The 71,740-nt window shown below is 40.6% G+C and overlaps 4 protein-coding genes and 1 long non-coding RNA gene across 7 annotated transcripts in view; 3 read left to right on the forward strand and 2 right to left on the reverse strand.

Moving 5' to 3' along the window:
• On the forward strand, positions 7,347–18,209 carry RIOK2 (RIO kinase 2). The gene is made up of 10 exons (XM_021381202.1): positions 7,347–7,723; positions 8,097–8,235; positions 9,113–9,229; positions 10,148–10,323; positions 10,750–10,838; positions 12,730–12,921; positions 13,306–13,398; positions 13,759–14,286; positions 14,764–14,857; positions 17,892–18,209. Exons 1-10 carry the CDS (start codon positions 7,658–7,660, stop codon positions 18,051–18,053), a joined length of 1,656 nt encoding a protein of 551 aa, XP_021236877.1. The 5' UTR covers positions 7,347–7,657; the 3' UTR covers positions 18,054–18,209.
• LIX1 (limb and CNS expressed 1) lies at positions 20,939–49,026 on the forward strand. The gene is made up of 6 exons (XM_021381147.1): positions 20,939–21,199; positions 30,640–30,803; positions 40,158–40,298; positions 43,033–43,128; positions 47,884–47,961; positions 48,597–49,026. The coding sequence occupies exons 1-6, from the start codon at positions 21,118–21,120 to the stop codon at positions 48,879–48,881; spliced, it is 846 nt and encodes a 281-aa protein (XP_021236822.1). The 5' UTR covers positions 20,939–21,117; the 3' UTR covers positions 48,882–49,026.
• Positions 55,902–57,767, reverse strand: LOC110390169. The gene is made up of 3 exons (XR_002433611.1): positions 57,691–57,767; positions 56,282–56,461; positions 55,902–56,196 (listed from the first exon to the last, which is right to left on the reverse strand). It is a non-coding gene; the product is annotated as an uncharacterized LOC110390169 (long non-coding RNA).
• Positions 57,834–59,316, forward strand: LOC110390269. Its single transcript, XM_021381522.1, has 2 exons — positions 57,834–58,049; positions 58,165–59,316. The coding sequence occupies exon 2, from the start codon at positions 58,249–58,251 to the stop codon at positions 59,314–59,316; it is 1,068 nt and encodes a 355-aa protein (XP_021237197.1). The 5' UTR covers positions 57,834–58,049; positions 58,165–58,248.
• LNPEP (leucyl and cystinyl aminopeptidase) overlaps positions 67,059–71,740 on the reverse strand; it is a 61,506-nt gene continuing 56,824 nt past the window's right edge. For all 3 annotated transcript variants that reach the window (XM_021380299.1, XM_021380300.1, XM_021380301.1), the window contains one exon: positions 67,059–71,740. This exon is cut by the window's right edge and continues 232 nt beyond it. The gene's annotated coding sequence lies outside the window, so the exon portion shown is untranslated.

Raw genomic sequence — 71,740 nt, forward strand, 5'->3', positions numbered from 1 at the left:
AGTCATATTTAGATGATTTATTGGCATCATAGAATGACTTGGGTGGGAAGTCATCTTAAAGACCATCTTGTTCCAACGCACCTGCCATGGGCAGTGTTGCCACCCACTGGATCAGGCTGATCAGAATTTCCTTCTAATATCTAATCTAAATCTCCCCTCTTTTAGTTTAAAACCATTTCCCCCTTGCCTTAACACTATGCCCATGTAAAAGTTTGGTCTCCCTCCTGTTGATAAGCTCCCTTTAAGTACTGAAGGGCCCTAATGAGGTCTCCCTAGAACCTCCTCCAGGTTGAAGAAGCCCAACTCCCTCAACCTTTCTTCACAGGAGAAGTGCTCCAGCCCTTTGATGCCTCCTGCATTATCATGTTGGTCCTTGACATCAGAGGTGATGTTGGTGGTATGGCAGTAGAGATTGAACCTTCCCACCAATATCCCATTACATTTTGTTGCCATGTGACAGATGAAGAGCATCTCAATTAGCTAATCTGTGCCAACTGGAGGATTATGACCAGGGAACTGTATGCAGAGCTGCGTATCAGCTTCAATGCATAGGAAAAGATAGGACTAGAGGGAATGGCCTCACGTTGCACCAGGGGAGATTCAGGTTGGAAACTTCTTCTCCGTAAGAGAAGTCAGGCACTGGAAGGGGCTGCCCAGGGAGGTGGTGAAGTCACCATCCCTGGAAGTGTTCAGGAAACATTCAGATGTGGTACTAAGGGGACATGGTTTAGTGGGGAGGTATTGGTGGTAAGTGGATGGCTGGACTAGATAACTTTCTAAGTCTTTTCCAACCTTAGTGATTCTGTACCTGTCTACTGAACAATGGTGGCAACACTGGAATATTGCAAAATTTGCACTAAGTTTTTCCTTGATATCTGAATATGTCATGAACCCACCAAGCTAGAAATAATTCACCCATATCTAATAATTCACCCAAATCTACCTAAACTACTTCAATACTAGTGTCCCAATCCACCTGCTGATTGCTTTGATGTTCTTTTGTGGCTTGACTCTTGTGTATATGGGCATCTTCAAGACATTCTTGTACAACAAAATTTTTCCTCCCAGGCAGCAATATCTTTCCATAATGCAGCTGCCAAGATGAGTTTGCCTCTGTGCTGCCAGTTGCTCTGCTTCCTTGTGAAAGCAACAGAGCCTCAAGATCATTGAAATCTTCCATGCCAAGAATTTTCTCAAATTAATTTTTGTTTTTCAGCTGATATAACTCAGATGTTTTCATGAATGCAATTAGCAGAAAATACACTCTTGCTAGTCTTTAAACACTATTAACAGAAATTCAACAACCCACAGCCACCTCCATGTTTTGAAGGTAGCTTATAAATTGGGAGGATGGGAAGGAGAAGTGGAATCCCTAAAATGTGTAATTTTAATGTCTGGATACATTCAAATCAATCAGGGCAGAGTGGTAACAATTAGTTTTTAAAAATGCCTGTTTCTACGGTTTTAGCAGTAGCTAAGACTCTAAAGTACTCTATCTACAGCGAGTACCCTCCATATAAGACTTCTGTATGGCTGAATTGCTCATCAGTCAGAATCAGAGACAGAGAAGCTAATAGCATTTGTGATGAAGATAACAAAAGAAAGAACCAAGGATTAGGTCTGGGTGAGAGGATACAAGCAGAATAAGATGAAATACATGGAGGACTGGGGAAGACACAAATGGGAGGAGGAAGATATATACATAGATGGATTGTCCACAGAATCTAAATGTCAGTCCCTACCAGGCCTGGACCTATATTGCCCATTTCTGACACACCTTTGTTGTTCACCAAATGGAACTGAGACCTGCCTGCAACCTGTTTGTCCCTATTCCACATTACTTTGTAATTCTATAAGAATCTCTGGACCTCATTATGGATAGCATCCCTCAAATTATTTTTATTTAAATTACGATACAGTAAATAATGCAAAGCTAAAAACTGACATAAAACTGGGCTGCTGTACCAACTTGAATTCAGCCTGCATGTGTATTTTTATCACAACAGCTTTTTTACCTGACCTCACTTTACTTCTCACAGTGGGCAAGACGAGGTGTGGAGACAGAACCCTCTGGATCAGTATCCTAAACCAAGCTGCAAAATATCTCCTTGCTAGAGAAGCCAGACGGTCTGCAGGAAAACCAAAACTACAAGAGCAAATAGAATGATTTTGATATCATTAGCCTAGTTCTGACACAGTTCACAGCTTTGCACCAGAGTACCTCAAGGGTTGAAGCAGTAGTATAAACTCAGTGTCTCCAGGAGACTCTGGAGTCTTCTTTATATTTGAGGTCCATGAGACTTCTTGTTTCCAACTAACTGCGATGGTATGTATTCACTACTACATCTAACTTCAGTGGCAGTTCTATTCTATGTCTAAGGTTTTCACAATCTCACACAAACTGTAATACTGTATTTCAAAAAAGATTAATACCAAATAGCAGAAACAAAAAACAACAGAAGGCCCACATTATTCATTTATTACAAGTCAAAGAAAGATGAGTATTCAATAGAAGTGATATGAAATAAAACATTTAATTAAAACGAATAAAAAACATCCAAATACCTTAATACAAGCCAGAAACTCCTAAAATTTTGTTAAGACAAAGGTAAAGGAGTACAAACTATTCTAGCCACTTGTGACTTTAGGGCTGCAAGCAAGCAATGCCCTTTCTCTTGTACTAAAGCCCTCAGTGCAAGTGATCTCAAAAGGTTTTTGATGCATTAGAACAGAATTGTACTCCAAACCAGAGTTTAAATTCTTAACCTTTGCTATCCCAAGCATCAGCTCATTTGAATATCACAATTAGAAGTTATAGCTTGTGTGGAAATCACCACATCTGATATTCCGTTTGTAACTTGTCACCTTGCCCGCAAGGACTACTTTCCGTCCCCGGCCACCTCGTCGCATTTACACATCAATATGATGAGCGGCAAAATGGCGTTTATTGTTAAAAGCTACAGAACTATATAGTATATCTTATCTTTTACTAGACTGTTCCAGAAGCTCACACAGGCCCCTGGCCAATCATATTGAATATCCCGCTCTGGCCACTCACTTCCGAAAAGCCATACACGGAGTTGTTGTGCCCTTTGTTATGAAAACAAAGAAGGACAGCCTCTCCTTCTTACGTCATGGGTTCAAATAGAGTAGGTGAACCAATAGCAAGCATATGCGGAAGGGCCTTCCCCGTCACATACCCGAGTGCCCCGTAACACGCCTGATACAACAAGCTTGGGTCTTGTACCTCGATGCAATGTAATGTTCAGCTTTACAAACACTTTTCACTTTGAAACAGTATGCATAGTAACTCCGGTAGATGCACACAGTTTGGGAACATCTTACTAAGGAATCACTGAAGATGCTGACAGAACAAAAACTTCCATGGACAGTATTTTGAGGGAAAATAGTAAAAAAAAAAAAAAAAAAAAATTCAGCTGATGACAACAATTATTAGGAAAATTAATTATGTCTGAGCCGTTAAATCAATCTTGAAATATTTGCCTTTCACTTCATCTTTTAATATAAGGCCTTCTAGCATTCAGAACATTCTGTACATTGTGGAAAGTGGTGAAAATGAGAATGGCAGGTGCTTTTTAAAAAACAAAAGCAAAAAAAATTACTGTTAGCAAAACATTAAGGTAAACAAGAAGATGTAGAATGCCAACAAGGTTAAAGCTGGTATCACAGCTCCACAAAATAAATTATTCTGTAGCCACAATCAGAATCCTTTTTGCCTCAAAGCTGGAGAAACAGTAACACTAACAAAACTTTGGTTTCTGAATACAACACACTATTACTGCAGGACCATGCCAAGACTGTCCCTGCACTCAGTAGAAACAAGTAAAATTTTTCTCTTGCACAATACATTCTACAATACTGAATTAGAGTTGAAAAGTTCCCATATTATCAACTCTGAAAGTATCCACTACCCTGATATAACAGCCTTTCAGGAGGCTGTGTTCAGCCAAATGAGGGAACAGACCCCAGGCAGACCTCACACATATTGGACAGGCTTAATAGAAAGCGAGCTGTTTGACCACCAACTAAGGTTCATGAAGTGACCAAACATTTCCTTGAGAAGTGCCAAATGCTGGTCTGAAATTCCAGGTATAAACATGTAGGTAGCATACAGCCACCACTGTGGGCTCCTGCACACAGCAATCACTTTTTCTACTAATTCAGACACCTTAGCAGTATCCTAAACTAGAAACTGTAACATGGCCACAACCTACTCCCTAAGGAGCTCTTAACAATTTTTATTTGAAATAAGATATTTGCAGCAACAAAATCACTAAGCATTCATATTTATCTTGAGTTTCCTAAAACTGCAATGAAAGAGCCCACTATACGAACTGCACTGTTCAAACCTTACATTTAACTAAAGCTTTGGGGGATTTATAAGGCTATCCTTAGAAGGGAAGGTGCAGCATTTGTACACTGGGCATATACTCTACTATTCATTAGAAAAGTTACAAACACCAAGCTCTTTCTGTTCCCACATTGATCATTCACGTACACACAGACACACACACACATATAAAATGGGTGAAAGCTGTAGTGCTTAAAAATATAAAAAACATAATGGTCCTGTATACATTCTTTGTAATGTCAACCAGGACCTTAGAAGTATACTTTCCAGTCAAATGTAATCCTATTTTTTTAATTTATTTTAATTTTTACAGTGCTTTTTAACAGTTACTTAAGTGTAGAAGTTTATTTTGAAACTCCTTCCGGAGAAGTTTCATGGTTAATCTTCTGACTTTATGATCAGAAGGAATTTTATGAAAGTTATGAAAGATTCCTTTTTCAGCTGTTCATGCTGAAAATTAACATCTTAGTTTCCAAGCTCAATTTTCAAGATGCATGCATGCAAGTTCCTAATACAGTTGTATGGTACACAAAATTATACTTTATTAAGAGTATAACAGAAGACTTGCTGCAGTCAGAATCCTATACAAGGCTGCAGTAGCTCATACCAGAGACAGACTCATACTCTAATCAAGTGTCAAGTATTTTATATTCAGTCCTACTATAAGAGTAAATTCAAACAGCCACTCTCCTAATTAGTTAATTGTACAGTAGGTTAATGTCCTCTTTTTTCCACTGTGAGATACTTCACTTGGATACTCACATGGTCACGAGTTCCTGGCGTTTCAAGCAGTTTCAAGCATTTTATTGAACTACCTCATTTTTCAAGGCTGCTTGCTGATGATACACAAGAGAGCTACTAAGAATGCACCATTCTTCATCACAAGATGTGAGAACGTGGACAAACTAAAAATAAAATCTAGCCAAAATAAACAAATCAAATTTGTGCATTTAAGTCAAGTGTATTACTCACATACACTAACTGGCTAACAAATATTTCACCTCTTTTGCATCTCTTTTAATGTTTTCTTGAAAATGTAGTGCAAATACTGAGGAAACAAATGCAGTTAAATGACTCCTAATTACATTTTGTTTTTCACAGCCTAATAGCTCAGAACATTGAGATTGATTAGAACGATTAGATGTTCCACATGCATATTATACTACTCATGTTTATTCCTCCAAAGCATCTTTACAGCATGAAAACCTATATGAACAACCAGAAGATAATCTCTTTGCCAAGCCATCTTGCAGGAATGGAGAAGGGATGGGAGGGAGGGGAAGTCAAGTGAAAAAAAACAAACAAAAAACAACTTTAATTTTGTCTACACTTTTCTAAAACACAACTGCCTCCACAAAGTCAGCTGTTCACACTTTACAGCCACCACTCCATGTAGCATATGGATTACCAATTACCAACTGGTTTTGACTATCCAATCACTGAGAGACCAAAGAACCTTTTAGTTGGCAGATCTGTCCATCTTCATGCTAGTCTTGACTAGCATGTGCAGCAAGGCAGCACAATGACAGACAGTAACAAACAACATAGATCTAGAAAGGTGCAAAAGTCTTTGAGAAAAGATATAGAATGAATCAAGCAGAACTACCCTAAATAAATTGTTCAGTGCCAGTCAACACAGGTACAGAACAAAAGGTGACCATCAACAATTATTTCATAGAATCACAGAATGGATTGAGTTGGAAGGGACCCTTAAAGGTCATCTGGTCCACCCCCAATGCTGTGGGAAAGGATATCTTTCACTACATCTGTTTCCTCAAAACACTGCCCAACTTGACTTCCAACGACGGGGCAGCCACAACTTCCCTGGGCAACCTATTCCAGTATCTCACCACCCTCATCATGAAAAAGTTCTTACTTATATCCAGTCCAAATGTAGTCTATTTCCATTTAAAGCCATTGCTTCTTACTCAGTCACATTCCAATTATAAGACATTTTTGTATATTGGAAGGCAGAAATAATTTCATCACACACTTACTGATGTCCTATTAGAAAAACAATGAAAGGATAACTAATTTTTCATTAACTTTGCAGAATAAAAGAATAAACTAAGCTCTCATCACTGCAAGCTAATATACAATACAGATCAGTGCTATGAGAGCAGTAAAAACATTTCCCATTTGGTAAACATGAGTTTAGACCACCAGCTCTCCTTCAAAGTGTTTGGAGCGGGAAAAAAAAATTCCAGCATTCCCAGCAAAAAGTTTTTCTGTCATTTTGCTTTTAAAAAAACTTGATAAAATAATCTAAAGTGGCTATTGCCAACAGACTGATTGATAGATCTTCAGGACACTTAAGCATTCACAAAGACTTTAATTTACCAATATGCATTACAACAAGACTTTAAGAGATCACACATCACTGCATTTTCAACATCTAGGTTGGTTTGGGTCACGCCTAAATAATGGCAGAGTATTTCTTGTGGTGTTCCCCAGTAGCTCCTTAGTATTACTTGAAAATAGATGTAACACTTTGAACTATAAGCCTTCAGGAGCAATGGGAGATCAAATCGCCCTCTGCTGAGCATGGAGACCACAAACACTTTGATGAAAGGGCAGAAGGCCCTCCACCTATCCCCAGGAGGCTGGTGAGCAGCCCAGAGCCAGCAGCTGCGGATGCACCCTGAAGGGAAAACAGAGGCTGAGACTGACTGTAGAAGAAGAGCCGGTGCTTTAGTTCCAAGTATTGCCCCCTAACAACACGCAGCAGGAATCATTTCCTTATGTACTTCTCTCTCTTTTAGCCCGAGTCCTCCTTAGGGCAATGAAAGGAACCCACAGGAAGAGCTGGCCGTCACCGCCACAGCAGCCGCGCCCGGGTTCGAAGCCGCGACATACAGTGAGCCCGCCTGTCAGACGCAGGCACACTGGATGAGCCTCCTTTCACTTCCGGTTCATGGGCAGTCCCCTGACTCATGGCCTTATGCGGCCTGTGCGCACGTGCAGTTGTAGCCGGGATTGTGAGCAGTGCTTCCGCTGGGGAGTCGGTCTAGGCAGATACACGTGCGACCCAGTTAGCTCATTTACAGTACGGGAAGTGGTCGAGCCAGTCTCGGAGCGCAGGTCTGATCTGTTTTGATTTTGAGCCGTTTACGAATCAGTGGCCAGCTAAGCACACAAAGATTCGGCTGAAGACACGAGCGTCTATGCAGCTGCCAGGACCCAGACAAGCCGGATCCGTGAGCAGGCGGTGCCCTGGGTTCTGCGCACGCGCAGGAGAGGCTGAGGCGTGCTGCTGTGCGGGCTGGGGGTTGCGCCGCTGACGCCATGGGGAAGCTGAACGTGGTGATGCTGCGGTACCTCTCCAAGGAGCATTTCCGAGTCCTAACAGCGGTGAGCGGGGTAGGCGGGCGGGCGGGGAGGTCTTGTCGTCCTGGCACGGACGCGCAGGCTGCTCGCCTGGCGCCCTGCCTACCCGAGGAGTGCGGGAGGGAGCGTTCTGAGCAGGCAGAACTGCTCCTCCACCCGTCCCTGGGACCGAAACCAGCTGACTGCCCGTTTTGTGATTGGCACTGAACGAGTTTCAAGGAAAAAGTTGTTAAGACGATAGTACGGTACGTATGATACGGGCGATATCGTATTTAGCATATGTAAAGCATTAGTGAAGTCATTCGTCTGAGAGAAGTGGTTTAGTCTCGAGGAGAATCTGATGCTGTTCAGCTGCTGAGCACTGGCTAATTGACCTGTTTTCCATTTTCCCTTTCAGGTGGAAATGGGAATGAAAAACCATGAAATAGTTCCTGTCAGCTTAATTGCTTCTATTGCAAGCCTGAAGCACGGTGGCTGTAATAAAATCTTGAGAGAGCTGGGGAAACACAGGCTCCTGGCTTATGAACGAACTAAAAGTGAGTTTGGTTTACTTGTTGGGCTATTCATGCTCCTTCTAATGCTGCAGCACCATTGCTTGGCGCGCACACACACACATCTGGAGCACTTGATAGCCTCAAGCCTCTCTGGAGTCTAGCCTGGGAATGTGGTTTCATTCAGCAACAGATGATATTGCTATCTGCTGAATTGCCGATTCCAATAGAGTTGATAGGCAGAAAAGAGTGGAAAAGAGAGCAGTTAAATCTCCTTTACTCCATTACAAAATTCATGGAAGTATGAAATAACTGTCAGGTAATATTCAAATGCATACAGAAATCAACCCAAATGTGTTACAGTTTTATCATAGTGCACAAACTGGAGAAGACTGCAAAAATCATCTGATCTTCACCTCAGCAGAAACAGTTGCTAAAGTAGTTTTTATTCCTTTCCATGACAGGTAGTTGTTTAGCAGGCCCTTGCCCATTTCCTTCAACCTTGTAGTTGCATCTCAGTTTGAGTCTGCATGAAATTCCTTTCCTTTTTGTCTCTGTTCTTCAGGGTTTTAAGGATTGGTTTAGATCCTCTCAACAATCCTTAATCCCTGCTGTGTTTCCTAGATAATTATCTTCCAAAGTAATGCCATTTCCATTCCATTTAGAGTATTGTACTTGCTTGTGGTATTGAGGAACTGATAACATGTCTGTCTTTTATCGAGTTAATTTCAGTAAGACTTGAAGGAATTTAAACATTCCATCAGATTTGGCTGATACTAGCCAAGAGGGAAAGTAGTACTTGAGTATTGCGTACCATGAGCTCAAACAAGAAACTAGACTAAAACTAGTTTGTTTGTTTTTTTTTTTAAGGTAATGTATCCATAATAAGGAATGAAATATTTTGTACTTTATTTTTATTTAGTGGTCCAGGGCTATCGGTTAACTAACGCAGGATATGATTACCTTGCCTTGAAAACTCTGTCTTCCCGGCAAGTCATCAGTTCTGTTGGAAACCAGATGGGTGTTGGCAAAGAATCAGGTAATTCAAAAAATGTTCAAATTTTTTTTTAAGGAAATACATCAGTATTTTTGCTTGTATTTTGCTAGGAACTTGATAAATTTATCTCAGGATAGTCATCTCAGTTAAACTGTTAGACACCAAGATCTGTGGCTCACTTCATGAGGCTTTTGTCTGCACTTGATTTTTTTTTTTTTAATAAGAGTGTTGTTCTAGTTCAACCATTTTGTCCAATTTTTGTTTCATCACTTAAAAGATATTTTGCTGACAGATGCCAAATGTCTCATGCTTTATGAAGAATTTTGAACTATTGTATCAAAAAGACAATTTCAGCTTTTTCATCCCACCTAAAAAATAAAATAATGTGAAATACAATCAAAACTATTGGACGGCTGTCTTGGTTTCTGTTACATATAGATTGTGATCCGGCACAGCATGTCTCTCTCATCATTTAGGCTTGAGGATTGTTGTAGACAAATAGTAAAAACGAAATATGAGCTCATTGCTAGATTAAGAGGTTGGTTCCTTGGGATTTCTTTCCAGTCAGTAGAAAGAAGGCGGCTTTTCCAGCGCATTATAAAAAACGCCAGAGTTTGGCATCTGAGCTGGATTCCCCTGCTTGGGAAGCTTATAGTTCCACGCTGTACAGGTGGCCTGGAGAAATACCAGTCTATCCTGATTGTAGGAACCTGAAGTCAGAGAGCTTGAATTGTCTTAGTTACTCATTCCAGTTACTTTTACCTCCTGGTCTGAAAGATGTTTCAGATAACACCAGTATTTCTACTAATGGAGCACCATAATCTCTTCAACAATAATTTCTTCCAGCTCAGATCACTAACAGACAGTATATAAATTTAGCTCTCTCTAATGTTGGGATAGTGTGGTAGACTTTGCTGATACCATTTATTTCATAGATCTGTGCTGCTCTTTCTCTTCTAGATATTTATATTGTTGCAAATGAAGACGAGCAGCAGTTTGCAATGAAATTGCATAGGCTTGGAAGAACTTCTTTTCGCAGTCTGAAAAATAAGCGTGACTACCATAAGCACAGGCATAGAATGTCGTGGCTGTATTTATCCCGGCTAGCAGCAATGAAGGAGTTTGCCTACATGAAGGTAGGTGGCCATTTGCACAGTTTCAGCAATGGAGTAATAGACTGAAAGATACTTCTCAGATTATCTTTTCATCGCTTTGTATTTGCAGTATGGTAGAATTTATGCTTATTTTCCTAGTGGACTTAAATTATGCGTTTCAGAGAACATCGATGCTATGCTTCTTGTAGAGTGTCCAGTGATAAGGTGAAGCCTTGCAGTGAAAGTCATACGAAACTGAAGCAAGTTTTCTTAGAGGATTTCAGTTGAATGTTGTTATTTTTGAACAGATAACATAAAGCTGTCAAGTGATCTGAATCTTAATGAAGGCATTTGAGTAATCTGTAGTATGCTTCCACCCTAACATTTTGTGGTTATTGGAGGTTGTCATATATGTAATGTTTTCTTAACCATTTTCTTCTAATTTTTCAACATGTTGACTCTTTCCAGGCTTTGTATGACAGAAAATTTCCCGTTCCAAAACCTGTAGACTACAACAGACATGCAGTTATTATGGAGCTCCTTGATGGCTATCCTTTGTAAGTATTGAAGCTTGAATTCTCTGTTTCACAGAAACACTAACAATAATAGGTTTGCTAAGGCCGCAGGCATTGCATTTTTCCTTATCATGTAAGTGAATTCTGACCATAGCAAAGCTGCTTGGCCTACAATGGCTAGGGTCCTGTTTAGTTATAGACCAATTTATCTGAATAAAAATATATTATTTGTTCAAAGAAACTAGTGAAATAGACTTAATTTCTTTGAAGTATGCAATACACTGAAAGAGCAGTGTGATGCAGATGTTAGCGGTACAACTGATTTCTATGCAGAAATTGTTTAATCTGTTGTATTCGGTATTGAGTTGTATATTCTCTGCTTTCTGAGATCAAGTTCATGATGTGTGCTGTAGCAATTCAGGTGAGATTACAGCTCTCCTATCCAGAGCTTGCCCTTAAAAAATAAAAGGGGGGGAGTGAGGCGGATTGTTCTGTTTACACGTATACTCTTTACTGTATCATGTATACTCTTTTTTTTAAGAAGGATTACTTTTCTTGAATTGTTCAAAATGTATCAGTGATTTTAAAAAAGAAATTATGTGTGAATGAGTGGTTTGGTTTGTTTGCATGAATGTATTTGACGCTCTGTAAAATGTAGAATAGCATAAATACTTATCCAGAGATTTAAAGTACCACAAGCTAGAACAAAACAGCCTATGTTTTGATATGATAATGAATATCTAAAATAGGTAGTTTAATCAAAAAGTGATTATCCCAAAGTATAACAGTTGAAGAGAAACACGGAATAAGTGCTTTTTAAGACTTCAGTGTATTCTGAATCCCATTTGTTTATTAAATAATTCCACATCCATCCTTTAGACAGAATGGCCTGAAGTTCCATGTGGGCATCTGCAGTGGAGTTTTACCATGCTCTCCCTGCTCGGCAGTTTTAATCTGAAGGAGATGCTAGAAGAAAATTATTTCAAATGAACAACAATCTCAGCAGATACTAGTTAATGTGACTTACAAATTCAAAGAATAAGGGATATATTTTATGATATAAGTAAGGCCTGTGCCGATGAGAAATATCACCAATTAATTTTTCTGCCAGTACAAAAATGTTCAGCAGCAGCATAATGGAAAGCTGCTGGACTTTGCTTGTGCTTTCTTTTAGTATTGTGCAGCTGATCCTCTCTCATAACACTGTAGTGTTGCATTCAGGTCAAAATGTATCACATGAAAATTTTAAGTTCTGGCTTCTCCTTAACAATTTTTGGTATAATAAAACAACTGGCTCTTTATGCTTTTTATAAAGAGAAGATGATGTGTATTTTGCCCATTTCCAGTACTTTGTTTTCATTGATGTGTATTCTAGAGTGTCCTAAGCTTTTTACATTTTGGATTCTCACCCCACCTTCCAACTTAGTCTTGAAACTATGTTTTTCTGAATGAAAATGTGAGCCATTTGAATACAGGAATACCTCCTGTTTGAATACAGGAATTCCTGTTGTGAACTTAGACTTATCTAAAACAATCCAGACAAAAATTTGCTAATCCGTTATTTAAGTACTGCAGTACGACAAAAGAACTGATGAGAGGACAAGAGACTATTGGTATAAGTTGAAAAGCCTGAGTATAAGGAGAAACTTTCTCCCCAGGAGGACAGTGAGGCAGTGTGGCTCAGAGTAGTTAGGGAGGTTGCACAGTCTTTCTCCATCCCTGGAAGCTTTTGACCCCTGTCTGGGGAATTCCTGATGAATCTTGTCTGTTCTCAGAGCTGAGCTAGCTTTGAGGAGGTATCGGAGTAGAGACCTCAGGAGCTCCCTTCTGACTGGAATTACTCTTTCCTTCTGTGAGATTTAATTGGTATACCTTATCTATATCTATTAATTAAGTCCTTCAGAGTTCAGGATATTTTATTTGGACTTTCCAGGTGCCAGGTGCGCCAAATGGAAGATCCTGCCTCTGTCTACAGTGAATTAATGGATCTAATTGTAAAACTTGCCAATCACGGTTTGATTCATGGGGATTTCAATGAATTCAATCTTATACTGGATAATGATGACCATGTCACTATGATTGATTTTCCACAGATGATATCAACATCACATCCAAATGCTGAATGGTAGGTAAAAAGTTAATGGTATTTTCAAAATAGGTAAGTTAAGCTCTGATAAAAGCAGTCAACCATGCTTTATTTTCATAGCCTTCTTCTACCGTTTTTATCATGTATCCTGAATAACATTACAAGTACAGTTTGATTTATGAATGAGTGGAAATATCGAGGATAAATTTATAATTGATTGCTTCTCAACGAAAATGATTTATTTTAGTTAAGGAATACTTAAACTGTATGCTATTTAGCTTCTTAGCTTTTTCTCCAGGTCCCTAATAAGTCATTAATTTTCAAATAAAATGAGTTAAAAACAAGTACACAATAAAATTTTGTCATTGCAATAGATTTAATTACTTTGATTCTTGTTTTTGTACATTTCCGTCTTTTGTACAGGTATTTTGACAGAGATGTTAACTGTATTAAGGAGTTCTTTAAGAAACGCTTCAACTATGAGAGTGAGCTCTTCCCAGAATTCAAAGACATCAGGTATATGTCAGTCTGAGTTCTTGCTCAAAGGGGAATTGCATTTAAATCAGTGTATGTCAGTGCACCCTTTATTTTTCTGCTTGCACAAGTATAATTTAAAGCCAGATTATATTTCTGTTGAAATGAGATTATTTAAGTAAATAAATGCTGGTCTTGGAGATGGAGTCATCTTCTGTGGCAGTTTGCTTCTGTTAGGCCATGTTCTGCTAAGTACTCAAAGCTCTGCATTATCTTGTATGTTTCAGCAGAGTACACTCTTTTTTAATAGAATGGTAATTATAATTTATAGTATTTTATGGCATGTCCATAGAATGATGATTTAACATATTAAAAGAAAACCTACTTTTACTGCACTTTCAGAAGAGAGACTTCTCTTGACATAGAGATTGCTGCCAGTGGATATACAAAAGAAATGCAGGAAGATGATGAACTACTTCACCCATCGGGCTCTCATGAGGATGATTATACAGCAGAGGTATCAGAATTTGAAGAATTCACTGAGAGTAACCTCAAATTCTTCAGAAGTAATCAGGAAGATAATGCAGAATTCATACATGAAGAGGATTCTGAAAGCAGAACCTCTGAAGATGCAGTGTATCACAGTGAAGTGGCTGATGCCACTGAAAGTAGTGAAAATCTACAAAGACTGAGTATGGCAGAGTTGAGTTCTGCCTTAGATGAGGTTGAAAGGCAACCCATCCATTGTAAATGCAGTGAAGATCCAGAGAGTTGTGCAGCTGTTATTTCGCAGTGTGGAAGGATGCTTGAAGATACGTCAGAAAATCAGACAACTCAAGGAGAGCACTGCATTGATAAGGACAATGAAGATGATGAATGCCCTGATCTGATTGACTTGTCAGCTTTAAACAGGAAGTTGAAGCCTTACAGGTAAATATTGATCTTTACTGTCTAAGAGTGTGTTTCCTGCACTGCCTCCCAGTAAATGAAAATCTTTCAAGTTGTTCAAAAATGACTGCTCTTCAGCCACCAGAGTTCAAAGTGCAAACTAAAAATTCAGTTTATTCTTAAAATGGTGCATTAATATATTTCCTGATGATTGGTATTGTACGTGTAATGCTTCATATGTATGATGCAGCAATTCTCCTGTCCGGTAGTAGTAACAGGCTACTTTTCATGCGTGCAATATACAAGTGCCTATTGTGCAGTAGTTCTTCCTGTCATAAAATGTCTGTGTTGAACAATTAGTGTTAATGTTTCAAATGGAAATGTTCTGTAGTACTTAGATGTTCTGCTAGCAGTTTTCAAACTGCATCTCAAAAATATTATAACTAAAATGTGATGATCATAAACACAAAGGGTGTTAATTTTGCTAGGTGGAATAAAACATTACTTTACATATTTTAGAAATGAAGATAATATAGCTCATACTGCTGAGAACAAGGCAAGAACAAGGACCACATCAGTCAGCAGTCTTGGGAGCTGTTCAACCATTCCACCGGTAATTATTACTGTTATTATTGCATTATAATCGTCTAGGTAGCTTTGAGACCGCCTTAAATTTCGTGTAGCCATTAGTAGGTATTTGTAGAAGTATCTAGAATTATTTGGCTTTCAGTGATTACTACCACGTACCTCTCTGGTTTGCAGTCCTATGGTCATAGACAAATGGGACTGATAATTTTCTAATTGCTGACATGTGAATTATATCCAGCACTTTACTCCATTTGTTGCTCTTTGCTCTATTACAAAATCTCTACACTTGTGTAAGCAATTTTAATTTGGCCAGTAGCAGGCATATACATACATTCTGTTCATTCATTCTTACTAGAAATGAACTCTTTTCCACAATTAATTTTTTTGTATTTTAGAAGTGAATATTTAATAATTTGAATTTAACTTTCAGCATTATATAAATCAGAAGGTTTTGCAGCAGAATTTAATGTATTTTCTTCAGCCACAGCCTATACATTAGTACGGCTACGTCTGTTACATTTTAAAAGTACATTTCAGTTTTGAAGGGAAGAAAATACAGTTATATGTGTAAATGAATGTATCAAGAAATGGCATTCTTGGAAGTTGTCTCAAGGCATTGGTACAGGACTTCACATTTGTTAGTCATCCGAGTTCTTACTGTAGAGAGTGGCCTTGTATCTTCTTAAGGAGACAAAGAATTGGATTTGATTTATGGAATTGGGTAAAGAAGAGCCAGGATGACCTGCCAGGAGTTCTTTAATCTCTGGTGCATGCAGTCTGATGTGTTTTTTCAGTTGTTAGATTTTTGTGTTGTTTTTTTTTTTTCCTCAGTTTGCTAACTAAAGTATGCAGAATTTCTTTCAATTTCTACAGAGATTACCTGAAATTATACTTTTGTGCACCGTTAGGTGGTAGCAGTGGTCATGATGTAATTCTAGAAACCTTTCTGAGTGTTTAGAGGGTGTATATTTATTCTGTACGCAGACACATAAAACTTGTTAGAAAGTACTCAAATGGCATGTACCTAGAAGCATAAAAACACTTTGGCAGAAGAGGCTTTCAAGAGATTCAGCCACATAAACATCCTGTTTATCCAGCTTACCTTACATAATTATTCTGTTTGCATGCTCACATGCTCAGTGAAATGATGTTTCTGCCCATTGGTAAATCTTATTTGAAAGTTTGAATGCTTGAAGTAAATGCTAGAACTAACGTGAGGATATGTATACAAGCTATTTGTAACATAAGGATATGGTTACAAAACTAAAACGAACAGAGGCACTGCAGTAAGACTGTTACTACTGCTAGTACTTCTCTGTTCCTTATACAGCTTTCTCTGTGGAGAAACATATTAAAACAGATTTTCAGATTAAACACGGAGAAGGAATTCATATGGACATACATAAACAATAGTGGTAATAGCAGTATGTACAGTCATAACTTGGAGTATGCCAAAACAAAACCAGTATGAGTTAAAGAAAGTAAGATATTCCAGACAAAATAAAGTGTCTAGCTGTGCTTGTATAAATCTTTTAGGGACTCTTCTCATTTAATTTAAGGAAATTATGTGAACTATCAAAAAACTTAAATGTAAATTTGTTTACTCTGAAATTTTTCTCAGTTCTTGCTTCTAGTTAAGTTTAAGGTGATGAAAAAGACAAATGAGACCCGCACGCTGTGGTTGAGCAGTAGAATTTTGTGTATTTACATTATGGTTACATATCAGAAATACCTGGTATGTGTGTTGTAAAATTTCTTCTTGCTTGAACTATGAAGAAAGTCATCTGTTCACTACAGTGGGAGAAGTAGAGAAGCCTTCTTTCAGGGCTCTCCCTATAAAAAGCAGAGAATAACAGCTCTTTTGCTGACAGAAGGAAAACATCAGTGGACCAATTTTAACTAATTCTGATAAGTTCTCTTCGGGAATTTTTAATGAATATTTTTAAAGAGAATACATAGTTAATTTCCAAAGAGCTCACTGTTAAATTCTGAGGCAAAACAGACACAACATAAACAAGATTAATGTAATTTACTGCCTATTGATAACATTAAAGAGCAGTGAATTACTGAAAGCAAACTAAAGCTACCTTTCCCCCACTCACCCTCCTCTACGTTCTCCCCTCGGACAGGACATGTGAAGATGCAGTGGGTGCTGTGGTCAGCCCATGGCACTTCACCACCGCTGCTCCTCCCTTGTGGGTCCTCCCCACGGCTGCTGTCCTTCCCCAGGCAGTCCCACAGGCCACAGGTCTCCCAGCACCGCTCTGACACAGCTCCATGCTTTCAGGTTCCAAAGGACAAATTTACAGCTGTAACTTAAATTATGGATTGATTTTTTTTTTTTATTATGGATACCTTTTGCCCTCATGATGTGTAGTAGAACTCAGAATGAAAACAAAAGGGTAAATAGCATGAAATTTCATAAAACTACTGTAGTCGTTTTTAATTGGTCCATTATGATCCAGGCCCTTAGACTGTTCAAGATATTACTTAAAATGCTACTTACCAGAGCCAACACTAAAAGAAAATAATAGCCAGATAATCTTATACTCCTTCAGATGCTGTAGCCCTGAACAGTGTAGCATCAAACTGGACTCCAAGCCACAAACCCACCACGTGGACCTTTTCTGTCGCAGAAGTTCTGCCCATTCAGTCAGTCAAACCATTGTATGACTGTCTTACAGGGAAACACCTCTGTTCATCATTTCTGCTGTCAAAGGGAATCATGTTTTCATGAGAACTTCTTGCCGCTCTATTAGATAAAGGCAAAATTACACAGCAGTCATAATCTCTGGTACCAACCAGGGGCTGCCTGCAGGCTCTTGTCGTACAAGGAACTGGCTGAGATTGCCCCAGGGCCACGGGATCTGTGCAGCACAGCACAAGGCTGAGGGCCGCACGGGGCAGGCCTCGGTACACAGGGGTTAGCCCTGGCATGGATCACCAGCTCATTGTCACACAGTGGTCTCTGGTCAGGATCCCTACTGCATGTCCTTATTACTAGTGAAAATACAGGATCACTGTGCTGTGTCTTAACTGAATTGTGTCCTTATTTGTAGGAACTGGTGAAAAAGAAGATAAAACGTCAGCTGACAAAACAACAGAAGTCTGCTCTGAGGCAACGACTGCAGAAAGGAGAAGCAAATATTTATACCAAACAGCGTAGAGAAAATATGCACAACATTAAGTCAAGCTTGGATGCAGCTAGTTTCTGGGGATAATTTATTAAAACTACCATAAAGCATCAGAAAACAAATAGTATATACAGTTGAAAGAGTTTTATTAATAACCAATTATCCTTTTTTACAATGGAACAACAGATCTTCTGTACAACACTGTGTTTTTCTGGAAGCTAATAAATATCTTTCTTGTTCCTATGGTTTTGTTTGGAGAGTTTTCTTTTGTGTTTCTAGTTGAAACCACTGACTGTAATTTAAACTAAATGTAGGTGCAATCTTTTACTGTCAGAAATTTCTATAATTATCTTGTTCTAAATTGATTTTACTGTGTGTATATATAGATCAAAAATTTTCCACTGGGCAGAGGATTCCTTTTTAAAATTTTTCTTCCTTTAATCTTAAAGCTAATTTTTGCAATGACATGAGGTTTAAATGCAAAAATGTGTTGTAAGCATGTTTGGCTTAATTAAAAACACAAGGAGATATGAACCAATTGCCTTTCTCTTCTACTCCATAATCTTACGGAGTTGAAAGAATCTTTCTTGTGAACCTGTACGAAGACCATCAAACAATACAACAACATGCATGCTTTGATCTTATCAATACTTACTTTTTTTTAAACCTTCACTCTAAGTAATATCACATAAAAATCTTGCCCGGAAAGAAACGTAATAATAAGTACTGTACAGATATGGCAGTCACTTGGGTTTTGGATGTACCTGTGCACTTAGCGGTAAATTTAATTCCTTCAGTAACTTACATATAGCAGTGAGAATTGTGAACTTCTCTTTTCGGAAGTATTACCGTGTCTTTTATTATGTTATATCCTGGGGCTCTGAAGACCTAGAAAATCAAATGCTTTGATCTATCTACACTTGAGAGGTGAGGTAGAGCCCTCCCACAGAAGGATAACTTGGTGAAATTTAAGTTATCAGTCTGTTGTTTCCAACATCTTATGTCTTCTATTTGCCTGGGGAAATCAGGAACTTGAATGATACTTCTGATGTTATGTGCGCACATCTGATGCTATCTGTTCTACTTTGCCCCTTCTACTTGATACTCAGCTTGTAGTTTGTTGAAGAACTGCAAGCTCTGTCCTGTCTTGAAGCATGCTCTTGATTTGAAAGTTTCTAGCTTTTGTCTTGCTGTTAGAATACAAAAGCTAGTATTGCCAGCATCTGGACATGTCTTTAAAACCATGGCAGGCCAGTGGAGATGCAATAGATTCGTGTTACTTGTAGCATCACAACGGCGGGAAAGCCTGGTGACAGAAGGAAGTCCAATTAAATCTTAGATGTAAGTGATTGCAATCAAGATATGCAAGCCTATTTCCTGATGCAGATAGAGCTCATTTTATCTGGAGCAGAAAAGTGACCTAAGTTAGTTTAATTACATTTCTATTTTAAACATCAAGGGGGGAAAACATCCTTTTATGTTTCTAGGCTGTTGTCTATTAAGAGATGGTTTCAGTGACAACAGTATTTCAGTTGCAGTTCTTGCCTTAAGGTGGGCGCATGCTTTTGGCTTCTAAGTTTGAATGTTTCACAGTGAATGAGCTATTTCTGGTGCATGACCTTAAGTCTGTGCTGGTAATGGGTTCCAAAAATATACAAAGGCTGTCCGGTTTGATTCAGCCATGTGGAATAGAAGGGGTGATGGAAATCTTTGTTGTTTATTTTCAAAATGTTCCTTTAAAACACCCATTAACTCTTTCAAAGGTACTCTAATGGATGGTTGTAAGTTATCATTGTCATTCACTTTGCCAGACATGACTCTTCTGAGACTGGCGTTAGGGAGGGAGGAACAGCCTTGTGCTTACTGCTTAATATATCTTTATTAAGCCTTTTTTTCTTCTTTTTTTTTTCTTAAAGCAGCAGAATTCCTGAAATACCTGAAGTCATCAAAGGTCACAGTGACGTTTACATATACAGGGAACTTCAGAGTGCTACATAGAGTGAACTTACGGAAATACAGTGGTTTGGACAGTAGCGTTATTGACTGTCTGCAAATTGACATATTCAGCGGCAAGGAATGTGTGTGGGGGGGTTGTAACAAAATCTGCTTAATGCATTTAATAAACATGATGCTGGTTCATTATCTTCTAAGCAAAATTTGAAAATAAGGAGTGGATATACGTGGTACTATGCACTTGTTGTATGCAATGGTACGTCTTAAAACTTGCATGTGATAAAGGTACAAGTGTGTGTTGTAGTTTCTTACAGCTTTACGCTTACTTACACTTTCTTACTTAGAGCTTTTTTTCCAAAACAGTAAGACTTTACAGGAACTGAAATAAACATGTTCTGTACCAGCAGCGCAGCTCCCATGGGTGCAGCTCGTGGCTGTTACACAAATATGCGTGGCAGCAGCGTGTGTACATTCATACTTCAGGCTTTTGCCATCGCATCTGTGTCTGTCCTGACTGGAGTGCTTGTTCATGCCACAGCACTTTTCTCTTACATGGAAATAGTTTAACTCACTGGCGTTTTAAAACACACTGTAGATGGAGTGAGGAAAACAGATTAAAATTCAGTTAACCTAATACATCACAAGTTTAATTTTGCTATTTTAATTCATTTTCCACTTCCATTAATATCGAAGTCCCGTTCCTGCTACAGAACTAAAGGAAGAAGATCATGGTTCCTGCGCGCTGCTTTTATTTTTGAGCAAGAGTCTGCACGCTACTCCCACAATACTGAGTTTGGAGCAGCTTTACAGCTTCATGGAGCATTGTGTTTTCAGTCTTTTCCTACAGTTTGAGAGGCTGGGGGAGTAAAGGAGTTTCCTCATTCATTCGACATAAACCAGAGCGGTCTTTGCTCCAGTCTCCCCGCCGAACCTGCAGGTGGGTGCGTTTCGCAGCAGGGAGCCGCGCACTAAGCCTGCCAGCCTGCTGTGCAGCTCGTCAGCTCAGCGCACGGCAAAGAGAAGCGCGCCGGGGAGGTGGACCCTTGGAGTGCCTTGCAGTTCGAGGCAGTGCCCGATTGGGAGACGAGGGGAGATTCCTCAGGAGCCCGGTGCATCAATGAGCTGCTGCAGGAAGGCAGTGCGGCTCACTCGGGCATGAGGACAGCTGGCGGCCGCTGTCTGGCAAAGCAGGACGGAGATGGACAGAACCCTGGAGTCTTTGCAGCTGGTGATGGCCCGAGTTCTGCCTCACAGAGACCCTGCCCTGGTGTTTAAGGACTGTAAGTACCACGAAACGGCCCGGCTTCCCTAACAGCCAGGTCCTTATTTAACTGTGTTATAGCCAAGAGAGTAAGAGATGGAAGTAACTAACCTGCTCCTATCTGTGTGTGAATCGCAAGCTGTAGTTATTTAAACTGCCCACCGCAAGCAGTGTTGCTGGTTGCTTTCAGAGTTTGCATTTCACAGAATTGATTCAGAACCTTTTCATAGGATACTTAATTGCATTCCAGCAGCAACTCCTGGTTAAAATTTTTGCTAATTACAATCCTGGGAAGCTTTTTGTCAGCTCCCTTCCTCCAGTAATTAGTTTGTCCTGTTAAACTGCATTTCTTTTTAACTAGTGATTCTGTAAAACTCAAACAAACAAACAAAAAAAACCAACTAAATACCACAATCTTTATACGCAGATGCAGTGCAAAAAGATGTTTTCCTGCAAGCATGTGGAATTTGAACTTTTTTCTAGTTTCTGACTCGCCAGTGGCTGCCCCTTTCCGAAGCATGCCACAACTGCTTGCCTCGCTGTGCTCTCTCCCCTTCTTGTTTTACAGACTGTGTAAATGGGTTCTGAAGTGCTTTGCAGCGAGCGCTGCACAGCCAACTGCTCTCTTGTATGCCTTGAAACAAATGGAGTTGAATGTGGTTCACATAGTGGAAATACAACTATTTAAGTTGGGCTTTATGATGAGCACAGGGCTGTACATGGAATGGAGCACTGTTTAATTGGCAAATTTTCATAGAACACATCCACACTGCCAGATTTCACATGGTGGAGTAGAACTCTGCAACAGACTGAGCATGCAATAGCAAAATCTAGGTGGCAGTGGGGTTGGAACCTGACAGTCCTTGGGGTTCCTTGCAACCCAAGCCATCTATGATTCTATGACCTACCTCAGTCAATCATGTAATGCGCAGCCAATGCTGGGATAATGTTTGATTTTTAAGAGTTTTTTTTCTTAACATTCAAGTCTAATTGTCTTTTGCTCTGACCTAAGGTGCGCTGCAGAGGCATTTATTTAATCTCCATTCGTCAACAGCTATGTTAGAGTTATTAAAATGAGTCTCATACAATCGGCTGTTATCTTCTCCCTTGCTGTGGAAGGGTTAAAGACTTCAAGCACATGACTAGCAATGGTCCTGGGCAAAAAGCTGGTGTACTTCTGCACTAAATGTTTCTACTTGCCAGATTCTGTGCTCAAGTGCACAGAAAAGTGAAGCTGCTCCGTAGTTGCCTGGGAAGAGTAGGAGTGGAAAGACACTGCTCCCCTACAACTGTGGTGTAAGGATCTATCCCCAAACCTAAGCATTCACCATTAGTGTCTCAGGCCCCCTCACAGGAGATTTATGTGCTGGGTAGGACTGCATTACTGCTGCAGCTTCAGGACCACACTGTACAGTCTGTGAGCGTACACACATCACAGGAATAAAGAATTCGGGGGGGGGGAGGGGGGAGGCTGCAGGAAAGAAGGCATTCCCTTTCACAAGTTACTGCGGGTAACCAGTTCCAGCAGATCTACTTACAAGGCTTTTATTGACAGTGCATGTAGAAGCTGCTTGGACAGCACATTGTCACCACCCACAGATCTAAGGCAGGGAGAGATGGTTAAAGCAAAACAAAAGTGCAAGTGGTTCAGACTACTATTTTTCTTTAGATTTTCCGAGGTATGAAAAGAATTCTGAGGGCATTCTAATATATCTTGAGGGCTGCTCCAAAAGCAATGCTTCCTATTTTTATTGTGCTGGCCACCAACATCAGAGGTGGTGTTGGTGGTACGGCATTAGAGGTTAAACCTTCCTACCAACATTCTGTTACGTGTTGCTGTGTGACAGATGGCAGCCAAGGGGCAGTCTGACAAAATGGCGTCTGACATGGAAGCATGCATGGAGCAAAGGTGTATCGTTGAGTTCCTCCATGTGGAAAAAATGGCACCCACTGCCATTCATCAACACATGCTGAATGTTTATGGAGACCAAACAGTGGGTGTAAGCACAGTGAGGAGATGGGTGGTGAATTTCAGCAGTGGCAACACTGACAGTGAGTCACCTCTGCTAGTGCAGATCATTACAAGCAAGCTCAGCATGTAGGCTCTTGTTCACTGCTGATGGAAATGCAGAGCTAATGGTGGTGCCTATGTTGAAAAACAGTGTTTTGTAGCAGAGAATTTGCTCTATCAAACAGTGTTATTGTGCTCTTTGTAGCTGTTGTATTTTCCATGGAAATAAACAGGAGGCATTACTTAGAGAACAACCTTCTTACATAGGCTTGAAGTTGCTGTGACTGCATGCTGCCAGTTCTAACTGGTGACGGGCACCGTGCTTTGCCTGTAAGCTGAATGAGAATTTACATGTGTTCTCCTTATCTTGGCAAGTCTAAAAAAAAACTAAGTAGCATCCATTTCTGATTTTTAATGGGATTTAAACGAAGCAAGATAATGTATCATGTTTACCCGTGAGAGCAAATCCACAGCTCTTAGAAACATGCTGCTTTCAACTTTTACTGGACCAGAATGATCCAGCACCTGCTTTGCTACAGCAGCACCTGCCTTTTTCACAATGTGGGCTGACTCAGTGTATAGAGAGGACTGAGTTTTACTGGGAGGGGAAGAATGTGCATCCCAGAGCAAGTCTGCTGCTGCCTGCTCTTGCAGCCCAGGAGCTTCGGTTATGCTGGCCAAAGAGTAGGGTAGATGGGGGTAGATGGGGGATGCCCCACAGAAGCTTGCCTCAGCAGCAGCAGGCGGAGGTGCAGAGTACGTGCTGCTGGGTCCTGTTGGCAGGAGTGAGCACAGTGCAGCAGGGCTCCTTCTGGGGCAGCCTCTTCCACCAGCAGCAGGGATGAGATTTAAGAGAGATGCAAGAACCAGGGCTGGGTGCACTGGCAGCAGGACAGCCTTCAGTCCTTCACCTGTATATCGCTACAAGCAGTCCTGCAAAAAAACATGAGAAGCAAGAAAGATGAGTGGTCCTTCCTATTTTGTCCTGTAGGTAGCTAAACCAGAGAGGTGTGTATGTCTTTGAAAAGGTGCTGGCCCTGGCTGCTGGGGAGGAATGAGGAAGCATTAGTATGTAATAAATTATTGTGTAATTGCATTCACTCTCATGTTCATACTCCTCCATACATACTATGGATATATTAGAATACACTGGTGTAACCTAACTTCAGTTTTTACTTTCCTTTTGTTGCAAGCTGAAGTGGCTTGTGGTTTGTTATGTTGATCCCAGGCACTCTGAATTAGGACTCAGAATGGAGTCAAGGTGTTGATCAAGCAAGGATGTACTTTTATTTATTAAAAGATGGGCAAGCAAGAGAGGAAAAACAAGAAGGAAGAAAAGGAAGGAGAGAAGGAAAGGGAAGGGAAAGGGAAAGGAAGCCACCACAGCAGTCCGTCTATCTCCTTCTCCTTCTGAGGGGGTTGAGGATGTGTGGGGCGAGCACTGCTGGCTGTGGGGTTGGCAATGCCTTTTAAGCCATATGATGGTCCTCTCCAAATGGGCCAGGAGCCATTGCTGGGAAAAGAGTGTTCAGCATCAGGCATCATGCATATGCCATACCAGCCATGCATGGTGGTCATGGAGGGTCATGGCTGTGGGGGTTGGGACCTGAGACCACCTTAAGCAAGACTTCCAACTCCTGGCTTCTCCACTGCGCTTTTGAACTGCATGTGTTTGTTCTTCAGCTTTCACAGGAGTGGTACAGTACAGTGTTTGTTCTGAGGCCTTCATTGTTACAGTTTTGCTTAGTCACCAGGTAGCTGCAAGTCCACCTCTTAGCCAAGCAGAGCAAGAATTCACAGTGCTCCAGTGCTGTATTGTGTTTTCAGAGTCTGAGCCAGAAAGAAACGTGTCACTTTATTGCCACGCCTTTAAGAATAAATAGGTATGTATTCTTTGACAAAAATGTGGATACCCGAGCAAGAAAGGAAGCTGGTGGACTCACAAATTCCTGCAAGTAGAGTCCAATCAAAAGCTGCAGTAGAAAAGGGTTGCAGTAGAAAAGAGAATGAAGTGCAGTTTTATCATAGTCATAGAATGGCTTAGGTTGGAGAGGATCTTAAAGATCATCCAGTTCCAAACCCCTGCCCAGAGAAGCTGTGGATGCCCCATCCCTGGAGGCATTCGAGGCCAGGTAGGATGGAGCCCTCAGCAGCCTGAGCTGGTGACAGGTAACCCTGCCCATGGAAAGCTCTTCTATCTCCTGATAGTTTCCTTCAGCTAAAATGTATATTTTCATTTGCATCACCAGCATATAAGTAAGTTATATAGTTCAAAGAAATTGGAAATTAGTACAGCCACTGAGGAACATATTAGAGAAAAAGTTTCCAGAATTAGGGACAATTTGATATTGAAATAATTTGTGGAAGGCCCAAATCTATGTCAGAATCCAGTTCTGTAAAATACTGCGCAAAGCAGATTCTCTGCCTGAGAACATTCAGTATAAGTAAAGTACCATGCTATTCTTCACTCCAAAATTTGTGGAGATAACTGGATGGGAAGCATCTAGATCGTTTCACATGGCAAATGCTCTGCTGAAGAGCTCAGCTTCTGATGGCTGGGGACATGGCAGCAGCTGCAGGCTTTCCCTGCAGCTCTGAGCTGACACCTCGCAGCTACATGTAGCTTACTGCAAAACTCACAGTGCTACAGCTGGGCCCTGGTCTGCTCCATTGACTTGTGGAATCAAACTCTATAACCACAAAGTACTTATAAAGCAGGTATGTTTTATTCAGCGCTGCGTGCACACCGGGTGCAGAGGGGCTAGCCCCTTCCTAATCTGCACACCGAAAGCAGGTAAACGTCTTCATTTATAGAAAGACTACATGCATATTCATAGTATTTCTAAAACAAGGAGTGGTTGTTACAATTATTTCTAGAAACTTATTACAGTATTCTATGCCCATTCAGGTTGAGGCACCCCAAACCCTTCCCATTACTCATGCTCAACTGCTCCATGGATTCCAGCAATGTACAACAAATTATCCCCCCATTCACTGTCTCTCTCCTGCCTTCAGCTCTAGCTTGTGTCCTCTCCAAACACAGGAGAGCAAAAGCAACTGAAAACATTTCATGTGTTACACAGCTGGAGGAACTTCTTTTTGATCCTTCCAGGAAGCAAGCTAAAAGACACCAGCTTGTTGTTTGCCTGGTGTTAGACTTGAGATGCTACTTGAGATGCTTTTTCTTGGCTGTGTGGGGTGGGGGAAAGGAGTTGCTCTTCTGACTTGTGCCTTTCACTCACTGGCATGGTCTGTGTCAGAGCCAGCAGCCTTACCACACTTTCAAGATGAGTCATCAGCAAGTGAAGGATGCCAGAGAAGTCAGAGCAACGCCTCTGCATCACAAACGAAGACTCAAATTTAAAAGTAATACACCTGTAAACACTTCAAGGAGCTATGAATCAGTTTCTGCATTTCATAAAGCATTCCCAAGTCTATCACCTTTTTTCAAGCCTAAATTTGTTGAATGTCAGTTACCACCACTTTGGTTTTTTTATGTCTTTGTTTCAACATCAAAACAATGTTCTGGTATCAGCTAGAAGTTGTAATATAGATTGGAAAAAGCTAGATACTTCCACTGAGATAATTTTTAATTGCAATTTTTAGTTGCCTGACTTGAATTCATGGCTCGTGGCTGAATTGCTGGATAATTTGGTTTGTGAAACTCAGCCAAGTGATTTCAAATTGGTTTGGAAATCAGTGTGTCTCCATGTTTTTACTGGCAGTAGCAAATTATGTTTCATTTGCAAATTTTACCAGCAAAGTTTTCAGGTCAGCAATAGACTGTAGATGTTTTAACAGAAAAAAATGTTAAGGATTATGGTCAGATCCCTGTGGGATCTCAGTAATCAGCCCAGTTCACTTACATCTTCATTAAACATTGAACTAGATTTGTCAGTAAGTACAGTGAGAGCTAGTATAAGCTCTCTGTGATGTAAGCTTTTGAATTCGAGTGCAGTGTAGCCAGAGTAAGTCAGCTGCCTCAGGGAAATATTACGAGATTAAGTTTTATCAAACAAACAATCTTTTCCTCTCTAGATTGTTATTATATTATACCTCTGGAAACCAGTTATACTTCTGATTATCATAACAGATTAACAGTTTTACAGTTTTTTATAGCTATTTTCAGGTACCAAAATTGTACCAGAATTCTTTTCATTTTTCCCATGTAATGCTAAGTAAGAACATAGACCTTGTGTGAAGCTTCTTGGCAATGATTAACAGTTGCCTTCACACTACCATGTTGAAAACGTCTAATATTAGCAAGTCCCCTTACTCTGTTCCACATAATAACCTTTTACTCAGCTCATAACAGTTCAGGGACTGACACCTTGCCTCATTGCAAAAGTGGCATCAGTAAAACCCTCCCAGTCGATACCCTTTCTTTCCTCTAGTTGCATCTAAGTCTGCTGTCTAGGGGCTAAGCTAGCCACCTCTGAAGCAGCTAGTAAGCCTACACCATTCTCTGAGCTGCTTGCCTCCAACACTCTCTTCACCTATTTGACAGCACCTTCAAAATGACTTGTGAGGAGACAGTCCATATGATTTATTTAATTTTGTTCTTTTCCCAAACCCTTGAAGTCTTCTAGGAACTGCCAGAGAGTGGTGGATTTGAAGTATTCACTGTCAGAAGATGATGCTGCTTTCTCATCCAGTGTTAAGATCTTCTTTTCCGGAAGCAGTTTCTTGCTGTTTTTTCTTCTAGCAGTCCACAGATAGGTCAATCCACTCATCTAGCACCCAAGTCCCTCACGGAGAAGAAAAAAGTTCCCTGAAAGCTCCTCAGCATGTTGCTAGTGCCCCAGTATTTGCTACATGATTTTTTTTTTAACAATATGCCTGGTTTCATTCTGTTTTAGTAGGGATTTGGGGCTTATTCTCTTCATATATATATATATATATATATATGTATATGTATATATGTATATTCTCTATACACCAACATAGGGTGGAATAGAAATGGAGAATAGAAATTACAGCATGGGAATCGGTATATCCTAATGAAATCACTGCTAACTTGGTAATGTGTAACAGCTGATAAATGCACAGCAACATAATGGAAAATCTAATTGATGTTGCCTAGTCACATTTTTTTTCCCAAAGCTATCTAATCATTAATATGAAAATGTGCAAAATGAATCAAAAGAGAAGCAAGAAAACATTCCACCAAAAACCAGCTGGCTCCTGCTTCAGTTGCTGACCTTTTTTCTGTAGATTTAAACAGTACTGTTTGCTAGCTTGAGCTCAGTTTAACAGCTTCCCTAAGATGTGTGTATTAAGTTACAAGCCATAATAGGCTGCAGCTGCAGAAGGGTGCACTTGTAACTTATGAACTTTGTTTAAATGATATGGTTTCACTGATTATGTACCATAGCTTGATTTAAGACATGTAAGACAGCTTTACTGGCCTCTCACTGAAGAACCTTCTTTAATAGATTTCATATTACGTATTTCTCTTATTCAGAAAGCTTGTATTTTTCCTTTGCTTTCACATATTAAATTAAATCCACAAAGGCAGTTAAAAGGACTTTTAGAAACAGCTGTTTTAAGTTTTAAAATGAAGAAGTAGGTGGTTATCTTGTGTGCATGCTTTATATTCCACTCTCTCAGCAGCAAAATGCTGTCAAGTCTATGACTCCATTCTGTGTTAGTGGCAGAGGCACTTGGCTCCTGTCATCCCAGTCATGTCAGTATGCTGTTTATGGTGTGTTTGTTTGCTTTGGCTGAGGAAGGTGCCTAGCAAGTATTTTCAGCAGCAATTAATAGAAGATTGGAATCAATTTTTCTTTTTTTTCTTTTTCTTCTGGCATCAGTTTGATGCAAACTTACTGATGTAATTCAAGACCAAGAGTTCTGTTTCCCTCTTAATTGGGAATTTGACCCATGAACTTCCATGAGCAGAAGCAAGACATTTCTTACTCAATGAGAAATCGACTGCAAAATAGAGCCATGTTGTAAGCAGGATACGTGTTATCATTTAGTCCTCTTCCAAATCTGGTTCACATAAAACAGTATTTCTGAAAAGTGAAAAAGGCTCAGAGTTCATTTAGGGTAAATGCAACAGAACAACCCATGTATTTCTGCACTGCAGAACCAGAGCTTCCAACTAGCCTGTTCCAAAAAAAAAAAACCTACCCTAGGAAAGTCAAGGAAAACTTCAAGCAAGCTACCAACGTTTGCACTATAGGACAGTTTCACCTGCCACAATGCTTAGCCCCTGGACAAGAAGTTTTCCAGCTGTTTAGGAAGAACAGAAGAGGAGAAAAATGATCTTCTCACTTCATAACTAGACATTACAGTCAGCATCACAAAAAGTGCTGTGAAACTCTTAATATTCACAGATAGGAGAGAACTAAAGGAGGATATATGAAATTATCGTCCTTGAACCCAGTGATACACATACTACTGTAAACCTCTAACTGAGAGAGATCAGGTGGGTAGGGATAAAACAGATAAAATGTGTTCTGTTTGTATGGGTGACTTGGGTTTGCCTTAATTCAGTCCATACTCTTAACTAATTCAGCAATTGACAGTGTACAAAGTAAGAGCTTTTAAAGCACCAAGGACTTAATCCTGAAAAAAGTTGGTTGTCAGTGTATATAGATACTATAATTATTATCTTAGAAACTCTATCATTTCATAATGGTCTTTCAAAATTCAAGAGCCAATTACAGGAATGAGAATGATCTTTCAAAATGAATTATAAATTACTGTGTTGTGTTTCATTAAGCCTCCCAAGTAAAAGCAAATCTTGATGTTTCATTTATATACTGCTACAGCTTCCAAAAATTCTCAGTTTTCTACAATGCTGTAGTGGGCTGCTCAGTGTGCAGGAAAGAGAGTAATGCCCCATCTGTAGACTGCATAGGAACTGCCACCAGGGTGATACTGTCACAAAATGGTTGCTTCTTCCATTATTCCACCACCAGCAAGTTCAGGCTGGATGAAGAAAGGCAAAAGCTAATGAGGAAAATTCTCTCTGCTCTCACTTATCTTCTGAATGCCACTGACTCCTGTACGAACTGTTTACACCTGATGTTATGGTAACATTTATGGTACTAAGCCAGTTGCTTGCTCTGAGTAACCATGTGGGATCTTTTTGAGAATGGGTAAGAAGAAATTAGAGTATAACCTTTTCTTTTGTTTGAAGGTGAACAGCTCCATTCCTGCTGTGGGATCAGAGTCCCAATACACTGTCTCAAAAAACCAATGCTGCTGATCTGGAATGAATGTCCTACTGTGGCCTGTAATCCCTGAATCCCTGAAGGCCCTCAGCTGATGACTCTGAAACACAATCACATTGTCACGCCAGCAGAAACAACTGTAAAAGTTTTCATATTGATAACGATTTATAAAGTTTCCGGTTCATGTCTTATGTAACATAGAAAGGATCTAAGGATCAAGGACTTGTGCTGCATCTTACATTCAGATTTTTCTGTCTTTGGCAGTGAATGTTGTAGCAATATTGCAAGAGTTCTGGGAAAGTAAACAGAAGAAGAAGGCCATATTTCCAAGTGAAGGCATCATTGTGTATGAGTCACTGAGCAACCTGGGCCCACCATTTGTGAGTTATGTTACCTTGCCTGGAGGAAGTTGTTTTGGTAACTTTCAGGTAAGTGTCAACTTCCAGTCTTTGTCAGGGGACCTTTTTTTTCTGAAAAGAGTTTTGCTATAGAATATACAGGGCAACTACTTCTGTAACACTGCAGTTCCACACTTGACTTCACCAGCCTAGTACTGTTCCAACTCTCAGTGATTTCAGAGAGACAAACTACCTGAAAGAAAGTAACACAATTCTGGGAATTTATCGAGCATGGAATAATTTTACCAGTCTCATTTCCGTTTTCCAGCATTATTATAAAAAAACAGGGAACATTACAAGTAATTCAAGCATTTGTCAGTTAAATCTAAGACCAAAATTTGCATTGTTTCTTTTCTTCAGAAAACAATAAAATCTGTTATGAAGGAGAAATAGCTTTGTATTTCATTTTTTTATTCAATGTGAAGATATTTCTCACTGTAGCAGCATGTCCTCATAATATGCACCATCCAACTCGTGCTAATGCTGTGCTAACATATAAAGAAAGAATAGGGATCAAAACTAACCAGAGTCTGATCAGGTTTCCCTTTCAATGAAAAAAACCTTGGAACTAAATTTGATGATCTCCAGTCTCCAGAAGGAGGAACGTTGCCTTGTGAAGCACTCTGTCCTCTATCTTCCTTTCAATACATAACAGATTAAGCTTGAACTCCATAAGCAATGACACTGTGAATCATCTATTTAGGAGGTGGGAGTTGAGCCTACACAGAAGGTTTCAGAACCTTGAGATCCTCAACAACCAAACAATTGAGACAGAATCAGAATTCTTTCCAGAATATCAGTTGCAATTTTAATTGGCTCCTTTGAAACTCCCTTTTTTTTTCACTAGATGCTTCCGGAATATATTTCTAAATATAGCCATCTTTTTTTTTTAGAAAAGGCAAGGAAGAAGTCACTAAAAACTAATTGCAAAGACAATGCTGTTACTCTATGGCCAGCCTGTGCACAGATCCCTAATAACCTTCTGATGCCTACCACCAATCTGTCCTCTCTGTAAGGGGCAATACAAAAGCTTTTTTGTATTTTGTTCGTATCCAGAACCAGACATAATTGCTGTTAATTGAAGTATTTTAACCAGTTTGAATCACATGCATATGTCTTTCAGATTACAGTACTTCAGCCTGAACAGAACCAATGGAAACTGAATGTTGCATTGTGTGCTTTCGGGAATGTATTCTCAACTCATAACGAAAACAAGCCGTGTGCCATTAAATATCCTTTCATTTCACAATAGGAGGGTTAGGACCTCAGCTAGGAAAGGAATTCAGCAAGATGATTGACAGCAGCTTTGAAATTAGGTCCATAGGATAGCAAAAGCACTCTACTCAATAGAATGCTTTATTTTTTTAGTGTTTGTTTTTTTTTTTTTAATTTTCCAGGCAATTTAATTCAGCATTGCTCTCATGCCCCACCCCTATCCACCAAGAAATTGAAACAACCTAATTTTGCAGTCTCTGAATTTGTAGTGAATTCAGGTTAGGAAACTTTCTTTCCTAACAAAAGAATGAGATTCACATTTTTCATTTTTCTGTATTTCTGCAGGTGTCTCCTCTTCATCACGAGTTTGAGAGTATAATGATAATTTTTCTGGATAACTTTCTAAAGCTTCTGAAAGCTCCTGAGATGGACTAAAGATACTTAAGAAAGTACATTGTTCTTCAGTGACTTCAGTGCTTTGTCTTTCTCATGTGATGCATCTCAAGATCAAAAACAACTTTTTCAGCAACACATATAGAACCTAATTTTGATGTGCAATGGCAGGAAACTACTTTGAAGGAAGCTCAATTAATAGTGCTTATTCATTTAAAAACTGTACAGAGTTAGTTTATTTTTCAGAGGGTTTTTTTTGAAGAGGGGTAGGATGGAGCTCTTCATGGTCTCTTTTGAACATTCTAGGCCTACTTTTCCTAATGTTTCAATCCTCACTATGAAACTGTTGGGAGCACTGTTTATAGAGTTGCTTAAAAACATCCTAGAATTTCCGGAATATAAAATGTTTAAAAAGCTTGCGATTATGCCAAAGCAAGATAATTTTGATGCTGTGCTCTTTGAAACTATGGTAAGAGAAAAAAAAATATTTTACACATTTTTGTTTCCTAAATACTTACGCTGCTTGCATGTCATTGCTTTCATATGACATTTTATATTTTAATAACACTTCATCCACACAATCCCTCCTTATTTTTTCTTTTTTTTTAAACAACGCCTTACAAATAATTGTACATATTTCCTTTGCATTATAAAGTGGTGAGTCAGATGTTTCTCTTACATAGCTGCACTGTTGCATTCAGCTGCTAATATAGTTCAGGATTCTCTCATGGATACAGAAGCAGAGCCAAGCCAGCTTGGCAGCACACTTCCTATGCAAGCTGCAGGAAGACATTAAAAGATTGGTTCTGTTCATGCTTTCAGGAAAAAAGTGTTAAAATCATGTAGAAGGGTCTCACTGAAAATGGCTCATCAGAGACGTGCCTAAATAGCATTAGAACAATATATTAATGAATTGCCAATGTCTTAATTTATAGTTATAAAGGCTCTCAATGTCCACATTGCTTAAAACTTACGGTAGTTGTATTTACAACATCACTAAATAGTGGTAAGTAACACAGCACAGTACAAACTATAAATGTCCCTGCTTAAGTCTTCACATAAATAACCCTTAAAATAGTAATAATTGGAATCCTTATTCTGAATTTTTATCCTGCCTAAAGACAGGCAGGTATGTGTTATATGATATACTACATGGCACTTCACAGTCCAAAAAATCTATTAATTTGATTAAGCATTTAAATACTTTCTTTTCCATTTTTGTTCTGGGCACATAATACCAGGAATCAAATGCCATGACTAACCCAATAAACTGCAATAGTTTTCAGGTAAGGGATGAACATAAGGCCCATCTGATCAGCTTCTGGCTCCCCTCTTGCTGAACTCAGGCATCAAACTGCTCATGGCTTTAGCAGATGTTTTTGCTTTTAATACCAAAAGGAAATATGTTGAATACTTTGATTTTATAAATGCAGTGAAAAGTGTTTGCAAGTCAAGTCTAGCTTTCATCTTTCCAAGTGAGATCATCTACAGCAATGAATTCTTTTGAACAGTGGGTTTGTAGCTAACCAAGGATAGAAGCACTGAAAATTCCCTGAACTGACAGTTCAAATATAATAATTATTATTTGCTTATGTACTTGCTGGCATTTCCCTGCTATTATTAATCAAAGTATGCTTTATAAGAAAAGGTAATATCTCCTATTAGACAATGTAATATTGCTAGGAGCAAAAAAAAATTAACAGATTTTGAGTGCATTAGAATTTTTTTAATGTGTGGGACTACAACATACACATATGTATGAAACTAAAAACTTTTTTTTTCCCCACTCCAATGAAAGTTTAATTGATTAAATAGATAGTCACAACCTAGTGAATGTCCTCTTAATTCCACCATAGATTACTGTGGTCACAACAATATTAATATTGTGAAAACTGCTACATGTTTAAAGTTGTACTAGAGGTACTAATTTTACTAGAAGTAAAAAGTGCACAAGCATCAAAGCATGTGTAATGGAAATAGTCATCCCAGACAGATACCTAGGACAACATAACCTTCTTCAACTTCATTGTTTTGGGCTTTCCACAGAGTATAACAAAAGTCTCAGTGATAAGGTCACAGTAGGGGTCACAATTTTCAGCTTCACAACCAGGAGATAGAGAAAATCAGCTTTTATTTATTTCTCTTATAAAGAAAATCTGAGGCTCTATCATCTTCTGAAATGCCATGTCTTAGACAATATCTGATATGCACACCTCTGCAGAATTTTAACTTTCTTGTCCATCTCTGCCACAGTACAAGGAGTTTGTACAGAAAGTTGAATGAGAGTTTGGAACATGGCTTTCTATGCCTTCAGCAATACAAAAAACCTGCCTTTCCTGCAATCCCCATATTCTTAAAAAAAGACCTATTCTTTTGCCTAGACTCCATAACATATAAAGAGTGTCTTCTATCTTTCCTGGGTCCCCTGTACTTGGTGCAATGCTTACATGCTGCAATTGAGATCTGACTACCCACTATCAAAGTACTCTTACTCCACAAATGACCACACACAAGAGACGATTCTCTCTATGTATTTCAGTCCCACAGAGGCAAAGACTACATGTTAGGTGTCCCACTACCTTTCTGTTAATGCAGGAATGATCTAAATCACTGTCAGCAAGGTGGTGAGCTCTTCTAAGGGGGAAAGGGAGTCAAGAAGGATAGAAACATGAAATTGAAAATGAAAGAATTGCTAAATCAAGATATTTGGAAGATTGTTGGGATAGAAAAACAGTGAAAGTTTACGTCTTATGGATCTGTTTTTATCTTTGGTTTGAAAATATGATGTTTTGCAAAATAAAGGGTGTCTTTCCACAGTCTCATTAAAATACTAGTAGTATACCCACTAGTAGGTGAAAATGGCTGGTAAGAAGTATTTGAACTAGAAAACTTTGCATGTGTTGGTTATGAAGACAGACTTGAGATGCAACAAGGACTGAAAGAAGTGGTGGGAGTCCAACTTCTATTAAAGTACTAACATTAATGGTCTTACATTAAGTCTCCTTCTCTACTAAATTGCAGAATCTATGGAATAAAACAAAAAGAGACACAGTATTTTAGAAAAGGCAGTCTTCTGCAGAAAACTGTGTTACTAACATTCAGAATGTGTCTTTGTGAAGGAAGGCTACAGCAAAGCTGAGATTAAAATGATATGCTTATATACATGAGGTGGTGATTCTCAATAGCCAATGAATTAATAAACTTCTAAAGTTTCAATAAACTGGATTTATAAAATTAAATTATTCCCAAGTGAGTTATAAGGAAGTAAGTAAAGACCTTATGTAAGAATAGTATGTTGTTCATGATCTGGCCTGAATATTATCAAATAAATTTCTTTTAAATAAATTACAAATTAATACATATTTTAAACATTCTTAACACCTTTCTTGCAAAACCTGAGCAGGTTTTATCTTTAATAAGGGGTGTACTTAAATTACTGTCTGCTTCTAGCAAAATTACTTTAATGCTTGTTTTTTCCATTTGGAGATATGAAAAAGGAAGGTACACAGATCTTTTTTCTTTCTTTTTTCTTTTTTACCTTGCTTGGTGTATTCTATGGACTCCTTGCACTAAAATAATCTTATACTAAAATAATCTTACACTCTACTAGAATTCCTAATGGCATATACCCTAATTAACAATTTAAAAGTGCACACACACACACACACACACAAAATAACCCCCAAAAACTAAACTAGAAAACAAACAAACAACACCCCCCCAAATAAATACATCTTTCAACAAAGGACAGGTTATTTACTTCAATATCCAGCTGTCAATATCCAGCACAAATTCAGGCTGACTCTTTATCATGAGGCAGGGTGAAGAATGAGAACATTGCTTCTTGGTGTAATGACAGAAGACCAAAAAGTGCTGGGTAACAAAGAGACTTGGTAATTTCATAAAGCACTAGCTTCCCGCCCTAGCTCCAGGTTACAGGCTTCTCTAAAATTAACATTTATAAAACTGTGAATAATTAATTATAAATATTTCCTTTTTTTTCATCAGGCCGCATGATGTCACTGGCTTTAAAGCTCAGTTCAATCCTTGTTAAGCATTTTCACAAGGGCCAGAAATTGTTTAAAATCAGCAAGTACTGTCTCCCTGATCTTATAGGTTTGAATAATTCAGTAGCTATTTCTTGATTTTACACAGGTGTGTATAGGACAGTAAATATGGAGCAGGAGGAAGCAGTTAGGTGGTATAAAAAATGTAGCACTTGTTACTGGTCATAGAATCACAGAATGGATTGGTTTGGGAGGGATCTTCAAGATCATCTAGTTCCAACTCCCCTGCTGTAGGCAAGGTCACCTCCCACTAGACCAGGTTGTTCACAGCCCCACCCAGCCTGGCCTTTAATGCTTCCAGGAAGGGGCCATCCACAACCTCACTGGGCAAACTGTTCCAGTGTCTCACCACCCTCACAGTAAAAAATTTCTTCCTGATATCTAGTCAAAATCTGTCCTCTTCCAGTTTAAAACCATTTCCCCTCATCCTGTTTCTACATACCCTTATAAGTCCCTCCCCAGCTTTCCTGTAGGCCCCCTTCAGGTACTGGAAGGCCGCTATAAGGTGCCCCTGGAGCTTTCTCTTCTCCAGGCTGAAGAGCCCCAGCTCTCTCAGCCTGTTGTCACAGGGGAGGTGCCCCAGCCCTCTGATCATCTTTGTGGCCCTCCTCTGCACCCACTCTAACGGTGCCATGTCCTTCTGCTGGGGGCCCCAGAACTGAATGCAACTCTCCAGATGGGGTCTCAGAGAGCAGAGCTGAGGGGCAGAATCACCCACACTCCTCTTCATGCAAGCCAGGGTACAGTTGGCTTTCTGGGCTGGAAGCGCACATTTCTGGCTCATGTTGAATCTTTCATCAACCAGCACCCTCAAATCCTTCTCCTGAGGGCTGCTTTCAAGCCATTCTCTGCAAGAAAAACAGGTTATAATGAAACATCCATGCTTTTCTGATATTTTCACCTACTGAGAACAAAGAACTATCATCTTTAAGCTGAAGAGCTAAAGGCTACTTTCCCTGTTTCCTACATGTCGGAAAAACCAGGAGGAACCTGCTTCATTGTGTCTTGGGTCAACACCTCATCTTTCCTCTGGGGACCAAGACTACAGCTTTGCTATCCTTTTTCAGCTACAAACATCAAAACTGCTAAAACCCAGCATGTTGAAGAGTGGACGTGGCTACCAGCATTCCAGTGTATATTATACCACTACAATGCAGCAGACATTGCCCTCTGTCCCAGTCTCATCCAATGACTGTCAGAGACCTCTTTTGCACTTCCCACCACAAATTCATCTTCAGACAATATCAGACTTCTCTGTAAACTTGAGGCAAAGATCCTATGCTAATACCTTTGCCTTCTGAGAAACTACATTAAGATTGGTCCATTTTACTCATTCTTTCAGGACTGAGAGGAAAAAAGTAGAGGGAAAAAATCACAGAGGAAAGTCATATGTCATCACTTTAAAATATAATCTCCATTTTTGTTTAAGTTTTTATATCTTCCATTGTATTTACTTAAATGTTAATGATCTTTCCCTTCTTCCAGATTTGTAAATCTCTTGATCTTTCAAAGCTAACCATTTGCTTATAAATATATGAAGACTCTTTGATCTGCTGCTTTGCTGGTATTACTTAAAAATGAATAGTTTTCTTTTATCTCTCATTTTAACTAGATTTCATCTGCACAAAGATGGTTTAAATCCAAATTGTTTGGTTTGGTTTAGATTATAACATTTATTATTGAAAGCACATAGAAGTATAAGTTCTTAGAATTTTACAAAAAAGAATCACATGCAACTTGCAAAAGAATCTTTAAACATAATGAAAGAAAAATACAGTGTGAAACATTTGACCTGAGCAGCTTGAAAAGGATATAAAAGGTTTAGATATTTTACACATTCAGGAAGACCCAGCTTCTGAGAGAGCATGGCAGGAAAAATTAAAATAAAATACAAACTCAGTTTCATCCTAAAAATCACATTCTTGTGGAAAAAAAATACTAAAAATGGCATTTTAAAAGGTAGAGTAAAATGGTCTTTAAAATGAAAAAAATATTCTACCTGATAAAAAGATAATCATTTATTTATTTACTTATTTAATGAAACTATTACTTGTTTCAGATTACTATGCTTCCATTTTCATTGCATGTAAAAGATCAGCAGTTCTCTTGATCACAACCAGTTATTGCATTATTTGGAAGTCTCCCATCAGAACCTAATGCAGTGTATTCACACTTCTTATGAAAATGCATGGAAACAATCTGGTAGAGTTAAAGCAGTTGTCCCAGACAACTACCTTTAGGCCTGGAGAAGGAAATTAAAAAAAAACCATAAGAAGAATTTGTGGATGCTGCTGTAAATGAACACAAAATAGTATGCATTTCACAGAATCACAGAATGGAATGGGTTGGAAGGGACCTCAAGAGATCATTTTATCATATCAGACATTGCAATTTAAAATGGATAACTAGCTAATGTACCAGCTAAAGTAAGATAAAGTCCTCAAGTACGGCACAGCTTACTGGCCATGAAGAAAATTAAACATTGAAATTCTAAAGGTGTTTATGATTCTTGCTATCTGAAATGTATTCAGGCAGTTTTAAAAGTTTGTCTTCCTTCATGTCTAGTAAAACTTTATTCAGCAAATCCCTATTAAGATGGCTTTGTTCTTGATAAACCACGGCAGGTTCTGACTTCCCATTATTTCACTTTGTTCAAAACATAGGAGAGGAATGCAGTGATGCATTGTATACATAACACTTCATTTCTGTATTAAGACAATGGAAATCAAATGTTAATTAGTTGTTTAGAAAGACTAGGATCTTTTGTTATTATTACAGTAAAATCTAATACCATTTGCATCCCATTCCCAATATTACTGTATATGTGTGCAGCTGTGGGGTGCAGAGGTAGCAGCTGGAAGAATGGACAAATCAAAGTTTGAGGATGATTGCTTTTCATTGCAGCATCAGAGAAGGACCATAGCTGATACAGCAGCTAGCGCACAGACCGTCTGCACTCTGCTCTCTATCTTGATTGCCATGCTGTTAGCCGGATTTGAGATATGAAAAGAGTTTCACCCTTCAGTCAGATTGGCATAAATCTTTCAAGGCCTTTTTAAACCTGCCTGAAAGCCTGCGGTGCAATTCATCTGCTAAGTTCATGTGGATTCAATTCAAAAAATCCATTCCCTGTAGTTGCTGAGGCTTAGGCATGGCTGGTGCTTTAGTCTCTACTTTACACTGGCTGTGGCACACAACTTTGTCTTGTAAAAGCTGTGATAAAATTAAAATCTTGAGTTTTATGTGAGGAATGGGGGTAAGCCCAGGTGACATATGTAATACAGGAGGCAAGATGAGGTGGGGAAGTTTCCTGAGCTTAGACAAAACTGGGAGCATAGCATTTTGTCCAGGTCACCCCCCAGAGCTCATGTTTAAGAATCTCCATTACCTCGTAAGTGAATAAAATCCCAATTTTATTAAAATTGTGAGTGCACTGTTTGTTGAGAGCAAAGAAATTTTCACACTCTATTACAAAACCAGAAAATGAAGTCTTGAACTGAAAGTTCTAAAGCCCAAACTAAACACTGAGTAGTCCCTCTGTAAGCTGCGTGAGGACAGCAGGTGTTTTATGAGAAAAGCAATTATTAATAATATAAATCATATATTTTAACTCTAATTTACTTTGAGAGGCAAAAAGCACACGTAAGAAATGCAATGGGAAATACAGGTATCATCTGAGACCTGTAACATTACTTTTGTGCTTTTACAGAGCTGCTTAAGCAGAGCAGAGGCGAGGCGAGATGCTGCAAAAGTGGCTCTGATCAACTCTCTCTTCAATGAATTGCCATGTCGCAGAATCACAAAGGAATTCATCATGGAAAGTGTTCGTGAGGCTGTTTCTTCAACAAGTGTAAGTGCAAAAAAATCAGGGAAAATCATAAGATTTTGTAGGTAAAACCAAAGCTCCAGATTGCCTACTATCTCTTCTCTATCAGAGGGCAAAAAGATGCACATGTGAATGGTATTAATGAGTAGAACTTATATGATTATTATTGTCCACTAGTAGATTTTCCACCAGCAGACAAAAGTCAAGATCTTACTGGTTTTTCACCTTTGCAGTAATAAAGATTGTCAATTTTACGTTTAATAGAATGGCATTAAAGCATCCATTTTTTAAAGCTGTGTTAGTCCTTAAAGGTTGCTCAGATTTTTCTTTTCTTTTTTTTTTTTATTTTGGAGTTTATACCTAGATAAAATATTTATCATTCACTACTATGTAGCAAATGTCATCTCAGGGTGTTCTAAATCCTTAGGAATAAAAGTATTGATTTGCTAAAATACATGTATTGTGGATTAAGGAAAGAATTGAATTACTTTTCTGCTTGGAGAAGACATTTCTGATAGTCAGTGTGGGAGAGATTTTTACAATTTTAGAAACATCACTATTTTCTTGTATTTTTTGAGATAATCCGTAGTGCTCACCTTCTGAGTGTACTCCCTCATAGGATACATTTGGGAAAGGCTGTAGAAACAGATGAGTATGAGGAGGTCTGGTCTGTATCTGTTTTACAGATGAAAGAATGGTTTTCTTTTAAATTACTGAGAATTTTATACATTATAGAGGGACAAAAATCCATAAAAACTAGGAAAAATAGAACATGATTTATTTGTGTATGAAATTTAAAGGGAGTTTTTGATTCAAGTAATTTATCATTTTTTATGGAAATTTTTGAGGTAAAAGGTTATATGCTTCACAGAGTTCTTCCTGGATTTCCTTAGGGATATTTAAAAGCCAGCATAAATTTTTCAACAGCAGCGTGTTAACTCTACAGCATTCAAAAGCCATAAATTTTCTTTCAGTTCATTGGAACCATATTGGGTAGAACTCTGTTTAACTTCCTAAAGTTGCCATTGAACACCTGGGGTTATGCAAAGGAATCTGTCCAAAATTATCTCACATTCCTTTTCCTAAGCTTTCCCCTTCAAAGGGACAAAACTCAGCCCCTTGCTGTAGCTGGATAAATAATGCAGCTTTTGAATTCTACTGAAAAAGTGAATGTAAAACTATGGATTGTGTTATCAGTTTGCTCATAGATGCATTTTATTGAATATACCCATTACTATAGGTATACTTTATGAGAGGCAAAACCTGCACATTCAGCATTTGATGCACTAGGAATAAATATTTCTTAAATACCTGGCACTAGACAGAACTGATTTAACTGAAGGGGCATTTTGTTGATTCATTTCAAACAATTATGACTTTAGATGGATGAACACTGCACAGAGATCAGTAAATCTTGGAGCCAGGAGGTAGACTCTCCCATTAATAGAGCAGTGAGACACCAACGATCAGCTAAAGAGAAGCAGGGCTTGACATAAAATTATTTGATACTGCTGAGCCACCAACCACTGTCAGTTCATTTTAGAAGTGCTCAAGGGAATGCTGCTCTGGTTCATGAGAAAAGCCAAGACATGTTTCAAAACCCTAGTCAGTCATTATAGTCCCATTACTGTCAATTTATGTTGAAGCTGTCAAAGCAAGAGTGTATTATATCTTTTTGACTAAAAAGAGATAAACAAGTCTGGGCAGAACGATAACAAACTGTTTCCCCTTCTTGTCTGCATCTCCTCCTTCCTCAGGTCATATTTCCTTCCATCCTTATACCTGAGAGAAGATTTTATTAGAGCTCCAGAATGATGAGATAGCTTTGCCTACATAATTTTCCTTTTTATAAAGAAACTGATAATTCCAGATTGCATTTTTCTCCATCTTCTTTACAAGAATGACATTCTTTGCATTTAATGAACCCTGTAATATCATTTTCCTGGAGCCTTCTCCTGCTCTGTCATCTTTTATAAATCATTGGGATCTCACTCCTTCTACTTGTCCTTTTCTGCTGGGCACAGGCAAGGGTTTTATTTCCTCTGCATAACTGTGTTGAGATATTTTGCATAGTATCTGAGCTGTAGCAAGCAGCAAGATAGAAAAACCACACACAGTTCATTGGCTTCTCCAGTGAATACAAATAATCACTCTAGTGGCAGCATGGATAGATAGAAAAGAAGGAACTCTTAAGAAGGCAATATGAAAATCACACCTACAAGGAAGGGTACATCAGATAAACTGGCTAAAATATATCAGCAGGAGTGTGATTTGAGAAGCGTCAGTAGGAGATGCATGGGGGGTTAGCTAAGCAAGCCTTTTGAGTGCTAACTGCTTACTGCAGAACAAATGCTAAAGCACTTCGAGTTAATCCCACCTGTTTCCTCTTTTCAGCAATCAACATGTCACTAAGCGCTTCAGCACTCTCATTTGTTGTCACTCTAGGAAGACAGGAAAAAAATAAAGGCATTGAAGTCTCTAAACCTACACTGGTCAGTGTTCAAGGAGAGAGAAACCATGTTTACCAGTTGTCAGTCATTTCACAGTCAGCTGGTACACTAAATGTTGATAAAATGATTAGTTTCCAGGGTAACTGTGATTGGCAGAAATGGGCTCCCAAACTGTTTGCTGGGGAAAGAAATGGAGGGACATTAAAAATGTCTCAGGTTAGCAGTATTAAGACATGTTAGTAACTATAAAATATACAACCATAATCAGCCACTTCCATTCTAATCACATTCTCTTGTTTCTTCCCAAGGGTAACCTAAAGGATGCTGATGACCCCAACACTAGTATTGGAGCTTATCATTACATGCTAGAGTCAAACATTGGAAAGACAATGCTGGAATTTCAGGTATAAGGATAACAGTGGACCTTCTACTTCATTCACATCTGAGTGAAGCAACTTAATGACTGATTTCAGATAGAATTCATGGCATCTGAAACATGCTGAGACCATAAAGAATGAGAGAAAATTGGATTTAGATCAAGTCTGAATGTCTAAACGCTAACTTCAAAACTGCACTACAGTAAGTGCCAACAACATATGTCTTCGATATTAGCAAAGACTAGTGTCCCTTCCAGCTGATTACATGCAAATATCATCTACGCAGTGCTGTGCCTAAAATTAACATATGATAAAATGGCATTTTTGATGCCATATCCTAATACAAAATATCAAGCTAAACCTACATTACTGGAGAAAATACTATGAACACTGACCTTATACTGGGTTGGTACATCCTCACAAGTGAGCTCTTGGCTTCCTGCACTGGTATTTGAAAGAAAATCTGAAAGTACTCTACTGAACATGAGTGAATGAATTGCCACGCACTGTCTAATGTAATACATTGAAGGGCAAATATGCTTGTAATGCTGGTTATTTCAAACACGTGGTGACCACTTCTGGCCTTCTATCAGAGCCTTTCTAAAATTTAATTCCAGTTGAAAGAAGTTTGATTCAACACTTAAGAGCACACATTCTGAACCACCAGCAAAATCTCCAAGTAGCTCCTTTATTACAGCTTTCTAAATTACCAAATGATGTGTAAAACCTTCATGCACAGTTATTTAATCTAGGCACTAAAGCAGACCCACAGATTTCTGAGTTTACTTTTCTTACATTTGATTAAGTGTGAACTGATTGATGTGGTGTCATATAGGTTTCAGCAGCCTACAGTATACTGTAGAGTTTTGATTTTTATTGATGAATAGCCCACCTTAACTGGGCATAGTTGCTGTGTGCTATGGGGACCATTCTGCTTCATCTTCTGAGTGCAATCAAGACACAGATGTGTAATAGTTTCAAATATGTGAAGGAGGGAACAAATTCAGGAAAACAGTCTGAATATTCCTAGAGCGTGCCTGTTTTGAACTGCATGTTTCCAGAAGCTTACATATTTTGGCTGAGTTGTAAGTAGCACCTCACAGCGGCGCATCTAATGAAGTGTGGGAAGTGTCATCAGGGAAAAGTTGCCCTATTTACTTAATATCATAGATAATGATACTGCACTCAAGATTATAAACTTTCAGGAGACTTGCTGGGGCCAAAGTTCTATCATTCTGAGGTCTGATCTTATGCTTTCTCCTTTCCTCAAGATGCACTTCATCCAGGGATGGAAACCAACAGGAATTTCAGAAATAACTCTAAAAAAGTCAGGCCTTGAGAAGGAACACTCAAACTGCAAAAACATTTGATAGAGTAAGATGCTATGGCCTATGAGCAGAGATTTGTAAAATAAAACACGTTTTTGAATCCAAATCCCAAAATATCCCAATTAAAATTTAAAGCCCTTCTCTACACACTTTGATGAGTAAGCCAAGAGTACTTAGCAAATAACCCGCATGCTACTAATATTAATAGATGACAAGCCATCCTAAGCCAAAATTGATATCTTATATGGACGTGTTAAAATCCAGTGGTAAATGAGAACTAATACAGCAGGTTTACAGATTCAAGCAAATCAGAATGGAGAGTGAAGGAACTCACACTAATTCCCATATATCACTGTGTTTCCAAGATAATGTTCAATTATTTCAGACTGTAGCTCATGTGCTGTTGCAGAATGAAAGGAAATACTGAAAATCAAAAGAAGTAAGGCAACTTCCAGTCTAAATGACAAAAAGCAGTGTTGCATTGCAGGGTTCATCTCCAATAAGTGAAGAGGTATCGAAGGGAGAGTTTCTGAACTATTTTATACAAAAGACATTTAAAATTGCCCTATGATAAGTTATAGACTGCTATCTTCTGACTTCTGAAATTTAAGACAGTTAATTTTAAAATAAGCAAATGCTTAATGGTTTCTTTTATAAGTATTTTAAAATCAAGAGCCAATTGCACAGGAAATCAAAATAAGACCACAGCTCCTAAGTCTGAACAAAACCACCACAATCTTTTAGTCTGAACGAACTCCGGACATGTAGCATAAACTTCAGGCTTTCTTCTACCTTTAAAGATCAGTCTTCACATGCTTTGGGGATTTGCATCTTGGGCTTGTATCTTGTTTTGTTTATTTTGTTTTTGTTTCCTGAGGAAAAGAAAAGGGAATAAGTAAAGAGATATACATAAAGGGCTGAATATTTAGGTCAGATCTTGGGTTAAACAGTATGTGGGACATAATGAATTTTCTCGCACAAAGTCTTTACGTGTAGTAAAAAAGAAGTTTTTCTCAACCACTGTGAGAAATACCTCAAATGATTTTTTGGACACCGGATCTCTTGTGAAAAGTTTTAATTCATGATTGCAATGTCAGGCATCCTGCAAGCAGGAGTGCCTGCTGTAAGAAAAACAAGCTCTTCCTTCTCCTAGATCTCGGCGCTGAGTCCCTCCCCTTCACATGCACATCCTCTAGGTAGTTGACAAAGTCCATCTCTCTTTATTTCTCCAAGTAAGCAGAATCCACGAAATAGTCGCCAGGCCAGTATCTTCCCCCATACGTCTTGCCAGATAAGTTTGTTTCTTCTTGCACAGTTCTGGGTGCAGATGTATGTCTTACAGTCCTTACCTTTGGTCACCCCTCAACCCCCCCACCCCGCGATCTCCCCAAGGGAGGAGACTACACGAATTAACAGGCCAGCCAGACTCTCCTTTTATCTCTCCTGAATGTGCATACCCGATTCTTTAACCACAGGCAGAAACTTACTTTGTATCACAGGTTCTGAGGTATGTCCCTTTTGGCACAACGTTCTATTACTTATGCAAAAACAGTATGTCATCTCCCACATCACCAAATTATGATCCTTACTATGAATGGAGTACAGCTATATTCTAGACATATTAGGTCAACACCACCAGGTATACTACTCCTGGTGTCTTGATCTGAAATGTGAGATTGTGCAGAGTTAATTTGTGCACTCTTACTTTCTTTACCAGGCCATTTCCTCCATCTACTAAATATGTCCATCTAAAATGTATACAAAATTAATTGTCATACAAGCAGTCTCCTGCATAAGCAAAGAAAATAACATAGCCAAGTTTATGAAAAGGTTCAGGGAAAGGACTGAAATGTAGGAATAATTGGGCAAGATACCAGACAAGAAAAGTAATTTGCACAGACCAAGTAAAGCTCTACATTTTCAATCTAATGTAAGGTAGATAATTTTATCAGTTTTATTACTGAACACTGCTGTCCTGTCCTCTGTTTTGTCATAAGACTATGAATTGTCAAGCTAGATGTAAAAATCCAGTTGCAAGCCAATGCTTTTGGTCACATCAAAAGCAGTTAAATGGGCATGAGAAAAACCAGACTAAGATTCGCTCTTTAGTCTGACCAGTTTGTGGTTAGCGTTTGAAAGAAAATCACTGGTGATGAAAATAATCCTTGTATGCTACTGAGTTAGTCCTTATCATTCTCCCTCCCCATCTCTGATTTAAATTGTAATGTGTTCAGGCACTCTCAGTAACACTGAGGCGGTGATTCAATATCTGGGTAGATATTGATTTACTAGGCCATGAACAGTGGTCTAGATAGACACATGTATATGTTCTTCCTTAAGGTTTACTTTTCTCTCTCATTCCTCTGCTTTCCTTTAGCACCCACTGTAAACCTCCACAGGATCTTGATTTTATCAAAATAGGGCAATATGAGCAATATGTTTGGGAACAAATAATTTTAAAAGTATTAAATCTTTACAATGAGAAATCCAGTTCCATCTATACCAGCTCTATTCAATATAATATAGATATAATTACAACCCTCTCTAGTTCAGTTCTTCTGTGCAGAGACTTGTTTAATAGCACCAGCTGACCCATTAAGGTGCATCAACTGTGTTTCAGGTGAAATGATTGTTTTGCGTATTTACTGTGAAATAGCCATTTTGTTTTGCAAAAAGATCAAAATGCCTAGAAGTGACAGTTTAACAGCCTCATCTGCATTGAAAGGAAAACAAATACACTGATAATAATTTTGTTTAAGGACACTGGATCTATGCAATGAAATAAAACCCCATTAGAAAAATGATCTGTTAGATAGCAAATCATATTCTCATCCTTTCTTTTTTTTTTAATCTGCAAAAATTTATTTGATAGCATTCTTTCTGTGATAGTCATCCATCTCAGTTCAAAGTTTCGAAATTATTAAAAATAACAGAACAATGATTTGAGGCAAGGATCTAAGGTTAATTTTATGCATCACTGTTAATCAACCAAATTAAATGTTATTTTGCAGTAGGTAGCAGGACATGACACAATGAAGGTTAAAAAGTAAGTAATTTAAACTGCCTTACTAGCAATGTGCAGAAAATAGAAAATAAAATATTCAACCTGGTGATCAAGAGTTTGCCATATTTTTAATGCTAGTGTCTGATTGCTAGAAAGCTTTAAATACGCCAGCACTATGACTATAAAAAAGGTTGTTGTCGTCACCTAAAAGTAAGTAAAAGCTCCTACAGAGGCACTTAGAATATCAGTATTTTCCAGTACTCTTATTTGCTTTGAAAGAGGAAATACTAGCTTTTAGCTACTTGGCTGTAAGCCTTTAATTATAACTCCTAATACAATTTGGATTAATTTTCCTTTATGTCATCAACTTTAAAAAACAAATCTGCTCCTTTTTTTTCCTCTTAAGTGGGGTTTTTTTTGAATATTTCAATCTGTAATCACATTTTGCAGGAGATGATGATTGTCTTTCAGCTTCTGCATTGGAATGGAAGCCTTAAAGCCCTACGTGAAACAAAGTGCTCCCGGCAGGTAGGACAAGACATTAAAAAGCCAACTGAGTGGTTAACCGTGTGAGGTTAAAATACGCAAATTATTATGATTAATAATAATAATTTCTGAATTAATGCATTTGTCCTTTATTTTGATTTATACAGGACTTAAGAAAAGTTAAATTTTAAAATATTTTGGTATTTTCTGTCCTTGTCCCTTGATATCACTGCAAGAAACCCAGGACTGTTTCTCATTTTTATCTCTCAACAGGCAGAAAATTCACTTGAGAAAAATTGCGACCCAAGCAAGGTTTATTTTCCGTTTTGGGAAAACATCTGGAAATGCAATAGGTTGAAAAATTTCAAAATATTTTTAACTTCGGAAAATTAAGTTGTGTACTATGTTACAATCTACAGAAAAATTATACATTCTGAGCTTTCCAAAAGGAAGAAAATAACTTTTGTTATTTAAAATGTTACCTCTCTCCAAGAGAAATAAGCATAGGTAGATTTAGTTCTATCTTTTAGTGATCAGCTTTTGAAAGTTAGAATGTTACAGAGGATTGCTGTGTAATTTTTGCCCAAAGCTGAATGATTCTCATTGTTGTTTATCTGTCCATTTAAAGTAGATTTGTTACTAAGTTCCATGTCTGCTGTTATTTCTCTGAATAATAGGAAGTAATTTCCTACTACTCCCAGTGTTCCTTAGATGAAAAGATGAGAAGTCACATGGCCCTGGACTGGATTATGAAGGAGCAAGAATCTCCAGGAATTATTTCCCAAGAGCTGCAAGTGGCACTGAGGGAACTGGAAGAAGTAAGGAAAGCTGGGCATGAACTGAGGTTCTACAAAGAAAAGAAAGAAATACTGAGCTTAGCACTGAGTCAGATCTACAGCGATCACATTGCCACTTCCTCGTGGGACAATCAAATGAGCTTGGCCCTGCATGGCTACCGCTAACTTTGAAATACTCTCAGTGTAACCTGTTAACATTCTTTTCCGTAGGTGTTGTAACTTCTTTATCTAAAAGCACTGATGTCTTTTTTTGTTATTATTTTTATTTCAGCGGCTAGAAATATTCTTCAGGTCAAGCTAAAGCTGCCATGAAACATTTGATGTAGCACTGGTACTGAGGTAAATAAAAACCTAAATGGAAACAAAGCAGAGAAAACTTTTATGGTACTCTGGAGAATGAACTTGATATGGTACTCTGGATTTTGATTTCCACATGAGGACTGTACATCATCTTTGCTGAAGACATAAAAATTGTCATCACAAACCTACAGACTGCCAGCAGTAAAAGACAAAAAGGGTAGTTCTAAGCTGCACTGGTGCCTGGTTACTCCCAGACTTCTCCACAGCATGTGTTTCCTCCTATCAGGTGCTATTGCTAAAGTTCATACTGTTTTTTAAAGGGTAAAAAGAACCTTTCAAGCAAAAAAACCTGCAGCATGAAGCTAGTACTCCAGATTCAAGGTGCTTTACCTCTTTTGCAGCCAACAAGATATTACAAATCTATGAAAACATAAAGATGAGCAAAAATTAATTCACTGGCCATGCTCTGTCTAGTATGGCTAACAGATTCTGCGTGACAAAAGTCTTCTAGTTATACTTCATGTACCTTTCCAAAGAGAATTTACTTGTTTGCACTTCAGCAAATGCCCACTGAGGTTCAAGATCTTTCCCCATGCTGACTGTTAGCACAATTCCACTACTAGAAGCTACTGTCCCTAGAGCAAAGTCAACAGCATGTGGCTGCATGAGGCACAGACTCATATTAACCAGCATGCCATTTTAGCTGATGATGACGGCAGGAAGGTGTTAAGACACTTGTCAATGAACTTGAATGCACTTCTCCGTAATTCTGTTTCCTGGTAGTTTATGCCAGAAGAATGTGGACACCTGGCAGAGCTGCAGCTTAAGGCTTGTGAAGAGCTTGGAGAATATGCCCTATGAAGGAACTGGGGCTGTTTAGTTTGGGGAAGAGGAGGCTGAGGGGAGACCTCATTGCTCTCTTCACGTACCTGAAAGGTGATTGCAGTGAGAGCGGGGTTGGTCTCTTCTCACTGGTGACAGGTGACAGGACAAGAGGAAATGGCCTCAAGTTGTGCCAGAGGAGGTTTAGGTTGGATATCAGGAAAAGCTTCTTTCCAGAAAGGGTTGTTAAGCACTGGAGCAGGCTCCCCAGGGAGGTGGTTGAGTCACTATCCCTGAATGTGTTTAAAAGCTATTTGGATGTGGTGCTCAGGGACATGATTTAGTGGTGGGTTGTTAGAGTAGTATGGTTAGGTTGAGGTTGGACTTGATGATCTTGAAGGTCTTTTCCAACCTGAGCAGTTCTTCAATCTATGATTCATTGTCAGGAATCAACAAATCCCAAGAGCAGAAATTTGTCTTGAAAAAATATAATTATGTGGGATGGAAAATGGATGGGACAAAAGTGGGATCTTGAATAATATACAAGGTTGGAGAAAACTCTTTTATCTCCTTCCAGTAGCTCATTAAAAAACTGTACAAAGCTGTATGGCTCTATTGAGTTGGGAATTAGGTGCCTTGAGTTTAAAGATTAAGGGTATTGCTTAACTATTCCCTAGTTTAGCTGTCCGTTAAATTGCTTAGCTTAGCTTTTCACTGTCAGCCATTGTTTAGTTTAGCTCTCCATTTTTAGCTCAAGGAAGTATTGCTGCAAGCCAGCAAGAAAAGAACCAATGGGAGAACAATGAAAGGGGGAACAGGTATGATAAGAAACTGCAAAGGCATGCAAGATAGGAGAGCCTCCTCAAACTGGGACAAGGGTCAGGAGAACATGGTGAGGAAGACTTCTGACTTCATCCAAGAGCGACCACCAGGTGGGGAGGAAGACATTGAGACTTCATCCAACAACCACCCGAAGGAGTTACAACGCATGTGCAAAGGGGAGGGACAACATGCAAATGAATTCCCGGAAAAGTAATGAATATGTAACCAGAACCAAAGAATATATATAAGCTTGGCTTTTAAATATCTAACATTTCTGCCCATGGTTGTGCGAGCTTTGAAGGGCGAAGACTCCCTCGCACCCGTGTGTATGTGCAGCGTTGAATAAACATAGCTGCTTTATAACCTAACCTGGGGTTATAGAGTTTGATTCCACAAGTCACTATTACTCAAAAGTATGTTTTCTGAAATGAAATAGTAAATTTTTCCTAGCTTTTAATGTTTTGTTTTCTTTCAGGGTGTTTAAAATGTGTAACAGTAAAGTGGAAGTAATTTTCACACTGCATCAACAGATTGTACATACTCCCTTGTGCATTTAGGTTGTGTAATTTAGGCAATGGTTTGCCTCCCATCGATGTAGTATGTAAACTGTTTAAAACAGCAGGTTGTAGAAAAAGTACTGGAAAAACTTGGATTGCTTTGATTTTTGTTTGTTGATCAGATGAAGAAATAAACAATCACACTGCAGTGGACTGACTTCAGCATTCAAGCTTCATTTCTTCTGTTAGCTACTTCAGCTCTAAGGATTTATGCAGAATTTTTTCTGTTAGCTACTTCAGCTTTAAGGATTTATGCAGAAATCAGCACTTCGAAGCACAGACAATGATAACCAGAGGCCCCATCCTAGATGTCTGCATTGTTTGAGCTAATGGGAAGACACAAAAGAGAGGTTAACTGTGAAAGGACACATTTCACTTAGCATTAACAAGTGCTGCCCACTTTCCCACTTGCCTCTTCTTCTCACCCCACTCCTGTCTCTCTCCATCATATATTATCTTACAAGCCTGCTTGAGGTCAGATACATGTCTCTGGGTTACGTGGTTTCTATGCTGTTCCTCCCACTGTGAGAAGGGACTTTGCCAGTGTTGCCACTGCAGCCAAATACCTAATCACTTTTGCTTAGGAACTTTGTGCTGTAGTCTTATCAGCCTACCTTGGCTGCCAGTACTGTTTATGCCTGTAGTTAAATGTTGAAATATATTATTGCCTACCCACAGTGCAGGCAGAGTCTGACTTCATCATTTATCTTCTTGTATTTCAAACATTACTTTGATGTTGGACTCAGAAGATACATAGGTGCCCATAATTTCTGCAGGTAACTATGTGTGGACAGAACCTATCAGACTGCCTCCCCACAGTTATGTAACACAATACACCAATTCGCCAGATGTTGGCAAGATTATACCTATAGTCTTTTGTACTGTGCAACCACACCATTCTTTCAGAGAAACACTTGACTAAATGATCCTTTAAAGCTTCATAGAAAGCAATATCCTTTCATGGGAGCTGGGAAGCAAAGGCTATTGTAGTTTATAAGAAACTTCTGAAATGCTGCCTGTCTTGCTGTTGCTAAATGTGGGAATTGAATGTTGTTTCTGTCTTAGAACAAGATAAGAATTTTCATGATTTCATGGCCTCTGCTGCCATTTGGTCCTTTATCAAAATCTAGCTAGTAATAATTTATGTATAGTCAGCATGAAAATATATGTTGTACTTTGTCACACACATTGCAAGAATATCCTGCACAAATTAAAAGGACAAGTCATCACATGCCTTAGAGAGGGCCTGAAGAAGGTACTGAGGGAGTGGATTGTGTCCACGTAATACAGTAGTGATGACCATGGTTTTTTGATAAATAATCTGGCCTACTGCGAAAACAAGAGCCCCTTGACCCCAGATGTACACTCCTGTCAGGAGGATTGTATTGTTTACTTGAGAGTAGAATTAGCAGAGAAGGCTCTCCAAGAAAGTTATTACACCACATGTTTGTGAAAATAATCAGTGCGTTTTTGCCTTCACATTGTTAAGGAGAAGCTTGAGGAAGTTCTGCTTTGACATAAGCCCCTTCATCCTGGTTACTACTGTTCTCATATACATTAAAAACTGCATTTTCAGGATCCAAAACAGACAGCATGAGTAAGGACACAGAACATTGGTGTAAATGCTATTGCTCGTGCTAAAATGCCAGCAGTTCACTGTGTCTTAATACTTAGCTCTACTGTTGTGTATCTCAGACAGTGCACTAAAGCATAACTGTGATAAAACAAGCAAACACACTGAACATAACAATCTGTCAGACTTTGACAACAGAGGTTCCAATCACAGACAGAAGGCTCTTGCTGCCTCCATTCAGACGGATGATCATTAGAGTCATCTACAGCTGCTTTACTTTTCTAAGGAAAACGCTGTACAAAACTAATGATCACACCTTAATGAAACCATAACTGGGCAAATTTGAAAATACACAAGCTCAGAGTCATTGAACCTGGAGCACCTGAGCACGGTGCCTCCTGGTGTTAGAATCATTTGCTTAATAGATCTCTTTTAACACTTTTTTTTTTTTTGAGGGAGGAGGGCAGGGGTGGGGAGGACAGTCAGTTGCTTTCTATTGACAAGGTATCTCTCGATTTAAAGAAAAAAACAGGTGGAGAAAGGTATCTCACAATAATATGAAGTTGCTTTGTATATAGTAATGGAATCAATCATTGAATTGAAACAGGTTTTATACACGCAGGGGCTGATCCCGCCGCAGCTCCCGCCTCCACCCCCACGACATCCGGACGGGATGCCGCTGCCACGTGGAAGTCAATGGCGCGCAGCAGCTGCTCTGTGGCTGGGCTGCCCGTCAGCCAGCCAAGGCAGTTCCCAGCTCCGGCTCCCTGCTGCCCTGGCTGTGCCAGGAGCTGAGGCAGCTCTTTGGAGCTGACAACAGGGCAGCCTTTCCAGCGTGGTGCCTTGTCATCTCCGGCCTGCACATCTTTGGCCTGGATGAGGGAGCGCTGACCCTGTGGCTGCTCATTGTTGGAGCTGCGCAGTGGTGCAGCAGTGAGGTGGGACGCCTGCTGGTCCTGGGGGCTCCCAATGCTGCCACAGGGCGGGAGGGCAACCCCTGGCGCAGCTGCCTCCCTAGCACTGACTCCTGTCCCTGGCCCACAGCCCTCCAGCAGCTCTGAGGACACAGGCATAGCTCACCATCTTCCCGGTCCTCGCACACGCGTTCATGCTCTAGCTCCCTGGCGAGGCGAGTGAGACGGGCTGGTGGTGCACCCGGGGCCTTCTGGCCTGCCGCCCCAGAATCCCACCTCAGACGGTGCGCACCAGCCCTCACCTTCACTGCACTGCGGGCTTTTGCGTGAGTCACTGACTCACGCGCATGCTAGACTCCTTGGCCCGTGTTCTGAGGAAAGCGGTTGGTTTCCTCAGTGGACATGGGCATCACGCTGGCAAGCCTCCATTCACCTGGGACCTCCCCAGTTGACCAGGACTGCTGATAACTGATGAGAAGTGGCTTGGTGAGCACTTCTGCTGGCTTCTCGTGTGGCTTCCACCTGACCCCATGCACCTGTGACAGTCAAGGTGGAGTTGCACATCGCTGTTTCCCTGTGGTTTGTGGGGGGTTTATTCTGCTCCCCATCCCTGGCTTCCAACTCAGGGGGCTGAGTACCCTGAAGATAACTGTTCTCACTATGAAAGACGGAAGAAAAGAAGGCATTGAGTACCTCAGCTTTTTCCTCATCCTTGGTGGTAACATTCCCTGCCACATTCAATAAAGGATGATTATTCTCCTTAGCCTTCCTTTTGTTTCTAGTGTATTTGTAAAAATATTTTTTTGCTATCTTTTAAAGCAGTGGCCAGATTAAGTTCTTGCTGGGCTTTTGCCCTTATAATTTTCTCTCTGCACATCCTAGCAACATCCTTGTGCTTCTCCTGAGTTGCCTGCCCCTTCATCCAAAGGTGGTAAACTCTTCTTTATTCCCCAAGTCTCAGCAAAACTTCCCCGCTCAGCCAGGCTGGCCTTCTTCCCCACCAGTTCATCTTAACGGCACACGGGGACAGCCTGTTTCTGTGCTTTTAGGATTTCCTTCTTGAGGAATGTCCAGCCTTCCTGCACCTCTTTGCCCTTCAGGACTGTCCCAACCCAAGGGACTCTCCTGACCAATGTCCTAAACAGTCCAAAGTCTGCTCTCTGGAAGTCCAAGGTAGCGGTTTTGTGGGGAGCAGCCCCTCACCCCCTGCACTCTCCTGCCCACCACAGCAGCCGGAGAGCATGGCCACTGAGCTGGACTGTCGCTGCCCCATTTGCCTGGACAACTGGGATGGTGCCAGCTACATGATGCTGTGCCTGCACCAATTTTGCTTTGGCTGCATGTGGCAGTGGGCCAAGAGCATGCTCAAGTGCACCCTCTGCAAATGGAGCGTGAGGTCCATCTCGCATTTGGTGCGTGCGGATGACAGCTTTGAAGAGTTCGTCACCCGACAGCCTGCGCGGGCCAGGAGAGATCCCTGACACTGAACAGGGGCTGCGGGGCAGTTGCCCACGGTGTCCACCTGGGCATCCATCTTCCACCTGCACCCAGCTGTGCTCTGGCCCCTGTTGCCCTGGCTGTGCCAGGAGCTCAGGCAGCTCTTTGGGGCTGACAGCAGGGCAGACTCTGCAGCGCAGCCCCTTGTCATCTCTGGCCTGCGCATCTTTGGCCTGGACGAGGGAGCACTGACCCTGCGGCTGCTCACTGCCTGAGCTGTGCAGTGGGGCAGAGGGGAGGTGTGTTGCCTGCTGGTCCTGGTGGCCCCTCAGGCTGCCACAGGGCAAGAGGGCAGCGCCTGGTGCAGCTGCCCTCCCAGCACAGACTCCTGACCCCGACCCTGGCCCACAGCCCTCCAGCAGCACTGAGGGAAGCCAGCGTGGAGGAGCTTCTTGTCCCCTCAACTGCTGCCCTTAGTGAGTGTCCCGGCCAGCCTCCATCCATCCCAGCTCCAGTGCTGATGGTCCAAGAAGCACCCCAGGAGGAGCCGGGGGAGTCTGTGCCAGGTCCCTCAACTGCCAGCACAGTCAGGGAGTGCTCATGCAGGGCACCTCGGCGAGCTCCGAAGAGAAGGGCCCACACCTCTGAGGCCACTGCACCTCCTGCCAAGAGGCCACCCCACCCCAGCAGCTGGCAAGACCAGGGCTGAGCCTGCAGCTGGGGCACAGCCAGCCCCCACGGGCTCTGACAGGCCCTTGGTGTGTCAGATGGAGGAAAGCAATAAAATCACAGGAAAGTCTCCGTGTTGCCATCAATGCCTTTGTCAGCACTGCGCATGGGGGAGGTCTGACCTCTGCTGGGCCTGGAGGCTTCCCATGCTGCTGGAGCCCACCATATACCTGACAGGGGCTGAGGATGAGCTCTGAAATATCTGTAGGGCTTCACCAGTGCAGAAGCTGTTATAAATCCCTTAATATGCACTGTTCACCACCTCTTTTAGCTCACAGACGCTGGCTTGGAGCAAATAGAACAGGCAGCTTCTCTCCATGAGGGATCTGAGAAGAAAGACAGAGCTATGAACTTTGAGGGACTCACACCTGAAATACAGTGTCACCTTCAGCAACTCCTCCATATTCTTACTAGATGGCCAGCTACAGCTGTATCCTGGATGATTCAAAAGAAGCGTGGTCAGCTGGGAGAGGGAGGTGATCCTGCCCCTCTGCTCTGCATTGGTGAGACCTCCCCTGGAGTACTGCATCCAGATGTGGAGTCCTCAGGTCAGGAGAGACACAGACCCAGTGGAGCATGTCCGGTGGAGGGCTGCAAACATGATCCAAGGGATGGAACACCTCTCCTTCGAGGACAGGCCGAGAGAGCCGGGTCTGCTCATCTTGGAGAAGAGAAGGCTCCAGGGAGAGCGGATTACAGCCTGTCAGTATCTAAACAGGGGCTATACAGACTCCGGTAAAGAGCTGTGATAGGACAGGGGGAAATGGTTTCAAACTAAAAGAGGAGAGAGTCACATTGGTTATAAAGAAGAAGTTTCTTACACTAAGAGTGGTGAGGCACTGGGACAGTTTGCCCACGGGAGTGGTGGATGCCACACGCAATCTTTGGATACGTTCAAGGTCATGCTCAAACAGGCTCTGAGCAACCTGATCTAGCTGTAGAAGTCCCTGTTCACTGCAGGAGAGTTGGCTAGATGACCTTTCAGGGTCCCCCTTCCAACTCAAATGATTCCACGATTCTATGATAGTGCATGATGGCATCCCAGGGAAATACATTTATTAAGTAAATTCCAGAAGAAAATGCATCCTGTGTGTATTAAGGCGTCTACCCACGTGAGTTATTTTCCCCAGGGAATACTGGCATATGGTCAGGCTACGCAGGAAGAAGCCAAACTAGAGGCCAGGAGAGAGGGACTCAAACATGCAGACCAAGAGAAGAGTATCAGCTAGAATAATTTGCACTGCCTCTTGCTACTCACAATTATGTTTGAGTGGTGAACAGAAATACGACTAGGTGAAGTCTCTCAGACTCTCTCATCTTTATCAGCCCTCACATGAATTCCATCTGGCTCCAGAATGCCAGACGCCTTTCTGAAACAGGTGGCATTGATCTCAGCCTCCACCCTCCATGCTCATTCCACCTCATTTTAACACCAGTTGTCCATGAAGAACAGGCCAAATGAGTTTCTCCCTCAAGAGCAATGGTGCACAAGAATTTCTGCCCAGGGTCCCGGAAGCCTGAATTCTGCGTCACAACAAGAGGACCTGAAGCTGTTGTCCACTGTGCCTTGTGATCTGCTGGAGAAAAGAAACTGGGTCCAGATTCCAGATGTGCCTCTCACAACGGGGTAGAAGACAAGCTGGTGAAAACTTGTGGCTAAAACATACAAACACTGGGAAGGATCCAGGGTTGACTTATGACAGCCCACCGGCTGCAAGATGAAACCGTCACTGAGCAGGCAGTGGAAAATCATGTCAAGAAAGTGACGCACCAGCAGACACAGTATAGGGAACGGGAAGGACAGAGGCACTGTGGCAAACCTGGATGCGATTCCTGGGGCTGGAGCGCTGCAGGTGACAGTGCCCACTGTGACGTCCCTGACAACGATGTCCCTGCATCAGGGATAGTGACATACGCAGCAGTGGATTGTGACCTTTTGGCCCTCACTGCTTGTAGCCAGGCCCAGAGTCTCACTCTGGCTTGCACCTGCACTTCTGCCGAGCGTGTCTGTGAGGTCTGGAGCGAGCAGCAAGGATAGCCTTGGTGCTGGTCTCATGCTCTGGGAGCTGCTGACAGCCGCTCTCGGTGCTCATCCCCAGAGCCACTGAAGTTTCTTCCCCGCCCTGCCTGGCTCAGGCAGCCGGGGCATCCAAGGAGGCCGCGGCAGCAAAGGGAACCGGTAAGGGCACACCTCACCCTGGGCAGCTGGGAGGGTCTCCTTCCTGAGGGACCCAGGCACTTGTTCCTCCCCTGCCAGGGTCAGCAAGTGACCGTCGCCTCTCTTCCTTTCCCAGCGTGACCCCTGCTGTTGCAGCAGCGGTGTGAGGAGCAGCCCCTCATCCCCTGCGCTCTCCTGCCCACCACAGCAGCTGGAGAGCATGGCCACCGAGCTGGATCGCCGCTGCCCCATTTGCCTGGACTCCATGGATGATGCCAGCCACGTCATGCCATGCCTGCACCAGTTCTGCTTTGGCTGCATCCGTCGGTGGATTGAGACCAGGCCCAAGTGCCCCCTGTGCAAGCGCAGGGTGAGGTCCATCTTGCACTTGGTGCGTGCGGACGACAGCTTTGAAGAGTTTGTCGTCGGACGGCACGAGCGGGCCAGGAGAGCTCCCCAGCACCAAATGCAGGCGGTGCCCATCCGGGTACCCATCTTCTGCCTGCACCCATGTGTGCTCGAGCCCCTGCTGCCCTGGCTGCGACGGGAGCTGAGGCAGCTCTTTGGGGCTGATGGCAGGGCAGCCTTCCTAACACATCGCCTGGTCATCTCTGGCCTGTGCTTATTTGGCCTGGACGAGGGAGCACTGACCCTGCGGCTGTCCAGCTCCCTGCAAAGCCAGGCCACCAGCTTTGTGTGGCGGCTCATTGTCCAAGCTGCACGGCTGGGCATCGGGGAGGTGCAACACCCGCTGGGCCTGGGGCCCCTCCATGCTGCCACGGGGCAGGGGGGCAGGCCTGCAGCTGCCCCCCCAGAACAAATTCCCCACCCCAGCCCACGGCCCTCCAGCAGCACTGGGGAAGGCAGCATGGTGGAGCTTCCTGTCCCCTCCACCGCTGCCCGTAGGGAGGCTCCCGGACAGCCCCCATCCATCCCAGCTCCGGTGCTGTCAGTCCAAGGAGCAGCCCAGGAGGAGCCAGGGGAGGCTGTGCCAGGTCCCTCAACTGCCAGCACCGTCAGGCAGCACTCACACAGGGCGCCTCAGCGAGCCCCAAAGAGAAGGGCCCACACCTCGGAGGCCGCTACACCCCTGCCAAGAGGCCACCCCACCAGCAACACTAGGACACCACCCCAGCAGCTGGCAAGAAGAGGGCCGGGCCTGCAGCTGGGGCACAGCCAGCCCCCCGGGGCTCTAACTCTGTCAGACGGAGGAAAGCAATACAATTACAGAAAAGTCTCCGTGTTGCTATCAATGCCTTTGTCAGCACTGTGCATGGGGGAGGTCTGACCTCTGCTGGGCCTGGAAGCCTCCCATGCTGCTGTTACCATTTCTTTAGAATCTCCCATCACTCACTGCAACGTCAAATGTTGAGAGAAGTAGCACTGCTTTATTTCTGCGCAGGGCACAAGGTGGGAAATCCCCACAAATCAAGCACACCATGTCTCCACAGCCTTCTCCTTGTAATCCAAAAGTATTCACTCCACACCCACCTATTACACATCCATACGATTTATACACATGCAAGGTTACAGGGTTGCACAAGTATAACTGAGTCCCCTGCACCTGCACAGGTCTCAGGGTCTTCAATGGTCATCTGAGGAGGTGTCCCCCTCCTCACTTTGACCACATTTGGGCACAGATCTTCTGAGGCGTTCTGCTCAGGAAGAGCCAAAATTGCTTGTGACAGGTTCTTGGCAATACCCAGCAAAGTACTTGCAAGCAGGCCCACAGTCATATGCAGAAGGAAGACCAGAACTTGCTCAAATGGTGAAGGGGTTCTGTAGCCACACAGCACCCCTTCCCAGGAAGCAGCCTAGGTCCCAGAGATGCTCTCCCTTCAGTGGCCAGCCCTTATATGAGACCAGGGTGGCTCCACCCTGGGTCCATCCCTTCTGGTCACATGGGGAGCACAGGAGCCAACAACTTGCCTGTGCTCCCTAGGCCAGCCACACCCCTTCACCAGGTGCTCAATCACCAGCTCCAGCCATGACCTGACAGTTCCCCTGCATGGGAATGGAATGTTGTTTCTGCATAAGAATAAGGTAATAATTTTATTTCATGGTCTTAATTTATAGGTACAAATACTGCAGCTAATCTTTAACTCAAGGCTCAGATGGCTGGACAGACAAGTTAGAAATTCCACTCCTAAACAGCATAATACTGCCTTTACAAATTGAAAACCATTGACAAGGATATCAATAAGCTCATTATGTTGGAAGACCACTAACTTTTGGTGCTGGACAGACAAGACCTGAGTGATAGAAAACTTAAGGAGAAGTAGTTAAATAATTAGCAATATCTACATATAGCTAGCAACAATTTATGTTTCATGCTCATACACAGTATGGGAAGTAAAAGGCAAGTTGGAAAATGCCTGCCTGAAGAAGCATCAGGAAGACCTAGCACCCCCCCAATGCTCTCTGTTTAACAAAACAAGTGTCCTTTGGACAGGATGAAACAGGCCGTGGAGAGAATCACCGAGTCAACACCACAAGAAGAGTACTGAGACATCCTGGAAACAACAGGATGGCAACAGGCTGGCAAGAAGATAGGCTGTGAATTAACAAGTGTCAGAATGTAATTAACAACTGCAAACCTTCGGTAAGATTGTGAACCTGGAGTACCCAGCCAATGGGAAAACAGGGGAGAGGGTAAGCTTGGGGGAGACAAGGTACAAAAGCTGTAATATTGTGTCCATAAGCGTGCTCCTGTTGGCAGCATGCCCGCCATTGCAATAGCAAATTAGAACTTCTTCACCAGAGATCCTAAGAATTATCTCAGACATTTCTGACACCTACATGAGGACACCTAGTCTCCACTTAGCTTCTCCTGATTAGTTACTGTGCTGGACTCGTGCCCATATATTGAGGATGTTGCTTTTGTTATAGAAGTCTTGTGGTCAGGAGGGATATTTACCACAGATAAGCAATGCATCTGGAAGCAACTACAAGCAAGCACCTTAATTAGGCAAAATATCTTTTCTCCTTTTGTTGCTAACGTATCTGTAAAAACGTTTTTTGGTTTCTTTTAAAGCAGTAGCCAGATTAAGTTCTTACTGGGCCTTTGCCCTTATAATTTTCTCTCTGCATATCCTATCAACATCTTTGTGCTGTCATGGCTCACATGACCAAACCACCATTTTTGATGTCTGCCTTGTCCTACACCATGGATTTCAGGGGAGATCAGTCTTTTTTATCTCCGGAGTCATGTCTCTCCTAGTCAGCAAAGGATCACTACCACGATGGAGTCATCCAAGACTCTGAGGATGAATACATGTTAATTTGAGTGCTTTCTTAACAACTAACAACAACTACTCAGAGGTAGAATTGGCTATTATGATTAATAAGTGTTAAAGGTAAGACAATTTTAGGCAACAGCTACCACAAAGAGTAGAAGAATAAAAGAAGATAAAGAGAAAAAGATAGAAAATGGGGAAAGAGAGACGGATAGCCAAGCAAAGCAGTTCACCACTCCTAGATCCAGCAATGGCTTGGTGTCTGTAGCAATCAGAAGGACCAACACAACAAAAAGGTGTTACAAAAGAGGTGGAAGGACCAGCGCAATAGCAAGGTGCTACAAGGGAAGGGAAGTAGATCGCTCACCTGTATCAGAAGACTCTGGGTTTGCAGGGAAAGACTTCCACCAAGAACAGATTTCCAGGAAGAGATACTTCCTCAGGGGCAGTCAGCCCTTAAATGAGGCCTAAGAGGGTGCAGCCAGGCTCCACCCCTTCTGGTCACACAGGTGAATTGCCTTCACCTGTGCTCCCAGGGCTGACTGGGTCTTTCCTCCAGGTGCTCAATCAGTGGTTCAGGCTGTGACTCAGCAGTCCCCGTACAGTGCCAGATGCTGATCTTCAGTAGTGATGGGTCGTCCAAGGTTGTGTTGGTCAGTTGACTACAACTCACAACAACAGTACAAACTTATTTATGGTCTGAAGTGGTCAAGTCAACTCTTTTTGGAGTGACAGCTTCTGGCTTTGGGATCTCGGGAGGAACTCCTTTGTTCCCATCTTCCAGGCCTTGCAAATTTCAGTCAGCAGATAAGAGGAAGCAGGGAGACGCTAGCTTGTATCCTGTGTTCACAGGATACAGTGGTATCATCTCCCAGTCTCCCTTATCAAGCTGGAGTTATTTACTCTCAGGCCAAGTCTTCAGCCAGCAGACACTCCTGAGCACTCACTTTTGAAGGCATACAGCTCCAAAGAAATGCTTTCAAATGTAAAATTGTCCAGAAAATGGTGTTGATTGCTTCATGTTGATTTGAGACAGTCCTTACCAGTCTCAGACAATAACCCGGCAGCTGTCAACAAAACTACTAAAGAAGAAGGGATATGTATCACTCATAGCTTGTTATCGTTTTACCTGTTATTAATCACCTTTAATAAACTGTGTAATTATTAGTTGACTATCAATAACAGCATTATTAAAGCTGTTACAGTAGAGTACAGGTAGACAATAAATTCTGAATTTTGTTTCACAATTTTCTCCACTGCATCATGACGTGTGAGAATTTTTACAGCAGAGAAAGATTTTCCAGCTGTGAGAAAACAGTTTGTGGAATTTAACATATGCTTAAGTGTCATATTGAGCCGTGACAGAGCACACATTTCTTGACAGTGAGAGGTCTGTACAACTACTGTACTGAATTTTGCTTTACTATGGGTTGCTCAAATAAAAAATCTCTTTTCCTCCTCTTTTGCATGGAAAAGCATGTGGACTGAGAAGAAGGAAGGAAAGCATACTCTGAAGACAGTAGCATTAAATACAAATCCAGAGCCAAGATAATGTGGGAGATGACATATTGTTTTTGCATAAGTAATAGAACGTTGTGCCAAAAGGGACATACCTCAGAACCTGTGATACAAAGTAAGTTTCTGCCTGTGGTTAAAGAATCGGATATGCACATTCAGGAGAGATAAAAGGAGAGTCTGGCTGGCCTGTTAATTCGTGTAGTCTCCTCCCTTGGGGAGATCGCGGGGTGGGGGGGTTGAGGGGTGACCAAAGGTAAGGACTGTAAGACATACATCTGCACCCAGAACTGTGCAAGAAGAAACAAACTTATCTGGCAAGACGTATGGGGGAAGATACTGGCCTGGCGACTATTTCGTGGATTCTGCTTACTTGGAGAAATAAAGAGAGATGGACTTTGTCAACTACCTAGAGGATGTGCATGTGAAGGGGAGGGACTCAGCGCCGAGATCTAGGAGAAGGAAGAGCTTGTTTTTCTTACAGCAGGCACTCCTGCTTGCAGGATGCCTGACATTGCAATCATGAATTAAAACTTTTCACAAGAGATCCGGTGTCCAAAAAATCATTTGAGGTATTTCTTGCAATAACAATAGAATTAAGCTATTAAGGAATTCCTTAAGTTACTGTATGACAATAAAAATTAGTGTAGAGTATCATACTGGCAAAGTTATTTGTTGTTGTGGAACAATTTAATCACCGCCACCCCAGGCTGAACAAATTACCACATTCTTCTTATAGAGCCAAGGGGGCATACAACTGTCTGGATTTCCACTCCATCCGTAGATATAAGCAACACTAAGCTGCAGACATTTACATGTTTCCCCCACCATTGTGGCCCTAATGTTCAAGATCTCCTCAAGATTGCTGTAAATTGTGTTTTCCACTCCTTCCATGTAGCATCTCCATAAAAATCAGCCAATACAAACAACAGTGTAATGTAAGAGCAGTTACAAACACAGGTACCTTTCCATACAATGTAGCCAGATGCGGAACTCTAACATTTACCATATGGTGGAACCAAGTAACTGTGAAACACGATACAGGAACTCTGAAATCCAGCTTACAAATCCGGATATACGAAACGCATAAAAGATGTATGGTTAATGGGACATCATTGTTTGAAATTTCAGAGTGCAATGAAAGATAACATCTTCCAGCACTGGAAAAATCCAGTCCGTCAGAGGAAGGAATGTTCTATCTAATGGAGAACAGGTGAAAATACGGAGATGGAAAGAACTCATTTTACAGCTCAAACTTCCTGCAGCCCCTACATAGTTGGTGAAAATAATTCATGCCACCAACACAATTCATGCAGTCTTGCTTTTATAATGAATGATCAATTTTATCTGCCTCAGACACAAGGTATTTTAAGCTGCTAGGACTGTTTGAAATTGCAATGACAAGAATAGATCACCGTGGTACCTGTAAGTGCTGTATGCAAAGGCTCTGAGATGAGATGCTAGCATCTGGAGAAAGAAGGGTTTTTGTTTAATCGTAAGTATACCAATGTAGTTTGGTAGCATTGTGACTGTTTCTTAGAATACAGAGCACTGGCACACCTTATTATCCTGCTGAAATAATATCTAGCTGTTTGCAGACAATAGATTGTAGTTCATAAAAGGAGATTGACTTTCTCTATAGGTTTAAGTTCCCAAATATATTTTTCTGACCATTTCCCACAACAAATTTTTCCACATCTGATCAGTTATTTATTTCCTTTCTTCTAGCATCTGTTTCTGCCTGAGCCATAGGGGGGATTTGCTCAAAAACCTAACACCACTAGTCTGAAGCAGGAATCCACCAGCTTCTCTCTGCCATAGGTTTGTCTGATTAAAGTAGAAATGAGGTACACTTTGGCTCTGTAACTGAGAATCACACAAGCTTTATACCCATCCCTAGATTCCAGAACAAGCTATGCCAAACTTGGTCTACATAAAACAGATGACAAGAAGCTAGAAGTACAGAGTGGAAAGGATAAACCCCTCGCATTTGTGTCAATTCCGTATGGCTATGATATTGAGGGCAAGTTAGGTATAATTTTGCTAAAAGAACAGCCTTTGATGTTCAGTACTGTCCTTATTTCTACTTGTAATCCCATTGCTGAAGAACAAGCAAATTATCTATTAATGTATCAGCTTGCTAAACTTGCAGCTATGGAGGCAGACCTAACTGGTCAAGGATCATCTCCTCCAAGCTTGAGAGACACCCATGCCATTGAAGACAGCCAGGCAATAAACTCAGGCTAGGAGGCCTGAGTGAATGAACAAAGATCTCTGGACACACTTAAACATAAAAATACAGAGGGTGGAAGCACAGACACGTAACCTTGGAGGAATACAGGATCCAGCGACAAAGTTAGGAAAGCTAAAGCCCAAATGGAATTGAATTTGGCCAGAGATGTCAAGGGCAACAAGAAGGCTTTCTGTAAGGACACTGGTATCATAAGATCAGGCCAAGTGTGTGCCCTCTACTGAACAAAATGAGAGATCTGGTTACAGAGGATATGGAAAAGACCGAGGCGCAGAACACCTTCTTTACCTCAGCCTTTACTAGGAAGACTGGTCCTCAGGAATCCCAGCTCCCAGAGGCCATGGAGAAAGGCCAGGACAGGGAAGGTCCTGGTGAAAGAGGATCTGGTCAGGAATACTTAAGCAACCGGAATGCAAGTCCATGGGTCATGATGGGACACACCCATGAGTACTGAGGGAGCAATTAGAGGTTGCTAGCAGGACAGAAGAACAAAACTCAATTATTTATACAAGGGTTTTTTGTTTGTTTGTTTGTTTTTGTCGGAACATCAGAATGCAACATCTGACCACTGGGTTTTTACAAAAGCATACAGAAGCAAAGTAAAAGCTTGAGCACGTCAGCTAACAGGACTCCTCCTCCCCTCTCTCTCTCGGCCTGCTGATGACCTTTGGTATGTGGGAGGTCTCAGATGTCTCCACTCTGAACATAAATGTTACCAGCACCTCTAAAGCCCAGGACAGAAGCTGAGGAGAGGATTTTACACCACATTAACTAGCAGTCTGGCTAGTAGGAAGTGGGGGAGAGCCAAGAACAGAAACGTGTTTTGCTTGTACTGGCTCAAAGGGCTTTGTAAGCTCCCCCCAAAAGGTAACATCCGTTTCTTGAGAGTTAAGGAGATGCAGTTTATTATAATTCAAAGCATTTACCCTCTAGCTTTGTCATAAAGCCTGGAAATTCAACTGCCTGCCACTGATTTCTCTCTGACCTCTCAAGAGCACACATGCCTTTACAACACAGGCCAGACCTACGTTCCCATGTGCCTCTGGGTTGTGGGGATTTTCCTCTGCCGCAGATATGTACCTGGCCTTGGAAGCTCCCAGCCTACTTGCTTTGTGCTGATACACGTCCAGACCTGCAGAACCTCGGCTGTTCTCATCTCCCTGGCAAGCTGCATGCTGAGGTTGCTGCTGCAGTGCAATCTACTGGCTCCCACAGAGCTGCTAGTGACGATTTATCCTATCATACTCCCGTTCTGTTTTACCACAGGGAGCTTTACTCTGACTGTTTTGTTCCCAATTTACTTTTGACACACAGTGGTTAGTAAGCCACAGAAGAGACATCAGAAAAGCTCCTAACATTTAAAAAAAAGCATATAAAATTGTTGTCAGTTTACATTTTAGAAGTATCATCTTTGGTAGTTTCACATCCATCAATTTTCTGAACTTTCATTCTGGGCAGAGACTGAAACCATTCAATTCTCTTGTTCTAATATTTTTATTTATTTCTTTTTAAGACTGAGGATACCAGTCACCACACTATACAGAATGCAAAACCTGTACACCAGGTTTTCCACTGGCACAACTAAGAGTTGGCTTTCATTAAGAATTTGGTGGCATCAGCTCAGCACAACAAAGTCATGTGACAACAACTCTGCCAGAATTTCCCTGCATGTGGGTCAAAATTGCAGCCAATGCATTCTCAGCAGCTCAGTTCCTCTTTTCTTCGGATGCCAAACTTCAGCAGGTGATGAAAAGGGACTGACAGCACGTGGCAGTGCATCCTCATGCATGAGGTTACATCTCTCATTACTGTACTACAAGCCTTGCCTAAGCAAGCATGACAATTAACCTATGTATTTTTATTTACTGAAGTGCTGCACAATGCATCCAGAATCAGTACAAATGGACACAGCTCCAGTGTACTGGGCACAGAAGGCAAGGTTAAGATAGCAGCCCAGAGCATCCCTCTGCAGCCCACAGAGGGACCCCACAGAAGGTATCATGAAGAAAAAACATCACAAAGAAAAGATTATATTGAAATACTTTATTTCTATCTCACAAAAAGCAATAGTGTTCGCAGTACATATGCCTTTCAAATCAGTGCTGGTAATATGCAAAAACATTTCTCTGAAATATGAAGAAAATAAGCTTTTTCTCCCTTTACAAATGAAACAGACAACTTTGCATATTTTATATATATCCGTACGTACACACACACATATAGAATATTTGAATCCCCATTTGAAAGCAGGTATTTTACAACCTGCAGTTTTACCACTCACAGTTCAGACACCTGTGAATTGACATCGTCTTGTAAATTTCTACAGTGTTTAAAATACAAAGAGCAACCCTTTATAAGTACCTACACTACACAGCATTTCCAAATGAACTCAATAGGTATTTTTCAGGGATACCTAACTTAGAATCATAGAATTAGCTAGGTTGGAAAAGACCTACAAGATCCTTCAGTTCAACCATAACTTAACCTTGACTTAATGAAGACAGGACTCAGTTCTCATTCTAGAAAGTGGTTTTATGCTGTTTGTTCAAACTCTTCCAGTCTCCAAATCTTGGAATAGAAAATCTATACTTCATTTTTAAGAACTCTATTCAAATTAGGCTGTTTAAATCCATTCAAGCTAGTATTTTCTTAAAAGCTGTATCTTTAAGATTGTGTTACAATTTGTGTAGTGCCACCGTTACTAATTCAAAAAAGATGCCTGTCTCCTATTCTGGACCAAAGTTAAATTATCACATATAAAAATCAGTCTCTCTATTACAACAGCAGGTTTAAATAGCACAGCAAAATTAAAGATTTAAATTCTTTAGCAATATGACCTGAGTTTAATATGGTAAATATATGACTCCATGCCTTAAAAAAAGTAACAAAAATCTTTGAACATTTAGTAGCATCTTGATGAAAGTGATAAGCATAAAGAATATTACTATTAAAAATGATTTTATATATGCACTTTATTGTAAACGTCAAACAGTAAATGTTTAGCGTGTGGCAAACTGAGTGTGCTACATGACTCAAGGATCAGAGTTATGTGAGAAGCTAAAATGTACATGACCGAATGCAGCACGTGCATAAAAGTGAGAATGGTTACTGAGGCAGCATTAATATTAATTAATAGAATTAACAGAATTTCAGAGTGGAGAGAAAGATACCATCTTCCAAAAAAGCAAAGGAAGGATGGTACAGTCTGTCAGAAAATGGAATGTTCTACCAAAGGGAGAACAGGTGAAAGATAGACTCAAACTGTTTGCTTAAAAAAAAATTTAGAAAGTTACACATCCTGTATCTGCTGGCCACCAAGATGAAGTAATTACTCCCACCATTTCTTTCCTCATAGCTCACTCTTACAATGCATGCACAATCTATCTCAAAAGCTTCAAGATCTAAAATTTCTCCTCTCTGTGCAGACAGTATCTTTCTAAACCTTCTCAGTGCCAAGCCCAACAACTAATACAGATTTTACAGCCCACGCACGCTGGCTGTCTATCAAGTGAGGGATTTCCATAGATGAGCGGACAAGAAGGATGTTTCAGGATTAATGTGAAGCAGAATGAGCTTGACAGCAATAAAATAACTGGGAGCTGCTGTGACATTATTTTAGAAATGCTTGTGTATGTGGCAGTTCCATAACTGGAAAACTTGTATGATAAAGTACAGTTTTTATTATATTTACAGGACATAAGTCAACACTGCTCAGTTGTTCTCCCTCCAGCATACCTCACTTAACCATGAAAAGATCTATATGACAGGAAAGCACCTTCAGCAATGGTATTCTGCCTCCCCAACAGCTCAGAGTTGAATTGTGCTCACAGAAACAAGTCTCCTCAGCCTCTAAGACCTCAGCTGGCTCCTGAAGGAAAACAGGGTGTTTAAGCTGACACATTGTCTGGCATATTGCTTCAATTACAAGCCATAAGACACAATGATCATCTCTGTGATCAGTTACACAGAAGAAACTATACCTATTCTAAACTTCTTCATTCCATGTGTTGCCATCTTTTCACACATTAGAAGCTTTATGCTCTGTCTTACACTATTTGCACTTTTTCCATTTCTGAATTAAAAAAAAAAAAAAAAAAAAGGAGGCGAGCTGGCAGAGGGTTCAAACCTTTCTCCAGGGCTCAAATGCTTGCTTGCACTTTTCCTGATAGGCAAATTTTACATCAGAAAAGTATTTATTTTGTTTTACTTACAGAAGTAAAAAATATTTACACGCATATTTGATTTTCACCACAATTAGTCCTTAAAATTACAAGTGCACCCATTATGAACTGAGGATACTGGGAACTAATGAAATAACCAGTGCACAATGGCTGTGAGGACAGTAGCTGATGCAGTCCATCCAAGTATAAACTGTACAGTTCTGAAGTATTAAACACCGTCATTTCACACTGCAGGAGATGATGCAGCGTCAGCACAACTTTGCACTGTAAAGCTGCTCTACTGCAAAATAAGAGTGTCCTAAGACGTACAAAAAGCATTAGCTCTGCAATTTCAACTAGAAAACACTATACAAATTAACTAAAGTGTTGCTGCTGGCTACTACTTGTTTTTCATTTGACCAGAAGCCAAAGAAAACTCAAAGAACTAGTATGAATTCATCTTCTGCAGTAAGGTATGACAGATGTGACTCTAAAGGGCAATTCATTGCTCGTGCCTTTGCCATTCTAACCTTCATCAGTTCCCAGTAATCTCAAAAACAGGGGAGTATATTTAAGAATTTCACTTGAAAGAAAGACTCCAGAACAACTTTTAATGAAGTTATAGACTACGTGACAGAAAATGATATAAAATCCTCTAAAGCTGACATACTGAAAGTACTGTTTATTTTAAAAAAGAATAGTAAAATGAAAAAATATTCAGAAATCCCTCCAAAATCTCTTTGATCTTCCAGACTTTCTTCGTACAGTTCACAGTCTGAAGATCAGCTGCATGCAATTTCCTTGAAAAGAGCTAATTACCAGTAAAGCATCTGAATAAAATGTTAAAAAATCCTACAGCAGAAATCAGGAGGAAGAGGGGATGTTCCTCCACAGTTTCCATTTAAAATTTTATATGCCTCAGTATCAGTCAGAGCTGAAGAAAAACAAGTTTGACAAAATTGACAAGTGAAACGAACTATTGTTTTCTCATTTAACATTGAGAAGGGACTGCAAAACAAAACTGCTAACTATGTACACACAAATATACAAATATGGAGATAATATTTATGCAAAGAGCACAAAGGTTTAAAATAAATGAAATAAAACCATAAGACATGACAGTTGGCTAAAAAAAAAACAACAACAAAGAACACAGAACTGTAATTAACTAATTGCATAATTTGTATGGAAGTAGAATGGTATGACCTACTTTCAAGTGCTTACACCACCAATTCCTTCTTAAGTACCTGTGGAAATTGTTCATTTCTGGGCAAACAAATGTTTGCACAACTCTCAAAGCTAACATTCTTTCTGACAACTTCAAGATTAGAACTGCAAATGTTATTTTTAATGTGAGCTGATGAAAAAATGAGAAATTTCTTTTCTAGGAAAGAAATTTCCATTCTGAAAGGATGGGAAAAGCACAGCATGGTTAAAGCAATCATAGCTTACAGTTTCAGCTAATTAACTGTACAGCCAATGCTGCAGTTTCGTAAATTAAAGCCTTCAGTTTGAATTGCCTGTGACAAATTGAAACTGTTATCTACTTCAGAATTTACTGGTAAATTAAAGTTGTTAAGTTCAAAAAATTCAGCTTCTGTTAACACTTTCACAGTAGTTGAACTGATCATGTAGTTGGCTTGTAATAAGACAACAGGTGAATCTGCTTGCAAGAATCCACGAAAGGCGCATCAGTAGTGAAATGAACATTTGAAAACATCATCACATCTCCACATAAACAAGTACGCTTACTCTTCTATGTGTTGTATGTATATGCTATGCCTCAAAAATGACCTTTTCACTCTTTTTGAAAGACAGACAGAATGCACAATTGGTATTTTGCCTTTCCAATGTGGTACAACTCTGCTTTTAGATCCCCTTCTTTTAAAGAATTTGCAGATTTGTCTCACAAGGCTTTTCAAAACAGTGGAAGAAGAAACCATTAAAATCTAAATGAGAAGATTTCTAAAACTACATTAAAACAAGAAACAGTGTACACAACTTGTCCTGTAATATAAGAATTAACAAGCAAGGGAAAAAAGCATACACTTATCCAAACGAAGTGGCTGACACACACTGACTAATGGCAGAACCTCTGAAACAGGTCATGAAATTGAATAGTCAAAAGTGAAGAAATCAGTAGTCACTGTAACAGATGAACTAGCCTGTAGCCTCTTCCAATAGTAGTTTTGTGCAGTTGCTCACAGATAACATAGCAACATCAGTTATGGTTCAATCCACTAATAGGTATCTTAAGTATGATTTTGTTGCCCAACAGCTTCTGTAGTTTCTGTGGAAAGTCCCTGTATTTTTACATTAAAAAAAATTATTAATTCCACTGATGAGAAACTAGAACATGACTCCAAATTGTGTAAGGGTGTAAGTTTCAAATATAAGAATTATGTATCATCACTTATGGAGATGTTTGGTCTACAGATGAAAACAGTTTCAGAATAAATACTTAAATCCTGCACATAAATGCTTCAAGGGAAATCAAATTTTATGTGAGACATGCCCTGAGCTATCTAGACTCTCTAATAGTGCAAACAA

Source organism: Numida meleagris, chromosome Z (assembly GCF_002078875.1).
Source record: "Numida meleagris isolate 19003 breed g44 Domestic line chromosome Z, NumMel1.0, whole genome shotgun sequence".
Classification (NCBI taxonomy): Eukaryota; Metazoa; Chordata; class Aves; order Galliformes; family Numididae; genus Numida; species Numida meleagris.

What these genes read in the sequence shown, in the direction of transcription:
- LOC110390269 (XM_021381522.1), top strand. Translation starts at nt 58,249, where the DNA reads ATGGCCACCGAGCTGGATCGCCGCTGCCCCATTTGCCTGGACTCCATG.
- LIX1 (XM_021381147.1), top strand. Translation starts at nt 21,118, where the DNA reads ATGGACAGAACCCTGGAGTCTTTGCAGCTGGTGATGGCCCGAGTTCTG. An exon ending in AGGCTGTTTCTTCAACAAGT is followed by an intron (nt 40,299 to 43,032) that starts GTAAGTGCAAAA and finishes TTTCTTCCCAAG; the next exon opens with GGTAACCTAAAGGATGCTGA. An exon ending in AAACAAAGTGCTCCCGGCAG is followed by an intron (nt 47,962 to 48,596) that starts GTAGGACAAGAC and finishes TCTGAATAATAG; the next exon opens with GAAGTAATTTCCTACTACTC.
- RIOK2 (XM_021381202.1), top strand. Translation starts at nt 7,658, where the DNA reads ATGGGGAAGCTGAACGTGGTGATGCTGCGGTACCTCTCCAAGGAGCAT. An exon ending in CCAGAATTCAAAGACATCAG is followed by an intron (nt 13,399 to 13,758) that starts GTATATGTCAGT and finishes CTGCACTTTCAG; the next exon opens with AAGAGAGACTTCTCTTGACA. An exon ending in AGGAAGTTGAAGCCTTACAG is followed by an intron (nt 14,287 to 14,763) that starts GTAAATATTGAT and finishes TACATATTTTAG; the next exon opens with AAATGAAGATAATATAGCTC.